Here is a 72,089-nt window from a genome sequence, read left to right on the forward strand (position 1 = left end):
CACGTTAATTTTTCGTGTGATCACAACATGTAGTAAAATGCCATTATGTCTGATTTACATTCGTCTTTGTTCTCTCTGTCTGTCTTTCTCAGTCTCACGAAGCAGCATGGCCTCAGTGACCATGACCATGAGACACCCTGTTCATCTCAGATCACATGAACGCTCACTCACTTGTCAACCGGCGGCTCTGGTCCTTGCAGTTGGCGAACTTTTCCTTTAATATGAACATCGCCAGCCAGTGAGCAGGTGTCAGCCACGCGGAGGCTGCCTATAGGTCTGCCTCTGCGTGCAGAAAGAGAAATAAACCGGTTGCACTTTAACATGCTCACTGAATATAGCAGGTGTGAAAATCGTATAATGCTGCAGCCAGTCCACGGGATTAATCATCGTTTCATTCGTGGCTGACTCTTACACGGCGGACACGTGCACGCGGTGCGTCTGTGGAGGAGAACTGGTAAATGTTGAACGTGTTGAATGTGAACGTATTTGTAGATGCAGACTGTGGAAATGGCCCGTTTCGGATGACTGGATGGAGACTAACGCCTGTAGGTGGCAACCATACCTCATCAACAATTGAATCGTGCACGCACGCGCTCACGCATGCACGCGCGCCCAGAGACATCAGATCTGGGCTTTGTGCGTTAATGCTATTGATCCCTGATAATTAACGACCGCTGGGTGATTTAAATGGGCAGATGGACGCGCAGGCAAAGTGGTCAAAGTTAAAGTGGTCCCTGGGCGATACGGGCACACGCTCACGCCTACACACGCGCGCACCTACCCACACTTAGCCACACATACGCATACACGCGCGCGGCGTATCTGCGCCTGGAGACCGTGATTTCAACGTGCTCGCTATTCAAGTCATGGACTGCAGCGAGCGGGGGAACCATTAGCAGCCGGTGGCAAAAAAAGAAAAAAAAAACTCGCTTTATTTGCTACACACGGATGCTGCTGCTGCTGCCACACCATCCGGATCGGACACACTCTCCCTGACAAGCGGAATTATTACTAATAGCTGCGCTTATGTAATCAATACCCTCCACCGGATTGCTTTTGGGGGGAGGGATTGAGCATCCCGCGGATTCTTGCTGTTCTACTTGATTGAAAATACTGTATGCCATATGCTCTGCGATTTTTAGAGCAGCCTATGGCAATCCATTTGTCCTGATGCGACGCGTGTGATGGTTGCAGTGGGACGGATATCCTTAATTTTATCCAATAGGCGTTCTCAGGGTGGTTTTTTTTTCCTTTTTTTTTTTTTTGAAGGACTCTTTCTGCACCCCTTTCTGCACTGACCTTATCAACAATGCTTTAAATAGGTAATTGTTAATGATCCCGTCTGTCCACTGGGCTTCTTAATTTGTTTGGAGAAAATGATCCGCGCAAGAAGAGCAACCTGACTGCTGAATCCGAAAGAATTAGTCCACTTTGGCTTTTTCTTTTTCTTTTAATTTCTTCTTTCTTTTTGTTTATGTGATTTATATTTCGGTCGAATTTGATTTAGCGATTTTTCAAAGAGGAAACCACCGGTGGGAGTCAGTTTGGACTGTGAACGCTTTGGGGGGAAAGAAGGGCCTACACTCACTTGATCCCCCCCATCAAAAACTCTGCAGGATTACCTCCTCCTCAGTCCAGAGGAATATCTTCGGGTGCAGGGGCTGACTGCCGGTCCTCTGAGGGTTTTCGTCGGCGCTCGTCGCCTCTGAGGGAATGGTGGCCGCACCGCAGATCCGCGCAACTCCGCTCAAATGTTTGGCATTTTTCGCAGGCGAGCATCTTGACTTGTGATCGAGAGAGACGCGGACTGCAGCACCCTCCGATCCCTTTCACATGGAGATTTGTGCCTCGGTCGAACTGCAAATCTCGAAAACGGGGACCGGGGCCCTGCTGATTTTTCCTTCACTGCTCTCAACCCCGATTTCATTTATTCGAGAAAATGCGTAAGTATTTCACCGATTTCAGTCCAGTCGAGCCAATTCGGCGTGATGTGCTGTTCTGTGTTCCCATGCAGACCGATTATTCATCGCCTTTTAAGCCGTGATTTGTGGCTGGCTCGCAGACTTCATTGTAAAGAAAGATACTTTTTTTTTTTTAATTTTTGACATGTCCTGCTTCCATCTCTATAGGTAGATTGTGATAGCTGTCGCATCCTGAGCGATTGTGTGTGTTTCTGAATGTGTGAGGGATGTATCAGAAGAGATATAGATTGTAGATAAAGATAGACGGGAACAGAAAGGGGGCTGAGGAGGTGTGTGTGGGGGGGTTGCTGGTGCAACAAATTGTGTGTTTGAGCGCTTGATAGAGACTGTATGGTCTGTGGTAGTCCCTGTTGCCAGCAGGACATTACTGCCAGAAAAAGGCCTACGTCATATGGTAATTCAAATTCAGTTCAGGTATTCTCAGCATACACGTTTGCAGCAAAAAGAGCGCTGGATTGGCCAGGTGGGCAGGCTGGCCCACAGGAAGGGCGCTTTGAGTTGTTCTGTGGCAAAGCCAAAGCCTCAGGTCGAGCTTTATTTTACAGCATTTGCTCAGGCACACACCTCGCACACGTCTCCACTCTCCCTCTCTAATGCCTCTGCATGCTGACCCAGTATGTCTGCAAAACCCCAGCAAAGCCACCCATGGGTGATGCACAGAAATTAGGTTGTCATTTCTCCCTACCACAGCCCGAGCAGGTTAACCAGAAGTACAGGGTGCATTGATGAATTGAAACTGTCAAGTCCTCCAGTTGTTCCTTTGGCAACACAGCCTTCCTTTAAAAACGTGAATAGGAGCTGTCCATCAGTGGGAGGTGCTGAAAATGCCCTGATGCTGAAAATACTTGTGTGTTGGCTGAAACGGGTAGAGGGAGCTGCATTTGGAGCAGGCATCACATCTGAAATCGCTGGTGCTGCTGCAGCCATGAGCATGCCACTTAAATCTGAAGCGGCTCGTCCTCAGGTGTACGCTTTCACATCCACATCTGGAGATTTTACGACCTGCCTTTAAAATGAAGGACACAGTCGGAGTGTTTAAGAAGCCCGGCCGTGAGGTTTCACCCACAGCCTGCTTGATTGGGTTGGGAGTTTGATGATTAAATGGTGAATTGAATCTGTGGATTTGGAGATACTGCAGGCATTTCAGCAAAGGGTTCTGTTAATGGCAGGAAGGTTGGTGCCTATTACACGTCAGACCATTTATTCTTTAGTGTCAGTGGGTGCTTTAAAACTCAGAGAAAAATGGTAAATTGAGGTTTAAAATCAGGTTTTTATTCATGCTCTCACCACTTACTCCACGCTAAACTGACAGTGCATTCAGTTCCAGGTCTGGATTATTTCAGTGCGCCGTAATAGGCTGGTAACTGCTAAAATTAAGGCCACACACCAATAAGTGTCTCAATAGGGCATTGGGTCACCATGAGCCACCTGAGCTGCTGCACTCATTCTGATAAAAACCTGAAGCACAGCTGAAGAAATGTGACTATTTTCCACAAGAAGTTCCACCATCTGAACTCAACAGCCAGTCAGAAATGTTGGGTTTAGAATACGTGTGGGCCTGTGCTTGGTTGAGAGCTGGTGACCATTACTGCCAGGGTGGTACACATGATTTCCACGCTCATCAAACAGCAGCGGGACCTGTCATGCCCTGTGGATTTGTCACCTTGTAATATTCTTCAGTCAAGTGGACAGAAACACCAAATCAAAAGCAACGTGATCACCCCGACAGCCATTGTAGAATCTGGCATCTACCTGGCCGCTAAGGGACCGAATGGATGTAAGCCATGCCAGGACCAGTCACCAGAACAGCTCTGACAGAAGCCTTCACTGTGGGAAATAAGCACTTGGGCGAATAGATTTCTTTTCATGCATGGCACACATGTAGTCAACCACTGGTTCAGAGTAGGGTGAACGATGACTCATCTAACCATCCAGGTTTTTTCCTCCTCAGTAAAACACTGCTTTTGTTCTTGCACAATCTGCTGCGTAAAAGATTTAATTTCTATATAATGAGGGCTTGTAATGCAATTCCACCATAATATTGCTTTCTGCATTTCTTATGACAGGCTGCCTTCTCAGACCTCAGACAGAAATTTGTGGCGTTTTCAGGGCCTCGCCTGTTTTTTCTTGTGTCTGGAAATAGCACACACATCACAGTCTGGTACGATATGGGACTGTTCTTCCCAGGTGGTTTTGTCGTTTCAACATATTTCCATGCCATCATCAGCTGCGTTTTGCTATCATCAAAAGTCATTAAGTCAATAATGTACATCGCACAAGCTATGCACCTCAGCATCCAGCCCTCTGTAAAAGTCACAGATTTCTTTCTTCGAGCCACATGAGCCAAACTAATGAGCAACTGGGTCTTCAGAGGGTTTTTACACACAACACTGAGCATGGTGGGATGTTAATCACTGAGTAGTTTTAAGGACCTGCCCCACACCTGTGTAGAATTAACTGCACGTTGTTGTTTTTTTTCTTTTTTCAGACATCAAATGACCTTCTGAGTCAAACTGGGATTCATAATTAATTTCCTAAATTCCTCGGGTTATGGAGCAACCACAAAACACGCAGTTCAGCGATGCTGCAGCCAAGTCTCAATTTGTTTTCAGTGTGCCACGTTCAAGATGAGAAAATCTGGTTTTGGTTATTTAGAATCCCAGTACGTTCAGTCGGGCTACGAGGGCACTGAAATTAGCCAAAGGCATGTAGGATTCACTTAGTGCTGAAGCAATTAGTCAACAAAACATAAGCAGGTCACTTATCTAGCAAACATACCAAATATTATCTGGTTCCACCATGTGAGGATGAAAATATTTTGCTCTTTGGGTTCCCGTGTATTTAGTAAATGAGAAACCTTCTGCCAAGCCTAAGCCCCTCTTTGTATAATGATGGTGTTTGTTAAACTACAGCAGAGCTTTCTTTGCTGAAACGATGCACTGCGATAGATTAATGCCCATTTTTGAAAGCCTTGGGTTTCAACCTGTCATCAGCAAAAATGCTGATTCATTTTCAAATTACTATCTTCTCCACTGCGCTTATGCTTTTGGCGATTGATGGGGCCAGTCGGTGTTTTTGAGCGATACGCTTTACTATATGCGAGCACTGTTTTGTTGTTTCATCAATTTATATTGTCGTCTTGGCCTTCTGCATACTTCTCTGTGTGATATGAGGATTGGTGTTGGGAGTGGTGATAAATTATGGCTGAGGTTCTGTCTGGATAAAGTGAAGAACAGCACAGTCTCTCCGTTCCTTTGCTTTTTATCTTAACTAATAAAGAAGGATGGTGTGCATTTCTGTACATATATGTACAGCACGTGTCTGTGTGGCATAAATAAGCGAGTGGGATCCAGTTTGAGATTAGCCTGACTTCCAGCTGGTTCCATTTTGATAGATAGCACTCTGTATCTTTCCAGTAGTACTTCCACAAAACATGTGTTTGTGTCGAGTCAAGAGACAGGCCGATCTGAACGAGTTGAACTGCTCGGGTGTGAACGAGTCCAATGCATGCCAGGCTGGAGAGACTTAGTATTCACTGTAGCAGCTTAAGTTATGCCTTTGTGCACCAGAAAGGGGATTATTCAGCGAATCCTGCTCTGTGTCATTCACGAGTCTGCATTTCTAAATCAACAAATATTAATGTGGTGATGTATGAAGAGGCTGTGTCTGCGTGCGTGTGCCTCTAGAGGCATTACAGCTAAGTGTGTCTTATGTAGAGTGATGGGCCTGCAAAAAATCATAACTTATGGCACAAATGTCATCATGACACATTCAGTGTTTTGACTGCAGCCGTTAGTGCCTTATTTCACCATCTGTTGTGTGTACTATGTGTCTGTAGTGGCCTGAAGCAGAACCAGCCATCAACTCCAGTGAGAGCCTGTGATAGAGAGAGTATGTTCAGGCTAAGGGTACCATGTTTCTGCCTCTTCAGCAACCAGCCACTTTCAGCAAATGCCATAATGACCTTTATAGATTCCTCTACAGATTCTCAGCAACCTACACATATACAGTTTAGCAATAATGCCCGAGTCAACATTATTTTCTGTGATTATAGGTGCAGTGGTGCTGTGATGTGAGGCACAGCTGAGTAACGCCTACTGCTCTGAAGAATGCATAATCGCAGTAAACAATGTCCTAAAGGCAATTATGGTTTTTATACAACAGCTTCACTACTTTCACTGTACCGCTTCTAAAGTTTCCTTCAGAGTGTAGGACTATGAATAAAATTGAGACATATCAGAACAGTTGTAGTCCCGCCAGCACTGGAGAAAAGTCTGGCTAAACTCATTAATATTCAGGGAAAAAAGCGCTCTGGCTTGTATGTGTTTCTTTAAATTGTCTTGGGCCGCACTAAGCCCTGGATGCAGCGACGGTGCCCTTGCAAAATAGCATCAAAAGAACTCGTTTTGGCGGAACATTTGCACGTGGAGAGGCGAGCCCTGGCAGGAAAGTGGATAAATCCCTGCAAAAGAACCAGGCAGGCCTTCCGTATTGCACGCTCCATAGCTTCATCAAAAGTTGCTATTTTCAGCGTGTGGGCTGCTAACTCAGAGGTTGTTGTTGTTTAACGCAGCGACGGGGACTTGAACGGCAACACACAGATAGCAGAAAAAGAGAAGAATGCCAACTGAAATAATCGGCCAGTGGCAGGCTTATACCAACAGCCTACTTTCTGTGAGTCAGACTAGAGCAGTTGATACAGCTTACAGGAAAACACAGAAAGCTGTGCATCTTGGGAATTATTCCTGGGAATGTGTAGGGCTGTGTTTGGATAGTTGGTCTCATTTTGGATCTGATCCCAAGCTGATAAAACACTCTTATTTGTTAAGTTCAGAGTCAGGCAAATCTCTTATTGACTATTGTTTCTCCTCTCTCTATTTTGTTAGCAAAACAATTCAGAAGAGAGATTCATCCTCAATTCAGGTAATCATTTAATTAAAAAGAAGAGCATAGTATTGATTTGCAGGTCAAAAAGTGTCCAGATGTTTGTCTGAACTGTTGTTTAACAGCATTTCAGTGGCTGTGTTTCAACGTAAAGCAGGTTGTAGCCATGAGGTATAATAGAGCCGGTAAATCTCAGGAAACCAGCTTAATGTCTTGACATCTGTCACTTATTGGGATATAATCTATATGGAAAAACTTTTTTTAGATGTTGGAGTCTTTTGATCTTTAATATTTCTACTATTTTTCAGGTTTTATATTAAAATCTTTCTGAGATTTTACATTAAAAACCTCTGTTGATAAAAAATTACTGAATGCTAAACCTTAAGAGGGTTTAAAAGTGATTCTGATTATTTCATTACGACACTCAATATTTGATTCAGATTCAGAGCGGTGCCTCTGAATCCCAGCTCGAGGAATGTACAATTAACTAAGTCTGATGCTGCCAACTGCAGGACACACAATGGTCACAGAAAATGCTAATTAGGCTAAAATGTCTATTAACGGCTCTTCTGAGGCCAGTTACTAGCTAAGACGAACACGAAACAGAGAGGTTCATGACAAAACACACATTGTAACTCGCTTTGTATTGTGCGTTAAACGAACTATTGAGTATAATTGTAAATCTATGTTTTGAATATCAAACAGTCTGCCAGTGTAGGCTTCAAAGGTGTCTCTTGATCCTTCATGGAGGACAGCGGCCTGGATTCACAGCTGTGACAATGAATTAAAAAAAAAAAACAAGGAGTCAAGGGAGGTAAAAGAAGCGAAATGTCTATAAAAACTCCTGCATGCACAATCTCTTCTGTCCATCTGTACGGCCAGTATGTCACAAACAGTCCAGTTTTTGCTTAAAAATGAGACTCATGAAAGGTTGGAACATACTGAGATTATAGATGGACAGTGGGGAAGTCATTTATGCTGTGGGAGCCACTTTGAAAGTGTCTGTGGCCAATTTGCTACCTTGTTTTAATCAGCTGGGCTAGCTGTTGAGATCCACATCTCCACAAATCAAAGCTATTGTCCTCCACACAGGGCTCCACTGAAAACCCTATAGGGAGTGAGTGTCTGAGAATAAAAATCTCTTCTTTTTTTTTTTAGTATTTTTTTTAGGGGGATCATCCCTTCACTTCCTCTGGCCTGGCCTAATTTTCACACTGGAGATATATATGTGAAGATAATGCCTCGACAGCTGTTTCAACAACCCGACCAGCCTCCACAGATATGATGAAGTAATTTTATGTATTTGAACAGGATTATGAGTCTACAGCCATGCTAGCAGCTCTGTGTGGCCGTGCTTATTACGGTGGTGCTTCACACTAAATGCTAAAGTCAGCGTGCCAACATGCTCAGTGTGACATACTGATGTTTAGCAGGTACAATGCTCGTCATGTTCAACGTCTTAGCTTAGCATGTTACTGTGCTAACATTTGCTTATTAGCCCTAAACATTAAGTACAGCTGAGGCTGATGGGAATGTCATAAGATTTGCAGGTTTTTGGTAATAGTCTGCAATATTAGACAAATTGAAATGTCATTATAATTCAACCTGATAGGAACTAGTGCTGTCAATCGATTAAAATATTTAATCGCGATTAATCTCATGAATGTCGTAGTTAACTCGCGATTAATCGCAAATTAATCGTACATTTGTATCTATTCTAAATGTCCCTTGAATTATGATTTTAATACTGTTATCAACATGGAAAAGTGGATAGGCTTCCTTTGTGCAAATGTTGTTTATTGACTGAATCAAATCTCACACAATTTAACACTGTCAATAAACTGATGACAAAAAATAAATACTTGGTTACAAAAAAGCCCCTTCAACAACCCTTTCTAAGGGATCAAAACAGGGTGATAAAAGCTAAAGTTACAAAGTGCACATCATTGTAAACTAGGACTCAGGCTACAGTGCAGTTAAACCATGGCTTAAACTTTCCTTTCTTAAGTTTCCTTTCAACATAACAGCATCCATATGCCTCTGTCGAAAGCCATCCATTGTCACCTGGTTTTGACAAGGAGGCGGTGGAGAATTCGCATTCGCCATGTGTTTGGGCATCAAGTGGTATTTCAGACTGGATGTGCTGCGGTGATAATTCAGTTCACACCGACAATACACACAGATAACTTTGGTCTTGTCAGTCGACCCATCTGGCAACTTTTTGAAACTAAACTTTCCATTCAGAATCTTGTTCGCATCCAATTCGGCGTTTCGCGCTTGACATCCACACAAACCGGTAGCCTACTCTTTTACAGCTAGCGAGCAGACAAGACCAAACACGTGAGTGGGGCGTGCCGATTATTTTGCTTCCGGTTCACAACCGGATCCTGTAGTTTTTCTTACGTTACTAGCAGTGGCCACAGCTTATAAAAAACTACAAGTTCACTAGGTCACAAAGAGCGTTAATCTCGCGACAAAAAAAGACACCGTTAAAATTGATTTGCGTTAACGCGTTAATAACACAATATTTTTGACAGCACTAATAGGAACATTAACGTCCACATTTTTATGGCAATTCATTCAATAGTTTTGAGGACATTTCATTCCAAAACACAAATGTAGTAGTCATGGTAGCCTGAGAGGAAAAGTCAGGGGTTCACCAAAGCCAGGACGACTCTTCCTCTGGAGAACATGAATGTCTTCACAAAATTTCATGGCACTGCATCCAATAGTTCATCCAACAGGCATTAGCATCCCTCGAGCCATGCCGCTAGCACTGGCTCTGCCTTCACTCTCACAGCTTTTTAAGGAATTTCCTTGAGGATGTCCATGTGAGAAGTTACGCCCCTCCCTTCGACTTGTTGTGTTTTGACTCACACAGTTAATTAAAGACCTGCAGACAGCAAAGTGAAGAGAATCAGATCTTTACCCTGCAAAGACCACCGGCCGTTTATACCGTATGTGCCACACGATGGATCTATATTGTAAGCCACCCACCGACAAGTCTGCACAACATCTGCGCATGTCACTTGAAAACACAACGGCTCAGCAGAATCCAGCCTACACCAAGGAGAGCCGTGTGAGTGTTCAGCCATTTGATGCACCAAGTTCAAGCTAGTGTAGGTGAAAGCAAGCCCTTGCAAGGGCTTTGCCTCAAAGCCCGGGCAAATCTTATTGTCTGCTTATCAGCCTCAAATTTACTCCGCCTTACTGAGATATTCCCTGAGAGAATTAGGGATAATAGCTGAAGTGATGACTGTCATGATGAGTCTCTATCTCTCTCATGTTCAGCGCCCCCCTCCTCTGTCTGTCTCCCTCTCTAACTTTCCCCTATTTATCTAATTCCCCACATATTAATATACATTTTATCTCCTGCCAGTTCATTTAGCTCAGATGTCTTTGATGAGAGTATCTTAACATTACTAAGAACCGTGCATGCATGGACTTTCATGTTGCAACTCACCAGGAACAGACAGCGATTTATAATACAATGAGGGGAGTTACCAAATCAGTGTAAGAATGAAATTGATATCTGGTTCATTAATGCTTTGGCAAACAGTGCAGATTCTAGTTGCTGGAATACATTAGATTGGCTTAATTGGCAGAGATGAAACCCCAGTAACTGGCTCCAATTCAAACACTGCTAAACCGAGAAGGGAATCTTGTAAGGCTGACAAGATTTTCTCTTTAGTGTGTGGCTCAGAGTCGCCTCTGCTACATTTTTCCCCTTTTATGACAACAGTTTTCTTCAACCACAGTGTGTTCTGGGCTTCAACAAGGCTGTTAAAACATCTTGTTCCTTTGTTGCCACTCACTACCACATTATTGGTGACCATTGTTTGCCACAAGAGCATTTTGTCCTTCAAATTCAAAAGAAAAGAGAAAGAAAAGCTCTCATGATGCTACTGTATTCTTTGTCTCTTCTATCCTTAATAATTATACCAAGTCCCTTTGATTTGCTATGAAATGTATTCAGCTATCTAATGCAGCAGTACTTCAAGCACAGTTGTAACACAGTTTGATCTTTAATTTTGATTTATCACAATTACCAAACTATCAGGGGGTGTCAGAGTGAACCAATCCACAGGATCAGATTGGAAAATTTGATATATTTCACATTAAGATATCTTAAAGCAAATGCTGAGTCTACCATCACGAAAATTACAGGCCAGAAATTAGACAGAAATTATTAAGTATATAATAAAACTTGATATGATATTACTTAGCAAGATAGATTATGATGCACCTGTCGGTTTGTCCGGACTGAGTGCAAAATTGTTTCAGGAAGGACATGCTGCTGTTGAGATTGTTTGCCATTTGCCATTTTACAATGCTTAAAAAACTACAAATTCCACTTATCTCCATTTCAGAAGCTGGTGGCAGATTATCTGAGACACAGTCGTCTTCCAGACCTCAGCACATACTGCATATCCAAAATTATGTGTATGGTTGAGTTGAGTGTTTAATCAATGATTTAAGATACATCTGACAATTGATTAACCATTTAAAGGTCCGGTGTGTAAAATTTAGGGGGATCTATTGGCAGAAATATGATACAGTAATCAAAAATAAGAAATCATTTCAACAAGAAAGTCATCAGTGGATTAATCAAGAAAGGCAAGAATCACAAGTTATCGCCTAACTTTAAATCTCTTAAATCATCATGAGCGGTAAAAGCATCTCACTTTATTTGGTACACCAGAAGCTCAGTGAGCATTGTGCATTTCCTCGTAATGTCTTTGAGAATATACAGCTGAAGCTAAAATTTGCAAGCTCGTCTAACTAGCACCTGCTGCTTGGACTTAATTATCCAGGCAGGGAATATGGACACAAACTGAGGGGGAGTCCCGAGCCTTTATCTCATTCACACCTTGATAATGAAAATGACTAACAATAAGGGCCAGTTAATAATGTTAGAGACAGTAGCACTGCTTGACTAACCTACCTACCATCTGATTGGATAAGGGTGTGTCAGGACACAGAGTGAGTCTTGTATTCACTTTTCTTTCCTCGCCGATAGAGTATGAACAAGACAAGTCAGACGAAGTGTCATTATACCTAATACTAAGAAAACAATCTGTCCATACAACACCATGTGTCCAAAATGGCAACTTTTCAGGCAGCGAAAAGAAAAGAGGCTTCTTTTTAGCTTCACCACAGCATATGTTTGTGTCTCATTTAGGATTCAGTTGGCAGAAATGCAACATATTATTCCTAATTATGGTTTCATTAGTGTATAATCACCTGAAAATAAGAATCTTTACAGAGGGAGCACATCCTCTTTCACGGAGTCCGCCGTGTTGAGCCGCCACGTGCAACTAAGTCACTGTTGTACAGCTGACATTTTAATTCACTGAAACTATGACTTGAGCCAGACATGCAGTGATATCTCTACTCACTAGATTGTCCACCGGTCTCCTCCAGTCGTGCTTTCTCATTCTTGGGTAGTGACGATATGCAGACTGTGTATCATGAGTCATTTAATGTAGCGTTGAGCAGCTAGGCTAAGGGGCATATGGCCATGCTGGCGCAGATCCACGCGGCTTAAGGCGGGGTAAACGGATGGGCAGAGATTGTTGGTGCATTAGCTCTGCATCATGTTTAACTGTTGTTTCTACAGAGAGCACACTGTTTATCCAACAGCGGTAAATAAAACATTACAATCATATTTTTTTTTTCCGCTCCATGTTAGAGAAAGTTGGTGTTCTGGGGAATTAGGGCTGTCACACTGTAAATACCGTTTGTCTGTGCATAAAGATGAGAGAGACAGAAGGAGAGGGAGAGAGCTTGTGATCCACTAAAATATCCTTGGCGACGAAAGATGCTGTATTCACACATTATTCACGGACAGTTTGTACCAAGACTAACATTCTGCTAAGGCTATGATCGGCTGTGATTGGTTAAACGCACTAGAGGAAATGCTGCTGCAGAGCTAGAGAGCTGACGATGGACTGTGTGTGTCGACTGTTGATTATGGGGAGAGCCTGTGGTTCCATCTATTTTATATTCATGAGCCAAATGGTTCACGTTGTATTATTCATGAAGAAATTAGACGTTCAAAACAGCAGTGTGAGTGAGGCCGTATGCAGAATGCACAGGGACTCATAAACCCAACTTTTACTTGAAACTCTTCCACCTTTTCCTGGCTCAATGCACAAATTTAAATGTTGTTTCCTTCTATCACGGATCCTGATGTCGTGTTCCCTGTTGAAATGAGCAGCTGAGGCTGAATATATCCCACAGATTTATTTTTCTATCTTTTTTGTGGGGGTATTCTGGGCTGCTGTCCTTACAGCAGTTTCCGCCATCTACAAGCAGTGGTGAAGCGAAGACTGCCTTTTTTTTTTTTTTTTTTAAATATATATCCTGTTTACTGTACGAGAGGTTGAGAGCCGACTGGCTTGTAAGAGACCGGCTTTGTTCTGCCTCTCTGATCAGCTGGCTTGCTTGCAGTCGGGACAGAGCAACAGAAGTGTGTCCAATCAAGCTGAGCCCTGTTTTAAAAGGCCCCGCAGTCCTTGGGCAGAGGCCGCGTTTATGACCCAAAATCGAGGCGACGAGCCTGGCCCCCTTCCAAGCCCTCAAGCTCGTATATTCTGTTTGAGCATATCCAGAGGAAAGTGCAGCACTGCAAGGAGGCCCCATGAGATACCTGTACATGTGTAACTGACTCTGTGTGTGTGTGTGTGTGTGAGAGAGAGAGAGTGTGTGTGAAAACTGTGTAGGATGAAAGAAAACCTTGTTAACCTTCAAACCTGCTATGGTTTTTTTTTAAGTGTAGACATGGGTGGAGACAGCATTAAAGAAAAACTAGATGTACTGATAAGTGAAGGTGCACTGGTCAATGGAAAGAAGGAATTTGCACATCCCATGCACATCCTGCCACTCTAAGCCATAATGAATAGTCTGCTCAGTGTTGCTAGAAATTCCCTTTGACTTCAGTTAATCAAATTAAAATGCACCTTGTTTACATTAACCAAATGGAAATCGACAGTAATTGTTTGGAATTACAATGTAGTTGCTCAATTACTGTAATGGTGTGGATTTATGGCACATTCTGTCCATTAGGTGATCAGAGTGTTTCATATTGCTGTGGGTCTTATCTATTGCAAAGTTGATCCCTGACCTGAAGGTCACGATCACAATTCAATGACTTTGAGTGCCTGAAATCTATTTGAACAGTTCCTTTGTCTTAATTTACTGCAAATTAAAGTGATCAGGTGAGATCACTGACCAAAATGCAGCAGTATTTGTTAATGATACTGATAAGGTCGGCTCTCAATTTAAGTTCTTTCCATAAGTACTAAATTTACCTCCCAAATGCTTCGATCTTGCAAAATGCACCATCCATCTTTTCATTTCTTCAAGATTCTCCAATTCAGACAAGCCCTACAGGAAGCAACACGTGTCATAACGTTGAGTGAATGCTGGTTTGAGTCAGCCACCTCAACAGTTCTTTGTGATGTCACACTGTAATGGTTTGTTTTCCTCAGAGTGGAAGTACGCCAGCATGGCCTGCAATTTTGCCTCGCTCGTGGTGATCAATAGGCATTAGCTTGAGACAAGTGTTTTGTCGAGTAGGTTGTTCAGCGAATGATTGGCAGCTCTCTGCTTCATTCAGACTTCAACATGAACCCTTCCTACACCTGAGTGAGCGAGCACACTTCTCAAGCTGACTGAATGAATGAACACTCTCTGGGCTGTCATTGCTCTGTGCTTATTATTTTTTGCAAATAATGAAAACATTGCAGCTCTTCTGGAGCTCTGAAACCACCCTCAGAATCTGTTTCTGGAGTCTGTGGAGGAATTGCCACCACGCAGCAACAAGGCCCCTGGTCCTTACTGTTTTTAGTTTCTAAGTTGTGTTTCCTCCAAAATCAAAACTCATGTCACTAATACTCTGAGCTGCAGGTCGCTCCATGGTTCCTGACTGGCCGCTGCTCTTAGTTAAGATACATCAAAGGAGGTATTTAGCCACTGAAATTTCTAAAGTTTAGCTTTACTCTTAATCTGAAAAACCCACTCTAAAATTGTGGTTCACAAAGTTTGGGATTTTCAAGAGTATGTTGGGAGATCTGATCAATTTAATTGTATCTGCATCCACAACCTGTTGCTCCAAACTGAAGAGGCCATGAGCAGCAGGGAAAATATGAAATGTTGATTAAGTATTTGACATGTTGATAGAACAAGTGTTGCCTGCTCGCATACCTTATTTTCCAGGAGCTTCTTTGGCGTACTGGAAGTCCTGATTCTTAATTAAAGCTTAAGCTCAAAATGTGGATGTGAGGCACGGAAACATTTGAATTGGAGATCCTCCCGAAATTGACACGATGTGAGCGGCGAGATCATTTCTCCCAAGAAGAATCACCGTTCTGTTCTTCTTCTTTTCCACTGGAGGCCCAACAGTTGTGTCAACAGAGTGTTTTTTTCCCCTCTCACAAATATTAGCTTTTCATCTTAATACAGACACCATCTTTCTGAAGCACATTAGCCAGGCAAGAGCCAAAACTTTATTGTGACTGTACTGTATTAACCTTTATTAGTTCCCGGGGATATAATCTGCTGTGAGTGATGTTTGTCGTTTTAACAAGCGACAGTGGCAATCAGCGCCAACTGCTAATGAGAAACCAAACCTAAATGTTTGCTATGATGCTCTCTGCAAATAAGAAAGCAAAGACAGAAAAAAGGTTCAGTGAGAGATGGGAAAATGAATGAATCTCAGTATTTTGGATATGTGGATTGACAGTTCCATGTTGAATACACATCCAGTGTGGAACCGCCTACTTAGCCCCAGCTATGCCCAGTTTAAGAGGCTGTAAACTGCATTTTTCTGTAAAGGCAGAATTCGCTGAATGGTTTGATGTGTTTCCTGTTGAATTTATTAATTTTAATTCAGTTACAATTATGCACCTAATCTGGGTCTGGGTCTATTTTTGAAACATTTTGATCGAAAGGCTTTCATGTTAGACTGTTATTTAAGTGGGCTCCAGTGTTTTTTCTCCTCTGAAAGTCCATCTCGGGCTGTTTTCGGTCTCAGTGGCTGTTTTTCAGACTTACATTTTGCAGCAGAAACTGAAACTGCAAGATGTAATCTGGCTTTGTGGAGCTAGATGCAAACACCCGCTCTCAATAACAAAGGAGGGATTTTTTCATTTCAATTCATACTTAAATACAAACACAACTGAAGCTGATTTGATTTTCTTTCACACATCTGTTGCAGTTAGTACACCATTCAGACTGTGATGGCTATAATGGTGCAGAAAAACGTTCATTTTATTATTTTGCCGGCAAGACTTTGCAAAATATACAAGATGTTGGCACAGCAGCACCGGGCGTAGACTTTATGAAAGGCCACAGGCTCAGACTATCAACTGAAACAGGAAAGTGCCACAGACGGCTTACTCTGCCACCTACTGGAGAGTGCAATAACTGTGTGACTGACTGAAAAGAAATGACATTATAATATATGATTAAAAAAAGATGTAAACGTTCAGTCTCATTGTTTTCTACATTGTGGATTAATACTGAAGACATGAAAGAACACAAAGAATCTGTTTTAATGTTTAGAGTCCTCAGAATAGACACTGTTTGCTTTGATGACAGCTTTGCACACTATTGGCATCGCCTTAATCATCCTTGAGAGGTGTTCACCTGGAACGTTTTTCAGTTCACAGGTGAGCCTCTGCGAACGTTAATTAGTGGAATTTCTTGTGTTCTTGTGCGTATCTGAGGCCATCAGTTGTGTTGAGCAGAAGTAGCGGTGGTATAAAGTTAACAGCCCTTTTCAGCTACTGCAGTGATCCATATTATGGCAAGAACTGCACAACTTAGTAAAGAGAAATGACTTTAAAGACATGATGAGTAAATTGGAGTTTTGTACTTCCAACCAGCGTGTCTTTGTGAGACGTAGAGAAGATGAATGGGCGGTGTCTACATGTTTGGTTCCCAACGAGAAGGATGGAGGAGGAGGTGGTGCGATGGTGTGGGAATGCCTTGCTGGTGACAGTTTGTGATTTATTCACAATTCGGGGCCTGGCTAACCAGCATGACTACAACAGCAATCTCCAGCAACATGCTATCCCATCTGTTTTGTGCTTTGTGGGACCATCATTTGTTTTTCAGCAGGACAATGACCCAAAACATGCTGTGTGAGGGGTGTCCGACCAAGAAGGAGAGTGATGGAGTGCTGCATCAGATGCCCTGGTTTCCACAGTCACCTGACCCAAACCCAGTTGGGATGTTTGGGATGAGCCCAGCTGCAGAGTGAAGGAGAATCAGCCAACAAGTGCTCAGCAGATATGGAAACTCCTTCAACACTGTTGGAAATGCCTCTTTAAGCTGGTTAAGATAATGCCAATGTGAGAAAAGCTGTCAGAGGAAGAGGTGGCTACTATGAAGAGTCTAAAATAAAAAAGCTAATTTTTGCTCTGTTTGCTTTTCTTACATCATTATGATGCCTTCAGCATTAATCTACAATGCAGAAAATGTTGAATGAGAAGCTGTGTCCAAGCTTTTGACGGATATATGAAAGGAACTGAGCAAGAAATTTGCAGTTGTTGCTCATAGAAACATGTAAGCTGCCCATGCAGCTGCTGTTTTGGACTACATGGTGGAACAATGTATAACCATTCACTCCGAATGTCAACTTTATTGAGTTATAAGGTAGTTGCATATTCATGTGCAGCACTGTGTACAGTAACATTGTCTGAATTGTGATGTAAGATGCAATGAATAGGAATTTGCACAACAAAGACCCGATCTATCAGTAACTGGGGAGGCAGAGAATGTGTCAGTGGACTTGGAGATGTGCAACAGGAGGGATAATTTAATTATTGAAAATCTTGTGGGCTCCTTCCTCTGCTTTCCCCCACGGTGTTCAAGGTTAATTGTCATAAGTTCAGGCCAATCTACTGTCGAGGCACGAGGGAGGGGACCAGAGGAGAGACGCCACGCAAAAATTCAATTTTATTAAGATGATTGTGCATTCAAGCAATATTTTCCATTACGCATTGATTCTTCAGTGGAAACTACCGTCAGGCAGCTTCAAAGAGTTGCCTCAATTTTCTGCAGAAGTTACTGCCGGTCCCCTCCTCTCCCTGACATCACAGAAAATAGAGAAAGCAATGGAACACATTTACTGAAGAACTAAGTGTGAGTAAAAGGTAATATGAAATGTCCTCTGAACCATGTCCTAAACTAAAGCTCTTGGCTGTGAGATTAACAAAGGTGTTTGGCATCGCAAAGGCGCTGGAGAAAGATGCAGGCCATTCCAGACAGCAGCATGTTAGCATGTCTCAGCCGTTTAGAGGATTGCTTGTGTAATGCCATCTGTATTCAGGGGATGAACACCCACTTTTACACCAGGGCAGCGAGAGAGGAGCAACAGTGGCTTCAGCCAACATCTGTCGCTTTCCCTCTATCTTCCATTCACTCATCCGCTAGCCGCTTTCATCCACTTAAAATCGGGACACAAGACTGGATATGTTAATTGAAGAAACAACTCACTCTTCAGAATGAATATGAAGGATAAAAGGGTTTCTGAACATGGAACATGAGCTGCGACAAAACGGAGCAATGATTGGCTGTTGATATCAAACACTATTTATGCAGCGAGCTCTGTCGCATACAAGAAATCAGAAGAACTACACATGCAGCGCTCCATTTAAAAATAAAGGTTAAAGTATTAAACCCGGAGCTGGTGGTCTTTGTTCAGACGTTTCAGATGAAGGTGCAAAGTGGAGCTGAAATGGTTAGTCATTCAACAGAAAAATAATTGATAGAAATGAAAACTATTTTGATTTTTTCTATTTTATTAAATCTTTGCTCCAGAATTGCCCACTTTGGAAAAGGTGCACACACACCTCCAGAACAGGCCTGTTTCTCTGCTGCTCTTCAGCTCGGGTGGTGGTGGCGATGACATTAATAACAGGTGAAGGTTGGAAACTGTTCAGGAGTCGGGAAAGCTCTGACACCTGTCACGACTGTAATAGTAAACGGGCCATTATGCAGATCTGCATGATGCTGCACAAACTGCTGTTACTCGCTCCGATGTAAAGGAATTGTTTGTACAATATGTCTGTTAGCGCAGAAGATGTAATGCTGTAAAATACGCCTTTCTGTTGACACAGCAGTCACTCGCTGCTGTTTAGGGAACGCTGTGCCGCTAAATGTGATGAGATTTTTTTTTCCGCGTTATTTCGGCCGCAGTTTTGGTGATTAATGATCTTTGTCCAAAAGAAGGGACCAGTTTGTTTTGTTCCTCATTGCCCCCCTTCATCCTTAAGTGCTTTTCATCTTTGGAGGGCAATACCAATCTTCAGTCTACCGGACTGCTATTTGTGCAGTTTATGTATCCTTCCCCATACGCTTTGTGTTGTGTGATGTGGAGGCGGCATCCTTATTTTTTTTGTGTTTATTCTGTCATGTGGCCATCGCTGCTCATGCTAACTGCCCAGGTCTTCCTCTGTTTATTCCAAACAAGCTGCTTTTGCTGCTCCAAGAAAAGCAGATGCACCATTTTCTGTGCTGAACAGGCACAGAAAATGATACAAGACCTACAAGACGCCGAGTGCTTAGAACAGCAAATGTGAAAGTTTCCACGGCCTGGATATATGTTGAATCACTGCTGTACAGTACAAATTGTCAATAGAGAACAATACACACGGCTCAGTGTTATTTTTGGTTTTAATGTAATCTAAACTGGTATTCAGAGGCTCTTATTGACTTTACTTTATAAGGCGAGTGAGTTATAGATTAACATGCATACATGCAGAGGTTGAAAAGATTGTGTCCTAATGGGGCTTGTTGCACATCTGTATTCTGGCAGGATTCTGCATTTGAGCAGTCTTGTTTCATAAATGAGAAGCCTAAATAATATCTGCCACACACACACACACACACACACACACACACACACACACACACACACACACACACACACACACACACACACACACAACACACACACACACACACACACACACACACACACACACACACACACACACACACACACACACACACACACACGGTATCCAGAGGAGGATTTTTAACTGTAATCAACAGATAACAATGATGAAAAACAGGCTGGAGGTTATATCTATTGATCTGAACCACCTGCCACAGAGACAATTAGTCTATTGTTTGGAATAAATAGGCACATTACTGCTGGATTATTTGGACTCAAACCTCTACCACTGCTGTCAGAACGAGGCCAAAACGAACAACTTTGTTGTTCCAATATAGCTCAGATATAAAGCACCTCTTTCCCCCCCACAGACCGAACAAGGGGATGAGCAGCATGCCCCATTTTACTTTGCCATTAGCCGAACTGCCTGTGTTTGTTTTGTTGATGGGGCGTGACATGTATTTGTGCACTGTAAAGTTTTTACACACAAATTGTCAGAATTCCTAAATGCAGTACAATAAAGCAGTTTATACACTGTATATTTCTCCAAAATATGTAAATGTGCAACCTGAGGCGCATGTGTTTTGATTATCAGATGTATATCTTTACAGTGACGATGCTGATTTTTGCTTTTTTAACCAGAGATTTCCTCAAATGTACTGTATGATAAATAGGCAGCGGTTTGTTGGTTATTTATAGGTCATGCTGCACATTTGCATATTTCTATTTTGGATTCATTCTCGTGTCAGAACGATCTCACCGCATGTACTACTGCACTAGAAGAGTCCTGACAGCACGTTGCACACTTTAAACACGTAAACATGATTTATAAAACCCTGAAGCAGGAGTACTGAAAACAGCCCTGTTAAATATTGTACATAGAAAACCAGTCCATCATAGCTCTTTCCATTTTGGAGCAGGCCCTGATTTTAATTACTATACATGGTGAATTAGCTAATGAATAATGAATGGATTCCTCACACTAAGTGCTCTGACTGTTAATGCACTTGCAATTCTCTCACTCTAACCCCCTCACACACTGCCAATGTTGCTTTCTGATTCTGTCTTTTTTTAGCCCCCTCTCTAAGTCTGATCCACACACACAGTTTCTTCCCACCTCTGCGTTTCTCACTCTCACTGAGATTTGATTAGATTTTCCTCTGTAAGGAATTATTTAGTGACGGGAGTAGAGAATGAGACGGAGAAAGGCTCCGGGTTAGGGGGAGACAGATAGCGGTTCTCAGGGGAGCAAGGGCGAAGGAGAAAGGTGCTTCGAGGAAAGAGAGTGAAACAGCTGGAGGATTAAGGTGCAGTGGAGCTGCAGACATGCAGAGAGAGACAGAGAAAGACAATGGAGTCTGTGTGCTCAGTGTGCACAACTTCAAATTCTGGGAGCTGGGATAAAAAGAAACCTACAAATACACCTCTACAAATATAAGAAAATATATGTAATACTGAACTGCACAGTGGATGGTTATATGGTTCATCCTGCAGGTCAGCAGGGGAGAACATGCAAACATATCGGTTCTGTGTGGATTTTTTACATTATTTATCAGTATGTCTGCATCAGTCTCTTCCATGTACTGCAGTTGCCTCCCACAGCTCAAAGACATGCAGGTTATGGTGAAGCGGGCACTCTAAAATGCCTGCTTCAAGGTGTGAATGTGTCTCTGTCTTTACGTGAGCTTTGCGCCCAGTGCATGATGGGATACTGATATAGAAAATGGATGGTTTTGCTGACAGTGTAACTATAAGCAATACACTTTCAAGTACATTAAAATATTTAAAGCTGCTAAAATATGCTACATTTTTTATATTATCGATTAGGGATGCATTGATGCCCCTTTTTTTCAGAATTTGGATATCTGCCAATCCGAAACCAGTGTTTCATTAATAAGCTTTATGCCTGGAGGAGAAAAGGATGATTCCTTTAAGTGTAAGGCAACATCAGGCTTCACTTAAACATTTGTTTTCCAAATTTTAACTGTAATGTGAAAAGTGTCACTCGTGATGAACTCTCAGAGAAACGTAAGCTCTCAGCTTCACAAAATGTTTCTGCTTGTTATTTTGGTTTCTCTGGCTTTCCTCTCTTAGCTCATTCAGACTGCTCTCCTCATTAGCTTTTCCACCCATTGCTGTTTTTCCGGTAAAATACAACACAGCAGAGAGATAGTTAGCAACAAGCTGGTGAACATAGTGGAGTGTTAAACGGCTAAAGAGCCAGAAAAGACCAAAAACAGAGCTAAGGGGAGAGTATATTCATCAGGTGTCCAGAATGCTAAGGTTGCTCCAAATCTGCTGAGGTCTTACAAATTCACCAGATCAGCTTTTAAAGTGACAATATGTCAGCACTGTTTTCAGAGTTTGTTTCTGCAGCTTTCAGGTATTGCCACGGTGCCAGGTTTATGCCACGTTTCAGGCATTTAATGAAAGAACTTGGTGATCAGATAAGTAGAAAGACTGCATGCCTCTCAATGAGCTGGGACAAATGTCCTTCTATAGAGTAATTGAAAAATCCAGGTTGTTCATCTCGTATCTGTGTATCATCTCATTCAGTAGAGCGTGAAAAACATTGCCTCGTTAAATATTTCTTTTAACTATCAAAGAAGCTACCACTTTAGGAATAAGGGCCTTCCCTTGCAGTATGTTTAACATTACACATACAAACACAAGGCTTGGTGTCAAGCAAGCTGCATGCTTGACTCAAATAATCTCATATGAGAGGGGAGGAAAAACAAGCTACAGCAGATGAACAATATTCAGCACCACTGCAGCTGGACAGCTGCGCCTCAGGCTAACCATGACTAAATATAAACAGTGTCAAACATGTAAAGATAACCCGGGGTAACGTTAACTTGGGATTAAAGCTCAAGGTTAACAGGTTAACAGACACACATACGCTGTAACATGATGGGTTGGATTTATGCCGATTAGCGACGGCAGCACGATTCACAAAGGTGAAATGAATGGCAAGGATAAAGCTTGTCCCTGAAATTCCTATTTGATGGAATTCACACATCGCCTTCATCATCTTCATCATCAAGCTGTGCAGCAGGTCTATATAATACATCACAAAACTAAAGCTTTGCAAAGGTCTGCACAATTTATTCTTTTTTGGTCCTTTTTTCCAAATTGGATAGTTCAGCTCAGGAGAGACCTTGGGGGGGGAGGGGGGTGGCCTGGGGCAAGGGGCCGCAGGTTGGAATCCATCCCTGCTGCTGTGGTAAGGACACAGCCTTAGTGCACATGGCGTGCGCTCGTCTGGATAAGCTACCAGGGCGCCCTGTGGCGTGCACGATTTCAAAAGTTAGCATGAAAATCGTCCAGTTGAATTTTAGAGACTGGGGCTGTGGTAAAAAAATAAAAAGTTTGCCCTATAAATTGTCTCTCTGACAACATGTTGTGCAATAATAACATCAGAAAAAAACATCTTTTGGATGAAATTCATGTTGCCGTCTTTTGAAATGGTCAGTATTGGAGGCGGCCTGTTTAATGTCACGCGGTCTGCTTCCTTTAGCTCTCATATGTGATAATCTGCTTGTGAAATGTCAGAAAACAACATACAAAAGAGAAACAGCAAATGGCAAGGACAAACAAGGGCAAACCGGTGGAAGACACATTTTTGGAGGGGGATACAAATTTTGGCACAGCACCAATCTTTAACAGCTTGTTAGCATGCCAGCTGAGGCTTCTCACCATGAGCAAATAATGAAAGAAAAACAAGATGGACTACCTACTGTATGCTGTCAACACTGGCTACACACAATCAATCAGCCATCAGCAGTGAGAAACTTAACACAATCCCCCACCTAGTACAAGCGCAGCCAGTGCGCTCGGCAGCTGGCTCGGGAGATAATAAAACGTAATAACACTTCCTCCATCACTGACATAATAAGGGGTAATGATCATCATCATCAGCGCACAATACAAAGTTAAAAAGGCACGTAATGTTTGTGTTGCGACAGTGCAACAAATCCCAGGCCTGGAAAATGACCTTGCACAAACACAACAATAATGCGGCTCATGGTGATGATTTGTGATCCTCTTGGTAGATCTGAGCCTTTACGAGAGCCCGTGTTTACAGTGTACATCCATCTTTTACAAAAATTGTTGACTGCCACTTGAATAATTGCATTTTCCCTGCTTTGATTTCTGACTGACTTTAAGATGGTCTCCCACCAAGCGTCATGCATTCGCTGCTAAAGAATCAAAGCAGATTAACAGGCGGAGAAGAAAAGAGGAGGGGAAAGAGGAGAGAGACAGAGAGAGGGGAAAAAAAAATCCAAATCACACCACTGAGAAAATGTCTGCTCCACAGCTTTCATTTATCGAGTCCAAATATATTTGATGGTGGTTATTTTTAAAACAGACCTTAATCCTCTGCTCACCCCTCATCGCGAGGTAGATAATTATAGTAATCTGGTCGAAGGGAATTTAATTTACTAGCTGTGCATCGTTGCATTGGGATGGACTAGTTGCTTTATGAAAGGAATCTATAGTGCCCTACAATTCTGAGTTAGATGACACATATGCAACACAGACCATTGCTTCAGATCCACTTTTGCAAATGTGAGATGGTAATTAGCTCTGGTGGCACTTGATCATATAGTACAACATGGCACACGGCAGGGATATACTTTAAGAAGAATAGCAGAGAAGTGCCCATTGTTCCTTTTGTTCTATATAGAGGACGAGGAGAATAGATTGCCTTCAAAGTAGGACAACCTAATGGCGCTCTCCTAATGTTCACTTCAAATAAAAATCTACCCTCTACTTCTGGAAGCTTTGTGTCTTATGCTGGGAATTTCTTTTGAAGACATTCTAAGCAGGAGAGATTTAAGATCCTCTCATTGTAGCCGGACAGGAAAGAGCTTGTCATGTACACGCCGTTCTCGTCCTGCCCTTGAGCAAGTCAGCGATTCCCCGCTGACTCTCTGCACAGCTCCGGGGGCGCTCTATGTGAAGATGACCCTGCACTCTGACCTCCCTGGAGGGAGCAAAGTGAAAAGAGTTTCACTGCGGGGATCAATGGAAGTATCACATCGTTATCACTTTATTCAAGGCAGTTAAGCAATTTGGGAAAGAGGGGTTTAGCTTGCATTTAATCCTTGACCAAGATATGCAGGCTTCTACTTCATGTGCATTATGTGTAATTCTTGCAGTGTGTGTGTGTGTGTGTGCTATTGAAGGATTAAATGTGATCCTAAGGTGCACGTGTGTGTGTGTGTGTGTGTTCATTTCACAGCCAAAGGTAATTATCTCATAGTCCCAATCACAGTGCGATGTAAATATATTTGGGTTTTTGGAGTTGCAGAATATTATTGGATGTCCTTATTCTCTATGACAAATCATAACGGCATTAAAGTTTTTCAGTGCAACATTCAGTGCTTTTGGTTGAGGTTTACATAAAGGTAATTACGCGTTAACAGCCTACTTATAGTCTCACAGGTGCACACTGTATGCGCTTTATGGAAGCATAACTAGATGATTGGATGCTGTGTGCTTTTTAGGCCAATTCATCCAGTGAAGCCCATTAACTATACAGAAGCTGTGTTTGTGTTCAGCTTTCATCTCAGGGCATTTTTTAAGACTCCGAGCTGATACAGATCTGAACGCAACCAGACGTCTCAGCACTTGTAATCCATCACTGTTGCATCAGAGCAGTGGCATCCACTTTTAAATTTTGAAAGAAGTTCTGCTCGCCATTATATATTAATGCTTACAGTCGGGAGCACCGTGTCAGCTAAAGCGAGCCAGGAGGAGCGTCATGCTTCTGTTTGTGTCTGGGAGTTCTACGGTTTTTCTCTTCAACTTGATGTAACATTCGGCCGAGGCAAAACCCAGTCAAGCCAACAGATAAACTGGAGCAAGACATTTCCAGCAGCTATAGGTTCAACAGCGAGTAGTTTGTAGCTTTGTCAAAGTCAAATCAGCTTTATAGCACACTTAAAACAACATGAGCTGAGCAAAGTGCTTCACAAACATGGGCAAGACAACAAAAATCATTTATATAACCCAGCAGAGATCAAATTAAAATCAATTAGTGATGCAAAAATGAATAAAACAGCTGTTACAAAAGTAGAAGTACCATGACCTGGATGAATGAGAATCTTCACAGAAAAGCTGCAAAGTGCATTTATTTATTTAACAGATTAAATGTATTAAAAGGCAAAGTAAAGAGAAGGACCTTGAGCTGTGCTTTCAACAGATCTGATGTAGTAGGGCATAATATTCAGTGGCTTCAGTATATAGCTTTTTAGTCTTTGGATGTATGGATTTGTGTGTGAGTTTAGACTTCTGTTTTCATTATTAACATTTTATTTCATCAGCCTTACAGACTGTAGACCTCAAAGCTACATCAAGCCAGTTTGCTTTATAAAACTGAGCCATCAGCCATGAACCAAGACAAACAAAACTTTTGCCACCAGAATTATACATCATAAATGTCACCTTGATACGACATAGGCTGACACATGCAATCAGTGAAATCTGTGTCAACACCAATCTAATGCATACATACTGTTGTCGCAGCACTGCATTTATTAGGGACGTGTTAATGACTTTTCACATACTGACAGACAGTGGGGCAGGATCCAGACAAAGGATTTACAATGAGACACAGTGGCACACTGGTGGGCAGCAATCTTAAACAAAAGAACAAAAGACTGCGCCACGTATGGTGCCATCTGTTGTCAGTATCCCGTCACCCCAGTGTGAACACAAAAGCTCCAGAGAGAACTGCCTCCAACTTGTCCTATTCAGTCAATTTGCAAACAGGAATGGCCGGAATTCATTGGCAAATAGCTGTGACTGAACAGGGGACACTCCAGTGAACTAATCCCTTCGAGCACTCTGCATTTTGCAGGGAGCGGCAACCTGCCAAGACCGGCCATTGAAACTGCATTGCTATTGTGTCATTTTAATGCAACGCTGTTGTCTTTCTCAGTACTAACAACGAATAACGGTATTTTGGCCTTTTGGAAGTATTGCCACTTGCACCAGTGATAGGCCACGGGAAGGCAGAAATCCAAATGGTTCCTACAAATTGCAAACTAAAATAGTTTTTGTCCCTGGCCATGAGAATTTGAATTTAAGTGTTATATCATTAAAACCTAACTCCTGCCCCACTTTGTAGAGCTTCTGAACCTGAAAAAATTCACATTCAATATGTAATTAACACATTTGGAAAGTGCCAAGCTCCTATGATGAAGCATAAAATGTAACAAGGGCATCACTGTGATGTGGAACCTTTTTAATTAAATATTAAATAATTCATCTTTCAAACACAATGAGTGTCAAGAGTTCGTTCAGAATTCTTGCTAGCAGTCCAGTGTTGGGCCACAGTTGCACGTTCACTTATTTCACCAGTCACACAAATCCTCTGTTAAAGCAGTGATCTGTTTAACTACTGTAACAAGGCAGCTTATGGGGTCTGTGCAGCTCATTATTCTGCCACCGCTGCTGGCTTTGTGTACTCACCTACTTAAACTGAGGCTGCCACCTGCTTTTTTTTTTTTTTTTTGCACTGCGTGTGGAGGGAATGTGTCTGCACAGTTTTCTGGTCACCGAAACCAAAATGTGATGCAGTGAGAGTCCGTATCAGTGTAAGCAATTATATGAGATCCTACTGTCTGAGTCATACCAACATACTTCACTGTGCCACGTTTCCATTTGGTCCAATCAGCCTGGACTCCGCCACGATGCCCTTCAACACACAACTGGCCGAATCCTGCAGATCTCTTTTCAGGAACGCAGTCATGGGAGCAGATTGGTGGACTAGACAAGTGACACGAATACTAAGAGCGCCCTCGCATTCAGTCAGTCTGCCGCCCAGGGCATCCTGTCTTAATCCCTTTGCAGAGACCAGACAGAGCCTTGGCAGAGTGCATTTAAACATGGAGGCCCCTGCAGATTATTTAGCCCATGCAATTATCATAATGGAGGCGGCATAAGGTAATACGTGAATAGGAATTGAATTATCACTTGAAAGGTGTCTCTTTACCCTCTCGCTCTCCCTCTTTCCAGTATTGGCACAAGACAGCAACCTTCCTCTTCTTCCCTTGAAATGTATAAGGCACATGAAATATCACACAGGAGCTCTATATTCTGTACGGTGATGCTGTTTAACACATTAACACCAGTGTCCAGATGTGTCATGCCAATACGCTGCATTGTTTCGAAGTCAGTCATCTCTTCTATGGATCCTTAGAAATTTTTTTTATACAGTAATTGGATACTTTTAAACCACAGACCGAACATCTTGGCAATTTCAAGGCTATTTTAAACAAAACAGGGCCGTCACAATTCAGTAACCACAATTGCAATCATCAGTCTATAGGGCAAACTGGCTGGATGGCTGATGATAATATTACATTCCTCCTCAGAAACAAGAGATTGATTAAAAATAATGCCTTTTGCACAGTTCTCAGACATAATACCACACAGCAGCATATTGCCTGATAGCGAATTGTGTCTGAAAGTTTTTTTTTCTTTTTTTCCCCACAGTGATCGTCTGCCTGACCATAATTCCAGATGGCAGTTTGATTGCTCTCAATTTTGCCTTTCTTTTAATTTAATCTCATTCCATCACAGACAGGAGAAAATGAGCTTGGTCATCTAAAATTGTGATGATTTCCAATAATATGATCGTGCCATCTGGGATCGCTGCTGCCTTGAGGGGATGGTTTGGGTTAAGCTCAGGTCAGAGGGCCAAGCGGACCAACTCTTTTCTCATAGTTCATGATGAAGAGGCCAAAATTACAGTCTGTTCTCTGTTGTTGGTCAGAGAAAACAAAGCTTGTTTGGCTAGTTATTGACTATTTTGGACTTTACATTCAGCAGAAAAATGGCAGACAAAAGGCTTGGCAATAAATTATTAGGACTATTTTCAATATAGTGCGCTGGGCAGACTCTTGCCCTCCATGAACCTGCACAGGATACATGGAAGTAGAAAATGGATGTGTGGACGGGTTTTCTACATATATTTCTGATCCATATACCTTTATTGGGCTTTGAACTTTTCCAGCATAAACCCTGATGCCACTCTAAAAGCCTAATCTTTTTTTCACAATAACATTAAATCAAATGACTGTAAAATGCGAGAGGGTTGCTCATTGTGCCAAAATCGTTGAAATCAGTGTCAGCCTGCTCTGCAGTTTCATAAAGCTTTGCAGCTGCTTGCAGCTCATTGTTTAGAATTAAATGACCCGCATGCAGTATTTGGTGTGTGGTTGAGTCTGTCAGCTTGTTTTCATGTTTCTGTGCTCCCTATCAATGAATACACCTTTAAAATCAAAGGAACCAATGGAGCTTTTATGTGAAAATTCAATTACATTGTTCTACTACAATGTTCTATTGAACTGCCCAGAATATCCAAGAATTACTCAAAATGTAATATAGGGAAATCTAAAGACGTTCTGGCTCTTGTGTTCACATTGACGCAAGCTAGTAAACACTCGTGGTCAGCTTTATGAAAACCCTGCAGCCGTCATAGCATACTGAACCCTATAGCCGAGATCCATTCTACCTTTTCACAAACGCCCTTGGCAGCCATCCATACATGAAGCACTTCATCTCCACAGTGATGAGAGAAAACACTTCAGCATAGCCCACTAGTATGACCTTGCTTATACATTTGCTTTTCCTTTCTACATCTGCAACTGTCTTTCAGCAGGACATTATAGGATCATATGCAATCAGAATGATGTTACTGTACCTTGAATCCACTGAAAATGAAAGGCTTCAGACAGGTACATTGCAGCCATTTTGCCAGGATGCTCTTGATACTTTCAGCACCTTGAAAATATAGTTTTGTGGCTGCCGTCAATTGTACTTTAAATGATCCGATTGAAGGCACAGAAATTATTTCTATTTGCTTTCATGCAGAGCTGGAATAATGATTTCTTATTCTTCTTTGGGCATCCCACCAAGGGAAATTATATTCCACAGAGGGTGTAACCAAATGAATAAATACCAGAACGTGGTTTGCTTTCCCTTTTTTTTGTAGCCTCAACGACAGTGCGTTGCAGCAGTAGCCTGTAATTTTCTCGTAGAGGAGACCAGAGAGAGGCTGCGCTGCCAATGCACCGTGTTTAAAACACTCACTTCATGTGAATTGTTCTAAAAGTTTTTTATTTTAAAGCATCGCTCCAACCAAAACTATATGATGAAGACATGGCAAATAAGAAATATCCATCAGGCGTAAACAGCTAGAGGAAATGACAGATGTGATCATGACAATACACCAAGCTTTATGATGCACATGCCAGCTGCAGGAAGGCCTGTAGTCTAAACAACCTGAACTCACCCCCATTTACAGGCACAGTTTAAAATTGGCTGCAGGATGCAAGCTAGTGACAACATTAAAAAAATATATATTTGCTGGATAACACCATCCCAGAAGAATGAATAATGTTCAAGAAAATGCACTTTACTCTCGCTGCTCTGAGACGCGTCCGGTCAACGAAGGGGCCATCATTTCTGTTCCTGTTAAAAGAATAGACTTTGGCTGATAAGTCACCAGCACCCAACATCTCTTAGATTTATTTCCCTAACACCAGCACTCTGCCTACTGAGGCCAAGATGGGGGAGGGGATTCAGCTTTTTTTTTTTTTTTTTTCAGGTGGAGCAGAGGCAGAGAGTGAAGCACTCTCAGTCTGCATGTCAGAATGAGACAGCAGCAGAGCTCTGGCCTCCAGTTATCATGGCCACCACCACCCCATATCCCCAGAGACATACAGTACGCCAACAAGCATGAAACATGCACATACACTCCAACAAAGAGGTTTATTTTTCTCAGAGTGTTGGATTTAAAAGTCTAGTCTTTGCTTGAATAACATGGAGCAACACAAGTGGATGCTCACAGTCATGAAATCAAATTACCCACTTAACGCACAAAATAATTACTGTTCAGATGTTGTCATACGTGTAGGTTACTAATGCGTTAGTAACTGTTCAACGCAACGACATAAAGCTGCTGCTGTTGTGTTTTACTGATCTGATTATTACTGTATTTTCTTTATCTTTATATTTATAATGCTTCAATCTGCCATGGTAAGAAAAGCATGAAAGTCTGTACATTGTACTGGGCAACAGTTAGCCATTTTCTAAATTTACCACAATTAAATGAAAATGAATGTTAGTTTAATCTCCTGCATCTGCTCTTCACAAACCTTTTTTGTTTGGTTTTGTTTAACCTGCCAATCTCTAAATGAATCCATGCATCACTTTGTCTGTAAGATCTTGTGAAAAATGCCCTTTATAGAGCCCCATATGACACCTTTGACCAAACCACAAACAGAAGACACTAAGTTTACGATCACATGCAACAAAGATAAACAGCATATCCTCACTTTTGAGAAGCTGGAACCAGAGAACGTTTTGCATTCTTGCTTTAAAAATTATTTATCAAAATAGGCGGTGATTCATTTTCTGCTGATCAACTATTTGATTAATTGAATAAGTTCTCTATTTGGAGCTCCTCCATACCAATTTAAAAGATAATGCTGGCAGTGTTAGATATCCTTTCTGTGCAGTTTCTGGTCAACAAATCTAAACTAAAAAGACCAAACAATGACTCGATTCTGTGTAGCCAAAGCATGGTTGAATTTATTCATCTGTGAAGATCCATAGAGCTCCACTATTGTCCAAAAGCTAATAAAAACATACATGAGCCTCCGCGTCGCACCGGGTGACATGTTTTTTCATTATAATTAGGATCTGTTGTTTTGAGTCAATTCTACATACTCACTAGTGCAGCAAAAAATGGAGTAGAAAAAAATGCACTATTTACTCCTGTTTCAGTTAACTGCAATTCCCAGCTGTTTGAGGACAGTATTAAGCCTTTTAAGAAATGGGAGCTATGCATTTGTGACCTGTTTTTAAAGATTTACCTGTTCAATAGTAACAAATGAACTTTAAGCTGAGTGCCACAGACACAGTAGGAAAGTCTGAAAGCATTTAGAGGCGGACTAATGTAGTGATGGGATTTGTTGACAATAAGAAATCAGCCCTTCCATTAGCATACTGTCTTGTTGTGAGGTAGCTTAGGCCTTTATTTATTGTATATACTGTATGGGCTAATATATTCATTAGCACTGAAAATGTGTGTCATAATTTCAAACACTGACACAATGTACTTGTTATCCATCTGCATCTCCCAGGCACTGTGTGTGTACACAGGTCTTGTGAGACACAGATGGCCTGTGAGGTTTCAAAATCAGCACGAACGAGGTTAAAAACAAGACATGCAACAAACGTATGCAAATCTAATGAATCCGTAATGTGTTGAATGAATTAGCAAGATGACATTCAGCTGATCAGACAGCTCTTTCGGTGGCCAAGGGCTTCTTTCTCCATTAAGACGAGACTTGCCAGATTTCATATCACTTCACATTTTACCCACTCAGTCAGTTTCACACTCACTGGATCAACTGCGAATCAGTGAAATCAGTGATTGTTTAATAAACACGTGAATTTTGTTTAGATGTTTTTTCTTCCTTCAAACATTACAATAAATTATGAGATGAAAAAACATTTTTTAATCTTATTTTTAGCCATTTTATGGCTTGGGATATGAAAAGCTCCTGCTGATTGTGATAATCTGACAAACGTGAGCATGCATCTTTGTTTTATAGTAGAAGTGCAAATTGAGGTCTTTATGTTTTTGTCACTTGGTGGCAATAATCCTATTGTGCATGAAACAGTCCAAATTCCCCCTTAGATCTCTGAAGGGAAATGCTAAATATGTCAACAAGTGGAGAAAAAAGTCAGAATCAAAATGTGACTGCAAAGCAAATCGTTCAATAATGCAACATTTTTTGTTATGTTTCATCCTCACTGATGTATTATCTTCCTCAGTTTGACTCGTGTGGAGCAGTGTTAACATATTTTCTTCTCATATTCATGCCACGAGATGAAACTCAGGTTCTTTTTTTGGAAGTGTTACTTACATTCTTGATTGGTAGACACCCAGTTATTTGGGTCTGACCAGTATTTGGGGCTAACATATTTCGCTAGCTGGAGTAGAAAGTGGTTGCTTGCACTGCACACTGACAAGACTCTAATCATCTCACATTGTAATTTAAGTGCTCTGAAATACTCTGCTTTATTGCTTCCTTGCTATGCGCACCCCGATTGAGACATATGTTACCTTAGCACTTTTCCAACAAACTCATTATAACAAATGAATTTGGCAAATCACAGTGATGTCAAACATAATGCCAGTGGCTGTTGGTGCAGAAGCAGAAAAGTAAGGGTGGGTGTGTTTTTATGTTGCTGGCAGGATTTTGGATGTAAGCAGCCACTGCTTTCAGCCTCTATGAATACATGTTGAGCGTGCCTAGATGGAATTAATCCACACAGTGTTGCACCAACAAAGGAAGGATGTTTGGAGCAAATTTCTTTCTTCTGCGATATATGTGCCTACACTTTGAGTAATGATGCAATCTATGCAGATAAAATGATTTATGATGCATGTGGCCAAAGCTTTGATTAGTCTGTGAGTAGAACATCAACAAGCTCATTGCCAAATTATGCCTTTTTCATTAAGCATTCCAGTGGAAATGCAAAGAGAGATGTTTTATTGACAGCTGATAATCTCCATCAGTGTGTTTGCCATGTCTGACATTTTCTTCTCTTAGGTGGCAGCTCAGGCTTGTTGTAATTCCAGCTAGACAAAATGAGCTCCTGCCAGTGGGATGCCTCATTCGATCTGATTCCCCAGCAGAGGCTCATCTCTCCACAGGCCTTCTCCACCGCGACTGGCGTGGCAGCCTGGCTGGTGCAAAACCGAGCCACATGTAGGCTCATTTCTACTGATTAAGTCAGCCACTCATCCTCACTGGAGAACATTTCCACCTCAGTTAGCAATTTTTACAGTTTAGAAAACACCTGTCATAATACGCTTGCGTCTTCTTGCTTGTGGGTTGACGGAAAGAGACGATTAGCAGATATCTTGAGTTGGAAGAGTTGGAAAGAGACAAAGAGAATACTTAAATCTAAAGGCCCAGCAGGCGAGGCTAATGTTTTTTGCACAAGGCAAGAGTGCTTTGCTCTTGGCAAAGGCATTGACTGCACTGAAGAACGGTGCCTGCATCACTTAATAGCAAAGCTTGACACAAGGCTGTCACACTGTATAATGTCACATCATATATGATATGCTCGGTATGCAGTAGGCCATGTATTGATTTATTTGTAGGTTACAATCTTAGTGAGCAGAAAATAAATAAATAAGGGATGATAGCAACGCATCAACACTGCAGTGTGGAAGTGGGAGGCTCTATGTATATGGACGTCTTATCTATTTTTATCTTGAGCACACACTCGGTCTGAATGAACTAATTTAATCTAAAAGAGCAACAAGTTTCTCGTTAGTCACCTGATTTGGGAGATAATACATTTTGCTCTAGTTATGCAAGGACAACACCATACCTGTTCGCCCCCTGAATCACACTGTTTGCCAGTGATTTTGGTATGACGATAACTTGGATCGTAATAAAAAGTAAACAGCACTGCAATACTGCTTTGAATGAGCATTAATCATGAATCGATGAAAAATGCTGTTTTTGAGACTCCAGGAAATGAATCACAGATAAAATATTTCAAAGGCAAAAAACAGGCCATAGAATACTTTGGTATAAAGTCAAATTAGTGAAAAATAACCCTCACTGAGTAGCATTTGTCAGTGGCCATGTTCATATATTGTTGTGTTTTATATCAAATACAAGCACAATTTCAGGCAACAATAGCTGGACTTCATCTCTGTTTGCCAGTGTATGCGTTTCACAGGATAAATTGCTTTTTGCATTGTTTTTCTCTGCATGGATACTCATGGGTACAAATTTCCCACTGGCAGTCATACATTATTTGTCTGTGGACTTGCAGGACCACTTTCATTGAGTGCAACGCTTTGGTGTCAGTGACTTGTTTTGTGCTGGGAAGAATGGGTCCCACTGACATCAACAGATTGCGTTATGTCTTTTAAGACTTTCACAGAGGCTTTGTGTATTGTGGGTAAAAACCTAGGACTTGAATGAGGAAGGGGGCTTTCAAGAAATTCAGTAGTCCTGCTCAAATGGTCATTTTTCATTTTCAGTCTGCACTGTAGATGCATCAGCTTCTGTGAAGACTGGAAATCTGGGACAATCCAGGGTTAGGCAGCTAACAAAAAGCTTGTTAGGCCTATTCCACAGATGGGCAGTATTGTCAATTAACTGAAGCTGTTAATACATCTTTCTCTTGTTCTCTTGTCATTCTGTGCACATTGTGTTGTATAAATAGATTAGGGCTGGAAGTAATGATTATTTTCATATCAATCTGGTCAGAGCTTTTTGATGAATCTTTCCATCTATAATATGTAAAAAAAAAATGCTGAAAAACTGTCATTCTAATTTTCCCAGAGCTCCATGTTATGTCTTTGTTTCATTGTTGGCCATCTGACCAACAATCCAAATCCCAAAGTCATTCAAATTACAATCTAACCAACAAAAGCAGCATCTGTTCACAATATTAAAATATACTGTATTTTTTACATTTTTCTTTTTACTGGGGCATTGATACAGCACCAATATCTCACTACAGCAACAATGTACCTCTCGCTACTTTATGTGGTTACTAAATATTATTCTTCCTGTTTTCTTCTTGTTGCAGAGAACACAAACAGCAGATGAACTATGAATGCTGAACACAATGATCTCCTCCCTCCAGCGCCAGACAATGAGAGGTCGTAGGCTGAAGGGGGCGCTGTCCAACCCCCTCTTTGTGTTGCTTTTGGCCCTTCATATCCTGGTGGTGGCTGGGCTGGTTCGTGCTCAGACCTGTCCTTCTGTTTGCTCATGCAGTAACCAGTTCAGCAAAGTCATATGCACCCGTCGCAGTCTACGGGATGTCCCAGATGGCATTTCCACCAACACTCGCTACCTGAACCTCCAGGACAACCTCATCCAGGTCATAAAGGTGGACAGTTTTAAACATCTGCGCCATCTGGAGATCCTGCAGCTGAGCAAGAACCACATCCGCAGCATTGAAATTGGCGCCTTCAATGGCCTGGCCAGTCTTAACACCTTGGAGCTCTTTGATAATCGGCTCACGACAATCCCCAATGGAGCATTTGAGTACTTATCAAAGCTGAAGGAATTGTGGCTACGGAACAACCCCATCGAAAGTATACCATCTTATGCCTTCAACCGGGTTCCCTCGCTTCGAAGGCTGGATCTAGGTGAGCTCAAACGTCTCTCCTACATTTCTGACGGAGCCTTCAAGGACTTGAGCAATCTGCGCTACCTGAACCTGGGAATGTGCAACCTCAAGGAGATCCCCAACATCTTACCTTTGGTCAGGCTTGAAGAGCTAGAAATGTCAGGAAACCAGATCTCTGTTATCAAGCCCAGCTCATTTACAGGATTAGTGAACCTTCAGAAGCTGTGGATGATGCACGCCCAGATCCAAACTATTGAGAGAAATTCCTTTGATGACCTTCAGTCACTGGTGGAGCTCAATCTGGCTCACAACAACCTTACCTTTCTACCACATGACCTCTTCACACCGTTGCATCGTCTGGAGCGGGTCCACCTCCATCACAACCCTTGGAACTGCAACTGTGATATCTTGTGGCTTAGCTGGTGGCTGAAGGAAGCGGTACCTGCCAATACCAGCTGCTGCGCCCGCTGCCATAGTCCTGCAGCCTTTAAAGGTCGCTACATCGGGGAATTGGACCACAGCTTCTTCCAGTGTGATGTTCCTGTCATCGTGGAGCCACCCAGTGACTTGAATGTGACAGAAGGCATGGGTGCAGAGCTTAAATGTCGTACAAGCTCGTTGACCTCCATCAGCTGGCTTACACCAAATGGCTCACTGGTGACACATGGGGCTTATAAAGTGCGTTTGTCTGTGCTCAATGATGGGACACTGAACTTTACTAGTGTCACAATGCAGGACACTGGGACTTACACCTGTATGGTTAGCAACACAGCAGGCAACATTTCTGCCTCAGCTGTGCTTAATGTCACTTCTGTGGAAAACAGTGGGGTGACCTATTTCACCACAGTCACCGTGGAGACCATTGAGACCCCGGGGGATGATAGCCAAACGCCACTTCCACCATTTGGCTGGGTGTCATCCTCAACGACGAAAGGTACTCCTGTTTCCACAAGGACCACAGAGCGGACTTACACCATTCCAGTTCTTGATCTGGATGGAGAAGGAGTCCTCAATGGCCTGGATGAGGTGATGAAAACCACCAAGATTATCATTGGCTGCTTTGTGGCCATAACGCTAATGGCTGCTGTTCTGCTGGTTATTTTCTACAAGATGAGGAAGCAGCATAACCAGCAGGATCCTGATGGCCCCGCTTCCTCTATGGAGGTCATTACAGTTGAAGAAGAGCTTGCAGGTGTCGCTGCGATGGAGAGACACCTATCGCTGCCCCCTCTGGAGCACTACAACCACTACAACACCTACAAGAGCACTTACCACCACCCCCCTATGCTCAGTACCATACACAGCTCAGCTACACAGGAACCTTTACTGATTCAAGCCTGCTCAAAAGACAATGTACAAGAGACCCAAATCTGATCTTGAATTGACTAAACATCCAGTATCAGCAGTTTCATACTTGGAGTACAATGGACCAAAACATGAAGATAAAGGAAATCAAAATGACATTGACTTCATAGAGTTGATGTTGATAAACGCGATAAATCAGCATTCGGCAAAGGGACGACATATGATACTTTAACAAGTGTCTTTACAAAAACAAAGATTATTTATTAAAAGTATGTCTAGTGGCTAAATGAAGAAAAACAATTTGTGATAGCTTTTTAGCTCGTTTTATTTCTCTCTCTGTGTAATACTGCACAAGGGAAAGAATGGTTTACTGAAAGTGAACATAGAATGTATCCAATGCAGCTCATGTGAAACCACTGTAGAAATTGGCCTTATACAGAAAAAAAAATGCAATGTCATTAATTCAGTGATTTGATTTTACCTGATAACATGTTTTGTTGTGGGGCATGGCTTTAATATTTGTCAGCATTTAGTTGCTAGTTCTTCGGCATACCATGTCCAATTTGGTGGAGGTTTATGAGAGACAAAACATTAAATGGGTTTATTTTCATTGCAGCCATATTCTAGCTGTCAGTCAACACGAAATGAGATCTTTTAATGACACAGCTCTGGATGATATCACAGTGAAGCCAGCATGCCCGAGGAGCAAAGCAACCAAATGAGTAAATGTGCATTTCCCCTGTGGCTCCTAAACAACAGCCATACATCCTTCACTTTAATTAAGATTAAGTTTTTGCTCCCACTCCTCCTCCTACCTTTTCCTTACACTTCTGCCTTTACTACTTCTTTCCTTGTACTCCTCTCTCTTCCCCTGTCTCTGAATTCTCCATCACCCCTGTCTATCTTTTCTCTGTTTTCTCCCAACCCTCCTCCATGTCCTCGTGTGCCTTTGATTGCCTCTCTGTCACTTAGCCTGGACACGTTCCTCACCCTTCGCCATGTCTCATTTGTCTCGCTTTATCCGCCGGCATGTGCTGCACGACGGCAGAATATTGCTTGGGAAAATGAAGGGGAGCATAAGGCTGCGGTGTGTAGCCTCCCTGTTAACCCAGTAATGATCTACGTCCACTCAGTGTCGCGTTACCTTGCCATCACCCCAGGGTCACACGAGCTCGGGCACTGATAGTCCATCTGTTATACAGATAAAGAGGCAAATGAGGCTGCTTTGTAATGTAGTGTGACCCTGTCAGACAAACACAGACGGGGCTAACATAGTCAGTGAAGCAGCTAGGAACCTGCAACAAAATAAGGGGAGATGGGTTATAGCTCATTAATCTGTATCAGCAGTTCATTTGCAGACTAGCAGAGGAAAGCCGATAACAAAACAGCATGAGACTTTTCCATGCGCCCAACATCTAACCGGGGATAGAGGCCTTTGATATTGAAGCGACCCCTGCTCAGTCTCATTTTTGTCCGAGAAAAACACACACACTTTGATGTTGCATCATTTATAGACCATCAAAACATTGTCTCTCCTGTAGTCTGTTTACGCTTTGCTTTTTCATTTAGTCTTTCAAAGAGGAAGGCTTAAGGAAAGGGGAGGTAAGGATGAAAAGTGGAGAGCAGTAGGTGGGGAGGAGGGAGCCAGACCCACAACAGTCATGAGGGGTCTTCAAACAGAGATATTGCAGATATGAAGGGAGAAGAGTGAAAAAAAAAGATAAGGAATAAGGAGGCAAAACTAGCCATCAGACTGTCGCCATGGAAACAGTGACCTTGTGCAGAAAGTAAGAAGAGGTAGATATGCCTTTCGCTTTGGTCTCTGTGCAACAAGCGTATTTTAATTTCCACTGGTGATTCTGTAAAGGCGACTGTTGACAAAATTGGCATCATGTAACGTGTGTTTCCTGATGGTGTTGATGGGATACGACGTGAACACGACGTCACCTTTGCAGAGCAACACAACTCAGTTATTTAAATGAAATAAATCACTGCATGATGTGACAAATTTAACAATTCAGCTGTCCAGCAGTTTTACTCGCCTTATTGATTTTCGCCTCTGTGAAGACTTAGCTTAAGGTATGAGCATAATAAAGCGCTGTCACTCACAGAGCCGTGCGCCTCTGATCAGTCAGTCTCCTGAATTCATTCTTTCATTTTCTACAATAACGTTGGAAAGATGAACAAAGACGGTGGAGTCAAATTGTGCATTTAAAGACTAGTAACGTGTGGTGAGGTAGAGACTGATAAAACTGTAAAGCAGGAACAATCGAAACAGAAACCTATTCACTGTCTATTCATTCATTCATTGAGTGACATGAATGACGAGAGTAGCACCTTCACTGGTAGCGTTAATGAGTGAACCATTCTTTCCCTTTCCACTGTTTTCTTTATCAATGCTCAATTCCTTTTCAATGCTTTTGGTGGCTTAATGATTCAATGTTGATGCTGGCTACAGTGAAAAAAAGGTTAAGATTTTTTATATATATATTTGGAGATGAGGGTTTTGAGTTACTCAGAATGAATAGAGCATCTCTGTATTGGTATTTACGTGAGCAGGATGGCTTTACGTGGAGGTATATTCGAATGCCAGAATGAAATTAAGACCGTGCTGCAGAATGTTGGACTTTAAATACCAGCAGAGTGAGCTTGATTTTTGTGCAAAACCCTAAGCCAAGGTGATCAAATTCTTGTGTGTTATTCTGCCAACTGTCTATGTATGGGGAGGGTTACTGTATGTGGGGAATATTCTCTCTCATTTTTGGAGAGAATAATCATCAAATGGGTAAATTTCTACAAAAAAAAAATATTTTCAAAAACATAATGCAAAAAAAAATATTCAGATCATAATTTTACATGTGCTTCAATTGTTAAAAAAAATGACGAAAAAGCAAAACAAAAAACAAGAAAAAAAAACAACAACAAGAGACTGTGCTTGTACGGAGTCCAACTAATTTCTCTGAGGATGATGTTCAATTATTGATACCTGAGATTGTAGTTCATACTGTACATGAATACAAATAAAAATTGCAATTCTTTTTTTTTTCCATTAGATTCCATAGAATGCATTATTCACAGAGACGTTGTCACCATTTTTGCCGTCTATGTCACATTTGCACATGAAAACCTGTACAGAAATATTCAAACAAAAAGGATTACCAAGCAGCTCCCAGAATGCTGAACCGAGAAGAAACGCTGTGAAGAAATGCACTGTAGCTCATTTTATGAGGTCAGGGGAGGGAAGTCGATCTCTCTAAGAGGAAAAGGAAGTGATCTTTCTGTATTATATATGGCAAGTTGGATTCTTTTATCCAATTTGAATCACTCCATCTGTGTGACAGAATCATTTGATTCATGCGGGCAAATCTGAGAATTTCATAACCATGAGCACAATAGGCTATTCCTGTTCTCTCCGCTGACTCAATATGATGAACAAAGAACCTCGCAGAACCTTGGAGAACATTGTCACAGGCAGAAAAATACAAGTCTAATAGCCTACACTACCCTCACTGGCATTTCAAAATGTATTTAATATTGAATCAATTAAACTGAATCTCCGCTGGAAACAATCATGATTCGGGTAAAAAATTACAACAATTCAGTGAAGAGACGGCTCTCCATTATAACAGCCCCTCTACCCTATTGCACAAAATGGCTCACAGGCACAATTGCCTTTGGGATTGCTCCATTTCACTCAGAAAGTACTTGATGGCAGCCCAGCAAAATGTTATGAGGGAATTGGTGCAGGCTTTATTCGGACACTTATTGGTATGTAAGGTCAGTCACCAATGCTTGAATGTTTTTTTACAGCGAAGGGATCATTTATTCACCGCTAACTGATCAATTTATTCAGGAGTTGACACACTCAGCCTCGATGAAATAATGCCAGGTCGCATTCAGACTCTGAAGAGTAATCTCATTAATTTCCAGCCAGTTATAATATGTAGAGTGTGTGTGAGTGAGAGATGGAAGCATTTACACAAGCAGTGAATCCTACGATCATCTCAACGAGGTGTAAGTTTAAATTCACACTTTATATTAAGAAACACATATTCAGCATTAACTAGCTGCTTATTAGCATTGATATTAGGAGCATCACTGGCTCTTAATTAGTCATTATAAAGCACTTGTTAATGTCTTATTCTGGAGGTTATTAAGGATTAAGCTTATTAAGATCATAATTCATGTATAACAGCTTCCTTACTTGCTATCAATAAGCAGTAATCAGGAGATTATTGAGGGAAAACTCTGGCCTAGTATGCTACAGAATATGGTCATGCTTCTTGTTTTTCAGTACTTCTGTGTCTGTACGTCATACTTGGATCCAGGTCTGCATCCAGAGAAGGCCATTCCCGGTAACATGTGAGCATAATCTGACAAGGTGGGCAGGAGGGGGAAACTAAAGACCCCGACTGCTCCTCTGCAGCTGTGAGGCTGTGGTGAATGTACTCTATGTACTGGTCATCCAAAACTTTAGAAATACCTGCATTACTGCACTCACAAACTATGCTGAGGCAAAAAAGAGGAAGAAAAAAAGTATGGTCATTTCCTTTATGGATATTCTGAGTTCTGTAGTACAAAAAGACTGCTGTTCATCAGCTGATTGTCAAGTCTTGGATGCTGGAGGCTCCTGAACAGAACAGAAGTGTCACAACAGCGCGTTTGAAGTGGACTTTTTCAACCAGATAAAAGGAAAACGAGGGCTTTCAGACAAGAAATAACATCATGACAGCAGCAGCAACAAAACAACACAAGAGAATGCATTAGCGTGACCGTGTTGCTACGCAGAACAGGTAAACAAGAAAACCTGAAATATGTGACAGGAGGTCCACTTAAGGCTCATTAAATACCAAGATACTGCATGGTGGTTAGAATAAAACCTGTCATCACACTCAGGCGCTGTTCCACTGGTCTTTGCAACTGAAAACAAACTCTCAATGAGGGTTTCTTAAATAAGTCTTCCTGAAAACAATGAACCACATTGTCCAGTCTACCATTCATATTCTAATATATAACAAGTAAGATAAAGTTAGTATCTCGGCACCTTCACACTGATATTCTGTTTTCTTATAATGTCATCTTTCTGACTCTTTAGCTGTGATCTCTGCTGACCAAAAAACATGCGCACCCTCTGTCCTCCCTGTCTGTTCTGATAGCTTCACCACTTGACTGGTCTATTCTGGCGAGTTGGTGATGTGTAACCTGTGAAACACGGGCCTGTGGGAAATGATATTTGCTGAAGGGTCATAAAAAAAAACACACAGTGAATAAATAATTCTATTTTTTGTTTTTTTTGGTTCCTTATTGAGATAGATGGAGTAAACCCCGCTATACACTGTTGAGGGAGGTTAGATTTGTAGTTATTTACGTTATTACAGTATGATTCGGAAGAGAGCCCATAAATTTTAGCTTCAAATCAATTCTTTTCTCTGGAGCATTTTGCTTAAGGCAATGTGCTGTAAGGTCACTGTCAAACAGACCAGGCAGTGCAACTAAACTGCTCCTTTATTATGATGGTGTTGCAACATAGCTCATGTAAAAAATATGAAATAAGAAGTCCAGTTTGATGGTTTATCAAACTTTAAAGTTTAGAAGTGAACTCTAGAAAGTCAGAGCGTGGTGTTCTATCTGGTACTCTGTGTGCTGGCACATGCAGCACCTTGTCATGTTGTCAATGTTAAAGCCCCTTGAAGCAGCCAACACTGTTCTGTTGCTTAAATGTCTCTCTAATGGTTCCATGAAGAAGAAGGGTATATTTCATCAATGTGGAGCCAAGAGCGCTCAGCAAATATGCAATTTGCTGCTGCTTACTGTTGAGCTAAAATATACTGTCGTAAATCTGTAGGCCACGATGAAAACGGAAAACGGACAAAGTTATTTATTATCAGTAGTGTAAATGTGTAAGATGCTGTGAAGTAAAAAATGAAACAAAGAGCTAAGCAAAGCAAAAGGGGTTGCAGGCTCTGGCAGGCGAGAGAGACAGAGAGAGCTGCACTGGAAGCTGGGACTCTCATGTCCTAAGGAGCTCTGGGCCCAGGTGCTCCAGATCTGACTGGACTCTGCAATCAGGCTCCTCTAACACCTTAAAGAAAACAGAGGCAACACCTGGCAGCGCACACACACACACACAAGCAGACTCGGCAGGGGCGAAACCACATGCTCTGTTGGGTTGGGTACCGATCTCAGTACTTTTAAGGGCACCAACCAAATTACGTTGGTACAACCAAGAGCTGATTCATGTTCAATGAACCGTCACAAATTTCAGTATGTGAGAGTGCATCTGGGTGAGAGAATAATTTATAAAGAGACAAAGCGACCCTACATCACCCCTGCAGCTTGTTCAAGTCACAGAAAGCAGTCGCAAGTGTGGTTACACTCTTCAAAACTCAATACAGCCAACACTCATGGCTGTATTGGGAACACCTGGTCAAACATGAAGCTGAGGAGTGAAAGCAAAGTCCCCCGCAGCAACCGAAGCTAGTCGTCAGCACGCCTGCAGCTAGCCCTGAAGATAAACCCTCGACGGACGACAAAACATTAAGTGAGCTTTTGACATCTTCATCAATATCTTCCGGTAATTAAATGCCTGGTCAATGAGTGTTGTCGGGGATAACACGTTTTTTTTTCCATCGTCTTGGTTGATGTTAGCTTAGAATTTTAACCAGCATTAGCCAACACCCCAAAATTCCTTATCGACATGCGATTTGAAACATCAACAGTATGTGAGATTTTTTTTACTATATCTAAAACCTTAGCATGAAGCCAATAGTACATGAATTACATCCTGTTTAGGGTGAAATATACAATATGTAAGCACTGCAGTAGTTACATGCATTTCCTCAAAGATGCGCGGTAACAACTGAAATTCCACTGTTATTAAACAGAGACTAAAGTACCAAAAAAAGGTACAGTTGGGTACTCATTTGCAGGTGCTGGAACCAGTATCGGTTCAAATGTGAACAGTACCCAACCCAGTGCAAATGTCCCCTTTAAGAACAGCTTTATTCAGGGGGTCTAGTTTTAAGAGAAGACAGCCAGGTTAAACGGACCACCAGCAGGCTGTGAAGCAGATGGTCTCCCTCTTGACTGCTGATGTCTATAATCAAGGATCTAATAACACCTGCTTCTCATGTGAAAGGCAGACAGAGATAGAGAGAGAAGGTGAGTTTGCCGACCAGTAGCATGCACTGACTGGAAGGTGTGAGGTAGAAAGAACCTCTAATAGGGAAGCTTCCGGACTGCACTGGTGGCTCAGTTGCCTAAGGCACAAATTATGCAACGTGATCATATTGGACATAATCAGGCTGAGAGGCTTGGTCACTTGTTGCACCCCTTCTCAGTAAATTATCCAATAAAGTAAAAATGTTCAATGCTGATCCCAGTAAGATTTTTTTAAAAAGTAAACCTACTCATATATATATGAGAGAATTTGGTACAGTCCTGACAAACTGTCTGCATGTAACTGCACCAGCTGTCACATCTTTGCATGGAGCAGCAGTTGCATATACAGATGAAATCATTAAGACTGACACAGAATCAGTTGTTTGGTTGTGAGCTCTTCCACTGTTCTTGCAAAAAGAAATTATTATATCCTGAATTTTACTGCCAAAGTGGAATCACTGTTAGTGAAATGGTTTCCCCTAATGTTTTCAGCAAGATATTAAATGTGTGTTTTAATAAGATAAGGATACTATTACTGGATTATTTACAAATGATCTACGTCAGATAAATACATATGCATATATGACTAAGTTTTGTACGCAGTAACTGAAGTTTCCACTAAACTATGAGTCAATGTGAAAGAAATGCAGGCCAGGCCCTAAAATTGCCTTTCCAGGCACTGATAGCTGTCCCTCAGTATAGTTTGGCATCTCTCACAGTTTTGGCAGCTTTTATGCCCAAAGTAGCTACAGACATTTGTCTGCACAGACTGGATAAGAGAAGGAGCCAAGCGTCTTATGATTTTATGGACAAGAGAAAAACACTCATGTGGCCTCGATGTTGACTCTGTACATGTCTGTGTGCTGTGTAGAGTGTGTGTGTGTGGTGTGTGTGCGTGTAAGGTACCAGATGCTTTGTTATTTGGTTTGATTAATATGCTAGTTAATGGATAATTTATTACAATATCCGACAGAAGCAAGCAGATGAAAAACTGTGTGAGCAAAAAAAAAAAAAAAAAAACCACAGATTAAAGGGTAACAGCAACTGTAAAGGCTTGTGTTTCAGGAGAGATTTTGCGTTTTTTGCTGCATTTGATAGTTTTGTTCAGTTACAGCTGAACAGGTACTGCTGAGTGAAATCATCCAGAGAAGGAAAAATATATGGAAGAGTAACTGCGTTGTGATTGGAATTGACCTGACCACATCAGGAGGTTGTCTGGCTGACATTGTGTTCAGACCTTAGGTAGGTGTAAATGCAATCTGTACAAGGTGCAGAGGTTTGTTTTTAGCTAACATAAAATACACTTTGTTCAAATTTAGAGAGCGAGCAAGCGAGACGACTGAAAGAGATGCACCTCTAATTACCAATTATACGTTTATTCTGTGCCATGAATGTGCCAAAAGACGCATTATTCAACAGAACTGCAAGAAAAATGAAAGTAATATGGGTACCAAATGAATTTTACACAGTAAGAAATATCTTTGTGTGCGACGGCGTGTGTCGCCCTCGTCTGTGCAGCTGACCTGCTGTTAACAGGCCTGCAATTTATCTAGTCACTGAGTAGCTTTCACGCTGGTACTGCAACACAGTGGGGCAAACTGAGGATATTTTTTCCACAAAAAAAATAATAACCTAGTGTATTACATTTCCTGAATTTACAAGAGGGGACAAATAACTAGAAAATTATCATAGACAGCATTTCACAAAGTTTCCCTTGACTGAACAACTCACAAAACAGATTTATTTTTAAGGGAGTTTGAAACTTATTTGGCGCCACGTCAAATTAATCAGGTGCAGGTTTTGTTCTGAAGGACAGAGATCTGACCTCAGTGAGAACAAGAATGCATTATCAGTACCAGGTGTAAATGCAAAGGCAAGATCGGATTGTTTATTATTCGGATAACACATCTGGATACAGATGGCATTTTACTGTGACAGCAGGTGTAAATGGAAACATGGTAAATGGTGTAAATGTGACTGATCTGAACACAAGTGTAAAAATCCACCAAGACGCATTGTGACCCGATCACTCAGACCACCTGACAGGGTGGTCTGGGAGACTTGTGACCACATATCTTTTGCAGTGTAAACACTAACATGTCCTGATGCGTCCTTGACAAGGACACAACAGGAACATATCTCATCAATGCAGGACGTGGAGGGTGTTTCGGTGACAGCGCTTGCAAAAATAGAGCGGAGCACTGATGTATGTGGTCGGAGTACAAACTCCTTTTTCTTCTTGTCGTGAGCCTGTACAAATTTATTAGTTATTGAAACATATTTTTTTCCCAAACTAGCTGTTAGCTTGTGTGGCGACACGTAATAACAGCACAGGGTCTTTTGACCTTACAGCAGAAGTGACATAGGCAGTAACAACATCTGAACACAAGCGGTCAGCTGGACACCTTGGAGGCGTATGACAGACACAAATGAGGTTTAGAGACCTCAGTACTGGAACATATGTCATATGGTCCATAACAGATAAACAGTGATACGATAATTGCCACTATGAAACTGCAATTACAGCATGAAGTAAAAGAAATGGTTGCATGTTGCCTTGGCAGCGGGCAATCTTAGTTCCACCTACTGCAAGACAGCCGGTGCTGCAACAAATGATCCAAAAGTAGATTGGAGCAAATTGGCAGCAGCAGTAGAGGCATGTGGTTGCTGCCTGAAACTGATATACGCTCAACATGCCTGTTAGACTTATGTGGGCTGAAAATCTAAAATATGTGTTGCAGCTCCAGCAACGAGCTCTCCTTGAGAGAGGGAGCTTAAAAGCGACATGCTGATGTCAGCCAACGTTGCCCTTTGGGGTGGAAGAAGACATCTGCTTTCCTTAATCTGTAGTAGTCTGTGTGGTTGTAACTACAAAAACCACTAGCAGGCGAAATCTGACAAGCTGAGTATCATCTGATAAAAAAATAATCATTTTATTTATTTAGGACTTTTCAAGTGGAAAGCATGAAGTGAATTCCAAAGGAAGGGAAATAAGATCACACAATAATTTATATTAAGGATATTGTGCTAATTCTTCTTTTCTGCATATAATCTTCAATTTTTTTGTTGCTTTTTTTGTATTTATATACTTACAGTATTTTAGTTTGCTCTAAATCTGACTTTAAAATTTGACATTAAGCTGTTAGCTCATTGTCTTTATATGCAAACAACACAAGTAATGCATATTGTTAATCAGCCTATCGAACACACTATTGCAATTATTTTCCAGGCTTGTATAGAAATCAGAATTGCTGTATTCCACAAAGTGCAGGAGAGCAGAAGAAATGAGACCTGGCTGATTGGTGATGACAAACTGGAAGCGACGTACACAAGACAAGATTGACACGTTCGGTGGAGGACAAACTGTAACAGGACCTCGTGTTGTGCAGACAAATCAGAGTGTCAAAGAGATTAAACATAAACGTGTCAAGCAGCCTATTTAAGATGGAAGCAAGTCTCATTGTGCTGGTGTTGCAGCTCTGGCACAGTCATAAACGTGTACTGTGCATCTGGGTTGACATATAGGAAAAGCTGCAGAGGAGGAGAGCACGATGAGCAGATGCAGTGCAGCAGTTATATATGTAGGTGTAGAGCTGATCAGCCAAAACAAACCATAATATCCTCTGGTCCCTGCTTCTTAAATGTGAATTTGCATTATTTCTACTTAATGTGTCGAAGTTTTGGACTATCGATTGGTCAAAACAAGCAATTAGAGGCCATCACTTTGGGTCCTGGTGAATTGTGATGGGTATTTAAGACCATGCCTGACATTTTATTGATGAAAGGATTAATAGATTAATTGACAGAAGAATCAATAATCTGCAGTCTTATTAGGGAAAATGCTTGGGACCGTATGGTTCTGGCTTTACACAGTTGGTAGAGGAGCTGCTGCAGTGGCGGTTGCTGTGATCTCAGATGTACCACAAGTGTTTTGTGCTAAACATGTGGTTACCTGCGTTGGCAGAGACGGCAGTGGCAGCAATATTCTCTGCCCTTTTCCATGCTTTGATGAGCTGGCAGCTGACTGCCTGACTGTTCAAACGACGGGCTGCTGTTTTGCTCTGGTGCCTCTAATGCAAGAGCCCTAATCCTGCTGCAGCGACTACCAGATCCCCCCAATTGTTTATGTTGTTATGAGCTCAAAGCCAAAATCAATAATCGATCAGCACTCCTGCTCTTACATAATTGATAAATGTCAGACAATTAGTTCAGTAAACTGTATCCCAATAGGTCATATGCCAGGTTAGCAACAGAATGATAGAAACACTGACTTACAGTTGTTCATGACCACAGACAAGTACTACAGTAGCTTCAGTGTTTCAGGCAGGAGTCCACCTGCTGAAATTACGATTCAGTATCGATATTATTATCATTCATGCTATGTACGGCCCAGATATCAATAGTCACAAGTACACAATTACAACTAGAAATGCAGAACAGCTAAAAATATAACTGATTAAAATAAATTCTCTGCAGCATATCAGTTCAAATGTGAGGGCTGAATCTGAGGGTGTTTGGCAGACGCTCCAGAGTTGTTTGGCCCTGATGGCTTAAGCCTAATCACCTATACTGTATCTGGACTCATGCCACGAGTCTGAAATGTCCAGGAGGGCCCTGCCTGAGGATTTCAGCACACAGTCCGTCTTTTAGGGGAATTAAAACATTTGAGAAATGGCCTTTGTGAAATCCCCAAAATCAATTCAAAAGCTAGTTTTCAGACGCAGGACAGTGGTAATATGGTGCTGTGGTGTGCTTGGTGCAGGTGGGATGGAGAACAGAGGATTACAGAAGGCAAGATGATGAACATGTAAACTGGATGTCAGACATGATCTTCACAATGTTCCTGGGTTGTTAAAAGAAACATGGCCGAATCTGGTCAAGCTGGCTTAAACTTAACTGACTGATGTTAAACTTAAACTGGGGATGTCAGATGTTAATCGGTTAACCACTGAGAATATTTTTGACCTAGTTGTTTACCTAGAGTTGTTGGTGATTGTTGGCGGCAGCGTAAGGGCGAACCAAGACGGAGTTTTATTTTGTTTCTGTCGAGTTTGAAGAAAGTGTGTTTTACAATGATAATGTTGCTGTTTCTGGAAATGGAGTCTGGTGGCTTTGGCGAGAGCGATACAACAGCTGTTTCTGGTTAAACAAAAAGGAATGCAGGAGACGGAGCTTTAGAAAAAGGTCCATCTCTGTATGGATCCTTTCCATTATGTAGCCAGACACTTAAAATAATCTTTCAGTTGCACAAACAAACACTTTTAGTGGATGTACATCGACGGTGTGCAAACACCCAGAGCTGCCCATTTTCTGGCCGCCGGTTGCAGCGTTCCCCTTCAATACTGGACCAGCTTCAACAACTGTTTTCCCAATTAGTGACTTAGACACGAATACGGGGGGAAATAGAGTCTGTAAACACAGGTGATAGTTGGGTGGAATTTCTCCCATTTGTCCAGGACATTGAAATCTTGCAGGACATGACTGGCTGGGAGATTCAGCCTATGCTCCTCAGCTCAAAATTAAATGGTTAATTAGCAGCTAATGACCGTCAAAAGCAAAATTAACCAAAACTGACATCCGTTACTCAAACACAAGCTCAAAGTACCGCATCAAAGGTCATTAAAGGCCTGCATTTGAACACAGATATATGTGTGTATGGGCTTATTACCTGGACCTGAGCTCAGTTTTGTCCATTTTATTTTGAGTATTTTTACAGGTTTGTTTGTGATTTACGAGTATTCTCACTTTTTAACAGCGTATATTATTTCCACATTCAAGACAGTTAAATTTGAAAACTTAATGCTCTGAGTAATGCATTACTAATGAATATGTAACTGTAATCCCACTACACTTCCCACTTCCCACTTACCATCACTGTAATTGGTGTAAATGTCCCATACGCTCCACACATTAAAATTAAAGTAATAGCCTATTCACCTGCTATTGAATATTGTTTTTATGTAAATATCAATTTTCTAATGCAGCCATGAGCTGTTGCCTAGCAACAGCTGCTGTAAGTGGAAGAAGACAGACGAGTGGTGGGAGGACAGACGTTGGACAGAATTTTTAAAAAGTAGTGGAGGAATGGATGGAATATAAAGTGCACAGTTTTTAATCAAGAGAATTCGGTAATGGAAACCCAACTGGGGGTGAAAACCCAAAGGAAATGATTGGGCCAGATACTGAAAGTCTGAACTAACAAAAGGAAAATGCCAGAGTGTTGAATGTATGGACTGCAAAGACATTTTAGCAACAGCTAATAAACATAAATCACAAAGGCCATTTTGAGCTCCTTTACATACATTTGTGGTAAGACAAAAGATGTTTTTTCTTTAAAACCCACAAGATGGACGTTGAAAAAGGCCTTTGACGAACATGAATACAGTACAAAGTCTTTCTTGATGAAAAGTGAATGTTAAGACGCAAACATGATCAATCTCATCCACCTTTATGCATTCTAGGGTTAATAAAGCAAAAGAGAGAATCATTTCCTTCCATTAAGTGATTAATAACTGAATAATCTTTTAACTTAAGTGAGTATTTCAATTAGTAAAATAATTATTACACTTATTAATAGTAATTATTAGTTATTAAAATTAAAATAATTTGATTTAGAGCAAATAATTACTCATTAATTAGGTTTCCACACACACTGACTTAGATGTCTCAGCTGGTATTCATGGCGTATCTCACCTGATGTCTCCATCAGCTCCATGCTTTTAAAATGTTCTCACACTAGGTGAATGATGCAGCTCTTATCAAGGAGGGAATGCATCATTAGGGATATGGATTGAGGATTTGTAGTGGGGACTTTAATAGCATTTTATTTATTTTTATATACATACACCACTCCAGTCACCATACATCCTTGGAGAAGATGTTTTAAAGTATGCCAGCATTATGTAAAATGGAACATGCCACTCTGGATATACTGTACACCACTGCTGTAAATCCATATGTACTGATACCAAAATAATCCCGTCAAAGCCAGAGGGAGCGAGGAGGAGAGCGGATGCACCGGAGAGTGAGAGAAGAGGAAAGTGAGATCAGAACTCGGTGTTCACCTCCAGAACTTGGAGTAAGCACTTCTCTTACGTTAAAGTCTGGAGTCGGGCCAAGTTCTAACCAAAGACCTCATCACCTCTTGAAAGGATTACATGCCTTGACATTTTGACATTTGTATACATACAATTTACATCTCCCTTTCGTTCTTAGTGGTTTTGTCTCCTGCCAGGTGCTCATGCAGAGCTGAGCTTCAGCGTGATCACCCTGAGAAAACAGTGCTGCAACGCACTCACGGCCCTCTTCTTATATCTTGGATGAGTGTGGAAACAAAATATCATCTGCACCTTCTTTTTACGGGTAAACACCAGATTGTAGTTGGTGTACGGAAGGAACAGCTGACAGGTTTTGTGTGCTTCTTCTTGCTGCTTTTGGGAGGTAAAAATGCTTTCAGTTCCATTTGTTTGTCTGTTTGTTTGCAGTAACTATTGATGGAATTTGGAAGAAAGGCAGTCCATGGGCCAAGGAAACTAAACTTAAAAATTCTTGTATTTTCTGCTTCATGTCATACAAGTCTTTCATTTTTTCAAAACAGATTTTTCACAATTCCTCTGACAAATTTTGTCTAATTTCCGCTAAATGTGGCATATCCTGCGAAGACACCACAGGAAGTCGTTGATTTGGCCTATTAAGTGGATTTCTGTAACTTTAATGCAACTTTGTAGCCATTTTAATATTATGTAACCGCCATCTCTCCTTTTCAAGTATAGGAAGTTTTACAAGAAATAACTTGCTGAAACACATGCTGTTAGCGTCTGAGGCACTCATTTCTGTTATAATCTACTACTCCATGAGAGAAAAAAAACACATGTGACTCGTGCAATTAGCAGCTCTGTCAAACCGATGCACATGCGATAAAAAGGAGGACACATAAAAACCAACGTGCGATCATGACGCAGCACTGAGGGAAAGTAACCAGGTGAGTGAGCAGAGATGATCTCCTGTGAGGGAGGAGAATAACTCACTGTCTGTCACTTTGTTCTTGGCACTTCTTGTTGAGTCATGAGAAATAAGAGCGTCTGTGCGGGTGGGGGAGGATGACCAAGCATAATTGAAAGGTGTGCCTTGTTCATCTCCACTGGTCCGAACACACACGGCCTTGTAATTTATGGGACCTTTGTGTCTGTGCGGGTTTGGTGTGTGCGTTCCTTGTTACCCTTTTGATGGATGGTTTGTAGTCCGTCAGGTAATTATTTTGGGGCAATGTTAAACTATTAAACAAAGCTGAGACTTGGCCCATGCGGTCCATGTTGCTGTGATTGCAGGTGGGATCGCAGGCATCAGACCAGGATCAGCTGATCAGAGGATTCTAGCATAAGTTGATTTCAGATTATTAGTATTAAAGTGTTGAAGCAAGAACACAAAGGAGGGAGGAAAATGTAATTAAAAGCATTTGCAATTGGTATTTCGACTGTTGCCACTCGAGGGGTGTACTGTACGAATTGTGTGATGATCCCCAGTTAATGAAGTGCGTATTAAATACTGTATGTAAATACAGCAAAAAGAACTGGATAATCTTGGAAAAATATTCCTCCAGCATGTTGTGCGGCAAAAAAATCAATCACTTTCTGAAACAGCTAGTATGATTATTGAGTTCCCCCCAACTGCCGCAGATCTTTGTGAAAACCAATTTTCATCATCTGTGGGATGTGCACTGGGGAGAGATCTGGCCTGTGAGAAACCAGTAACATCCAGGTTTTTAACCTGTGAGAAAAAAGTAACATGCAGGTTTATTACCTGAGAGAAGCAAGTAAGATACAGGTTTTTAACGTGAGAGAAACTTCATATCCAATTCCTCAATGCTTGGACAGGTTAGTTCCTGACAGAGCTCTCATCCTTATCTGTACGAGCACAGAGACAAAGCAGACAGCATGTTTATCTCTGGGGTTTCACTGAACCTTTTTTTCTATTGTCCTCATTTTCCTAAAAAGATGTTGGAAATCATGGGGTTGAGAGGCATTGTTTTTGAGATAATTATCTTCCACCAGTTGTTGACTGACGTGGCATGGTGTACACATCAGGGGGCACACAGTTAGTGTAACTAAAACAACCTGCCACGCTGCTTTTATTGCTGATGTGCTCAGCAATTAGATGATAAACTGTAGACAATAATTATTATGTTTTTCATTTTACATTTCCAGTAGTTGGCAGCAGGACTGGTTAAGTGGCTGGTAATCATGTATTTCTTTCATATTTTATGCTGTTTGTTTAGCACTCTATAATTACACCTGACAAAAAGTAATGATGTTGTCAATCATGGCAATTCTTACAGTTTTGTGTTTTTACTGTATGTGACCAGCAATTAGTTTGCCAACACAGTTGGATTTTCTTTTTTTCTCTCTCAGGCACAGGCACATGAAAGTTACCAGCTTGAAGTGCCGGATATGAAGGATTTCTCCATAGGATTAATTAAACGTCACGTTGCAGTTTCCAAAGCGCTCATATGCAAATAATGCAGCCAGTTTGAACCAGTTAACAAGCACTTCACTTCACTTCACTTCACTTCACTTGCTGCTGAACATGCAGGCTGCACTGTAACAGGTGCAGCACCTGTGCCACTGCCACAAGTGCCCACAAAGGTCTTCATCACTCTTCACCACCTCCAGACTCTCAGCCTAAAAGTCCCTTCATTTTCAGTAGAAGAGCCACAACTAACAATGTATGCCCGAAGCAGAAACATAATTACCACCTGAAGAGGGACGCAACAATGACCAACATGACCTGTGTGTTAAAAAAATATTTATGTAAATATGTAAAACAAGTTTGGCTTTAGGCAGAGCACATGCAAACGTTGACAAAACAGCAATTCAGTGACGAGAACATTTAAGTACATTTAGCACATTTAAGTACACAAAAGGTGCTGCTGTGCTCAGTGCGGACACTCCTGTTTTAGAGAGGCTGGATGACTCAAGTGGCAACACCTGCATGAGACTGATGTTGGACCCACAGGAGAGGAGAACTGGGCAGATTTTGGGTCTCAGTTGCACCTCTGGACCATTTGTGGGGGAGCGTCCCCAATTTGAGGTTGACCTCCAGCTGCATCTTGAAATCCTGCAGTGTGAAGAACCAGCAGTGGAATATTAAATAATAACCAATAAGAGCGAGCTTGCTGGACAGAGTCACCAGTCGGATGTTGCGTACTTGTGCAGCACAAATAGGACTTTTTGTCTCCTGAGCCAGCAGACAGCAGAAAAAGAGGACAAGCTGTGGAATGATGGCAATAGTATGAGTGCTTCTTTAAGTCTTGTTTTAGATGCAACACATAGAAAACACAAGTGCAACCAGCTGACGATGACTGTCCGTCTCCATGTTTGTTTGTTTGTCTGTCACGTGAGTTTGTGAGATCACCACACTGAAATCATTTAGTATAAACTCCAGCCGTGTGGCCCTGCGTCTCGACTGAATCGTCTCGTTTTGCGCGTTGGTACCATCAGAATATAAGGGCCATTAAATCTGTGGTCTCCGTTTTAAAACTGTTAAGATTTGAAAATCCTCTCATGTGCGTCAGTCATAACAACTTAAATCACTTGTGCAGACACTGCTTGAGCTGGTCATTAGTATTCTGTCATGCAGACTTTTAAGACGTCAAATATAACAAAAGATAAAAGCGTCCCCAACAAAGACTTTCAGAGTACAGAGACAATAGTTTCTTCTCTCCAAATGTTCCAAATGTTGTGGAAAATGACATCTGATAATGCAGCCTTGAATTTAAGAAAGGTCAAACATGATTGTGCAAAGTTTCGATCTCCTTTTATGTAACATCAATAACCACTTGCCACTGTTTACTGTGTACTGTAGCAAAGCTGGAGGGGCCTGTCTACCTGCCGCACCCCGTCTCTCCTGATGCACTGAGGTAATGTCAAAGCTGAAAGTCTTGAGTTCTTAAGTTTAAGCCGTCATGATGCCGCACTGCTGACTGCTCACAGAGTTATGTCAAAAACAGGTCGTAGCTGCCTTCAGATCGCTGCACAGATGTGGACAAACAGATCTGCTTTAGTATTTATCACTTTAAAATCAACATGTTTGGAGACGCCCTGGCAGCCAAGACACATACTGTGTAACTACAACATCATCAGCTCAGCGTCTCTCCTCTCATTTCCATTCTGTTTTTGATCTGCCACCTCAGTGTCCAATAATCAATGTGCAAAAAATATTTAAAAAAAAGCTCCTTTTTTAACCTCTGTCTATTTTTAGATTATGCAATTCCATTTTTCTCTGTTTTTGTTGTCTCCATGTCGCATGTAAAGCATTTTCAGTTACTCTGTGCTGCACAAACAAAGGTGCCTTGCTGGCTTGCTTTACCACACTGGTGTTGCACTGTAAGAAGGATGGTGCAGTAAAGGTCACAGAGGAAACACAAGACGCTTTCTGAAAATGTTACCCTCTCTCCTGCTTGGTAATCACAGCTGTCAGTTCAGCAAGGAGATTCAACATGTGACAAAGACCTAGACGTCTGCAGTGCCTCTCAATCCTGAGTGTAACTATCTCCATAAGCAGGGAGATCCTGCAGTGAAGACGTTCCTGCAACAGGAGCTGAGGTCCGCCCTCTTCAGGGATATTATAGTGGTGTAATTCTACACAGCCAATATAATGCAATCAATCACCACCTCCTTCATAACTGCCTGGTTCCCCCAATGCCTCTGCCAAGTCTGAGAGCAAACTGCAGTGCATCATAATGTGAGTGACTTTCTCTCGACTGAAAATATACAATTCTTCAGAGCACGAGGGGGAGATCTTCACTGATCTCGCCTACTTTTTCTGCAAACTTCCAACAAGAACACAAAATGAACACGCTATCAAAGTTGGATTATATTCTACTTCATGTATCTGATGTTTTGCAGCCTATAAATCAATAACACAAAATAAGAAATGAAAATGAAAATATCTATAAAATTATGCACATAAATATTTTATTTATTTATTTTGAGTTTGCACCTTTGCTCTGTTCCACATTCCCTGAGCAGAGATGCAGGCTGTGGATGTTGACATTTACGTAGGAGGATGGAGAACTCTGAGTGTGTATGAGAAAAGTTTGTTGGAACAATTAACAAGCTGTTTGCTTGGAAAAACACTTCATGTTTGCACAAAGATAAGTTAAAAAAAATAAAAAAGTTTAAAAAATGGGGAGAATTTTCAAGCAGATTGTTCATTAAAGATGCACAAGTGAGCAGCGTGCCTCCTGTATGTTTAATGGCCACCTTGAAGAGAGGATAAAAACTAATACACTGGTGATTAGAAGCAAATGGCGTCCTCCCGGATCAGCCAGCCTCAGAGTGAAGGTGAAAACTAAATTGAGGGTGTTGCTGTGAGCAGAATCGCACACGTTCCTCTAAACTGAAACACTAATGTTCAAATCTTCAAGGTAAAGCCAGCAGAGGAGTTATCTTCTACGAAAGACAGAAGTGGAGTATCTGCAATGATTTATTTCTGTGATGCAGCATCGCAGAAGAAACGATTGTGCAGCGGGTCGGGCGGATGACCATGCCCTGAGCGGGGTGACCTGCCTTTGAAGACGTCTCAAAAGGGCTTTTGAAGATTTCTTTTAAAAAAAAACAAACTCCGCTTTCATGTGGCCCACGAGGTCGTGCTCGAACAGAGAGCGTGGGGGGAAAAATAGGGTATAGGGCAGCCATCTTCCCTGGATGTAGCTACAAAACATTGTAGGATTCGCAGTTATGCATGAGCTGCACTACATAAAAAGAGAATCTGATCTGGGTGTCATGATGTCAGAGTAGCATGAAATGTGGCACCACACCAAATACAAAATATCAGATATGTGTTTCATTCTGCTGTTGTGATAAAGTTCAAGAGAACTAGCATGAGGTTGTTTATCACATCTGTGCTTTGCGATGGAGTAGTCCTGTACTTACATAAAGCTCATCCTACTTCATACAGCTGACCGCTTGCCTGCTGCTGGATATAATCATCAATGTTTGCTATAAGAAAAGGCAGGCTGGTCCTCACAAGCAACAGAGCTGTACACCATCATTTTATTCATTAAGGTCTCTAGTCAAGATGCCCGTACTACATCTCTAATCCTTTCTGACGTCTCTGCGCTCTGTGTGGAGCACAGACCAAAGCCCATGCTCTCTAAAGGTGTAAATAACAGTTGGGCCCCGTAGCTTTTAGCAAATAGAACTCATAGGAGAAAAAACTGCATTTGTTGTGGACTATTTTTAGCATCAGATTAACACACATTTGGTGCACTGCTGAGTATTTAGTGCAATAGGATGGCACATTGGCTCATATGTTCATCCTTATGAAGAAAGGACATCCAGTGCAATAGTGTGGCTCATTTGAGTGATTTGGTAGTTTTCGGATAATGGCAGCATATGACACAGACGGACAGGCGATATCAGGCTTTGATTACAAGGCAAAACCTGTTTTTCATCGCTGGTATGGGTTATTTTTTTTATTTGTTCGTAAGGGTACATGTCAAGACTGGCTAACCCTAGATACAACATGGGTAAATATCGAACTGGGACTTAACGTTGGACTTATTTACAGATGTGTGTTATTGTTTCCGATGCTCCATCTGTGCTTTGGTGTACCTGAGTTCTTGTTTCCTCTCTGTACTTGTGTCCTCTAGTGTCCTTGCTTTTAAAAGACACCTTGATCTCAATGAGATCACCTGATTAAATCAAAGTTATACATGATTGTAAATGCACTGTAGAAACATCCATCTGTTCTTCAATGAAAGCTGCGTGTGGTTCAGCGTCGTCTCAGGTTTAGAAAGAAACAGCACGTTTCTCTGATGTTACCGCTCCAAATGCCACACAAGTAGATGCTTCTTTACAATTTTCAGCGCACTGCTGAGACACAGCAGCTCTGTGATGTAAGACACATTTACAGGCAGGCGGAAGGGACAGCTGTGGTTTTAAGAGGTAGACATACCTGCTGTGCGAGCCGGCAACTAATTACAGTAATGCTGGCATTACTGCCATCTGAATCGTCAGTGCAAACACTGTGTAATTTCAGTGCCAATTTCCCCGTGTTCCTTTTTTAATGCTTGGCCATTAAAAGCTTCCAGAGGTCATCTGACAGAAACATCTGTTTAGAATGGATTTACAGCATGATTGACCACTTAATAAACCCAACGTTTCAAAATAAAATGTTCCTCTATGTGAGGCTTTGCATTCGTTAATGATAACCTATGGTTCAGTTTGCCCAAACTGCAACCTCTGCACTTTACTCCACTGGGTGGTCACACAGCTGCAGGTTGCATCTTCATCGGTATTGCCATGATCTGAAGAATGAGGGGAAACCAGTGTTTCCAGCATTTCCACAGACTGCAGTAATCTGCTCTGCACCTCTTGAATACGTAAAAGTTCCTCCACAGCAGCGGATGGTGCAGTGGAAATACTGGATTTAAATGTTGGTTTTGCTCGAGGAAAACATCTTATCTTATTGGAAGTTTACAAAATGCATCTGAAGATGCAGCCCACTGCTTGATAGTAGGTAAAAATACAACATTTTGATTTTTCCCATAAGGTTTGCATTGTAACCAAATCATGGAGTAAGATGCAGATTGCTGAGGTCACAGATGGGGCAACAGTTCTGTTAGAAAGTACATAAAATCCCAAGTGTTTAATGCAATTGTAAATCTTGGTTGAGTCTTTGAGATATTATTGTCTGTCCTATCAACACACTGCGATTTCAGCACCAGACACAATGGCTACAGGATAATCATCTCAATATTTGGGATGACAAAACATGGAGAATCTTCCATTTGACATTCCTTCAGGGATAAAGTAAAGCCTGCTGCCTTTTGCTTTGCTCTATCAAAGTAAATCAATTATGGCATTGTCATTTCTAAACGATATAAAGGCTGAAACTTGACTGCATTGAGGCTCTCTCCTCGTAGACATTTTGTCAGTCAAATTCTGTATTTTTGTGCCTTTCATGAACAACAGGGACACACACTATCACCATACTGGAGCGTGTTACTGTACTTATAAGAGCGGAGGGAACAAAAGGCTGAAGGGACATGAGGCCCAAATTGGGGGAAAAAAGAAGTATTTTGTATAATGTTACAAAATAAAACAAACTTTTTGTAGACAGAAGATGTTCTAGCACAGTGAATGAGGAGTTTGCATCCGACTGCAGAAGTCTCCATGGCCTAAAACAGCCAGTCTGAGCTTTTCCTGGTGGGCTCCACTAACTAAGATAAGGATATAATGTTGAAAATGGCTGACTTCCAAGAGATGAGTGGAGTAAGCTCAAAGCCAGAAGATGTGATTTAACGGGTAAGTGTGAAACTCGGGAAGTCACTCACTCACAGGGCTGCCTCATACTGTTGCACTCAGAGGACAGCAAGGGAAACTGGAAATAATGCTTTTTGTCATGCAATGGGGTGCAGACACATTTTAACAATTTGCATGGCATTAAACGTCTTGGGGAAAATGTTTGATTTTGGCAAAGCTGATGCATGTTGTGGTACAAAGCTGTTCAATGCATCGTGTTCCATTTCACCTCTTTTAATGAGAATCTTTCTCAACGTTTTCTTTATTCGATATTTACCCGTGAGCAGCGTTCTTCCGTTGGGACCCAAAGGCATGTTGCAGAAAGATTAAAAAGGACTCTGGAGGGGACACAGAAGGAAAACTCTTCTCTAGACTCGTAGGTAAGCAGCCCCCAAAACACAGTAAATCAACCCACCCTTCTGGGTCTGTTCTAGAGATGGGCAATCACCATATTGTCATGACCAGAGATCACTGATAGACGACAAAGATCTACTTTTTATGTGATGGATTTTCTGTATTTTCTATTTAACTTGTATTGTGGTTCATTTTGTCAGACAACACAGTGATCATAAAAGAATGACTTTATCTGCAGCACAACTTCATAATGATAACTGCAGAAGGTGTTATTTATGAGTCGTGGTCAAATTTCCAACCTCCAACCATGAACTGGTTTTTCTGTACATGTGTTAAGACAAAGTCAGCGACACATTAAATGCATCATTAAAACTGTGAATAATTCCAGGTGTTTATGAGAATTTCACGCTTGGCGCTCCAGTAAAAATAGACCAGGCACATAAAGATGGCGGAGCGGAGAAAAGAGCCAGGGTCATGCTTGACTCACTGACCCTGTGGATACACACACACACACACACACACACACACACACACACACACACACACACACACACACACACACACACACACACACACACACACACACACACACACACACACACACACACACACACACACACACCAGCTAGAATGGCAATGGATTGTCTCCAGCCACTGCAACGGAGCCTGAGCGTGATGCAGCTGGAGAACGGCAGATGGAAAAGGGGTCGCAAACTGGTTTGCGTCAAATTAGGGAGCAGAGGCACATGTGCTGATTAACAGCGATCAGCATCACCATGCGCAGACGTGCCACTCCACCAGAAGCAGCTGCAACTGCACAGCAGGGAGCAGATTTTAGATTTTTTCTGCAACATTTCAGTTCCTCTACATGGGAAAAAGCAATTGTCTCTTCAATGGTTTATAGTCAACCTGATCACAGATTGGCACAGGCCTACTCTGAACCATGACTGTTTAATCTCCTTGAGCTTGTGTTGCTTCATGTACGTCTATCTGTCTCTGTTGTGCAGTGGGAGCATTGGACAGTTTGCATTCTGCACTGTAGAAAAGTACCCTTACGTTATCTGTTTTTTTCAGTGCTTGCTGCAAATTGAGCTTTTACAGAGCGGCTGCTCCGAGGCCACAGCTTTGTTTTAATGTGGGTGGTCTTTCTTTCTCCTGTGAGTCAAATTTCTATCATCTGCAAATCAAAATGGTCATTTATTTTGTGGCTCATGTTTGTTTTTGTTTGCGGCGAGTGCCTCAGTTCTCCAGCCCAGTGCTCACCAAGGAATGAAGAGCTTATCCATCATGGGTACCCAAATATCTGCTGCACTAGATCACAACATGAAAGACTGAAGGGTCTGCAGGCTCAGTGAGCTGGAGAGACTTGTGTGAGGGGAGAACCTTGTCTTGTCAGCACTAGTAAAAGTCTGCAGCTTTCTAAGAGCGCAGTGTCAATCATTGTGAGGCACAGCTGACAGGGTCAACTGATCTGTTATGCAGTATGTGCACTTTTCTGGCAGACCCACGGGATGTGCCAAGAGTAGCTTACGAACAGCCAGGCTGTTCGCAGGACTACCAGTGACCTCCAAATCTCATTTGGTGTTCCTATAGAACTCCATATACTCTAATACCTGAAGTAAGCAAAAACAAGCAGGCTGCTTTTGAATTAATAGTAATAATAATAATGCAGTCTTTAATCAAGCAGGTGATTCCTGACAAGTAAATTTCCGGGGTAACGCTTACTGCCATCTTAACACCTGACATTCGCCCCTTTTTTTAACCTTAGCCATTAAGAATTCATGAAATGGGCCTTGGTGGAAATTCAGTGCATAGAAAATAGATCTCATTTCTAAAGCGTGCATGGTCAACCTGCCCAGCTTGCAGCCATGCACCAGTTAAAACAACCTTGTTTACTGACAGAAGATTCATTTGAATTTTTCCCCTTCTACTGTACAACCCAGTTTGTGGGTTTACAGTTACATTTAAGTGGGTCAACACAAAAAAAAAAAAAAAAAAAGTTTGGGAACTCAAGTTACCAAAGGCTTAAAGCAACACAGAGGCAGAGGAGGAAGGCAAACAGCTTACTCCCCTATCTTTCTCCACTCTCTCCCACACTGGATTAAAGGAAGATAGGGAAGTTGGGCATGGAAATGGAATGATTTATTTAAGACAGGTCGCTCCTCCGGGAGTAAGCACTGTCCCTGGGGATACCCTATTTTCTGTACACTGCTCTCTCTCCTGCACTCATTGCACATGCACACACGCTTTACATATGAATTTCAATAGGAAAGAAGTAATAAAGACGCAGTATAATGTACGGCGTGACATGCCATGATGAATGTGTCTGCAGTGTTGTTAGTCATTTCAGGCTGACTTATTTGCTGTCATCATGATTCATTTTCATGCAGTCATGCACTGTTCAGGTTTCATCTCTTTGAGCTTGTGTAGCTTAATGTGCCTCTAATCGAAATGAAGCCTGTATGCATATATACTGATGCTTAATTTGGGCGGATGATTAGATGATGTACTGTACAGTCTCTAGGTGTGGCATCATGAAGCCAGAGGGAAAAATTTTTTACTCGAGCATGTTTATTTTCTTAGTCGCAAATGTTTCCTCTGGAACAGAAAGGGTCAGATACCCAGTTATGCAAAGTGTGCACAATTTTCGACTGACTCAAACTGGCAGTATCATTTGCATACACACATTTAGCAAATGGCAACATGACATTTCAGTTTCTGTTTTACTGGGCACGTAGCAGTTAACCAAATTTCAGGCTTGAACTTTAGGGACAACAGTTATCTCAGTGTCAGACACCTAGTGTTGTTGCATAATACGGCGAATTATTTTCATAAAACTGGTATTTAACAAAAATTTCCCGCAGAGCGGCTGTTTCAAAGATTTCACAAGCTACTCTGGTCTTGGACAGAGAAGTGCATGTTTATGAATATGGAGTCTCTTCTAAAGCAGGACAGCCCCTGCTAGTTAAGTGCTCAGATTGCAAGAAGAAGGATGATATGATATATGAGTGAATTGCTGTACACTACACTCCTACAGGTAGTCTAATTCACTGCCAGGTACTAGTCCTTGATCACAAATGACACTTTAAAACCTTTAATATTCAACTTGACTTGCCTCATCGCTCCTAATTCTTCCAAACACTGTACTTCCACACACTCTAGAGACTTCATTTTTCATTTTTATTTAGTCACAAACGACCTTTAAGAGGAGGATTCTGGTGAATATGTGTTATAGCCAGAAGTACTGCCTTTGGCAATGTTATCGCTAATTCTTAATTGTATTAGAGATTTTGTGGTAATTGGAGACGCAGCTGTTAATTGGTTTATGTTTCATATCTCAGAGTTAGGTTGTCCTCTGTTTCCTCAGTAGTTCTCTAACCTCCTTAGGACTATTTAACTGCATGTGCAGAGGTTTCATCCTCCTTCTAGATTATTCTCTGGATGCTCTTTCTTCAGTGATTACACATTGTTCTCTCTTTTTGCAAAACCTGGGAGATTCAAGCAAGTTTTTCCTTTTAAAAAATGATGCCTTAAATTGACTTTTGGAGGAGGCAGAAGGAGTATGATTCATAGCTTTTGGCGTCATTCTGATCATTCCCACAGCAGCTAGATTTTGTCCAAAAATGTTTGCAAAGTGAGGTCATTTCTCTCTGAACCTGCAACTTTTTTCTTTTTCTGGCAACTTGAGGACATCGGAAACAAGCTGTAAAGACAACACTAACATATTATGTATCACCTCATAAAGTTGTTCTGGCGAACTTGCTAAGACAGAGGGATTTATTCACATATCCAGTGGAAACAGAGTATGATTAGCATTCATTCAGAGCCATGTTCCTGGCTATCGGATGACTTCAAGTCTCCTTTTGGCTCTGTTTTGCTCTCCACCATGTCCTGAGGGAAATGCTCTTTAGCTGCCAAATGCTCACCAGCTAGTAGCTAGCAATGTCTGCCTGCTGTTCGGTGCCGGGCAGGTAGACTGCAGTGAGTTTGTTAGAGGTTTTTACACTGAAACAGCTGCCTGCTGCTGGACAACACACCAATGAGAGCAGTGAACTAAGACAGTAAAGTCGTGCTCTGTAAATCTAAAGTGAGCAGAAGACGGTTCAGAGCTCAGGGAATAATTTTCTGTGGGCTTGAGGTGATAAGCAATCCCTTCACATTACGCACAGCAATTTGATCAAATATTAATAGAAAAATATTGATTATAGCAGCTTTAAATATCAATTTTTGTAATATTTTCAAAGAAATCAATCTAAAAAACTGCGGGGAAGAGTCAGTGAGGGAAACTTTCTTGGCATGCATTTCATGCATTAGAAATATTAAATGTGTTAGGCCAACATAAGGATGATACATGCAACATGGAGCACATTTTGGCTCCTAACAGAGGCTGCATGTGACCACAGTAGCATTATACTGTAAAGATAAAAAGATCACCATTGTCACTTGAGTGACAGGGGAGGATTTTCTAGAAATTGGAGGCACAAACTACTGAACGGTTACATGCCACAACTACTGGAGCTGCCAAACTGCAAGACTTAACACAGTAGGATTTAACTGCTGGCAACCTCGGCTGTCTCCCATGCACAACATTTCCTTGGTTATAATGTTAAAACCCAAAGCTTTGCAATGAGCAATTACCAAAACACACACAGCGTGCAGACTGCTGGTAGGGTTTTACATAATGTCCTTTTGAAAGATGTCAAGGACAGCCCAGAGGTAAGAAAACCAAGAGCCTAACAAATACATTCACTGTATGAGCATGAGGCATTTTACTAAATAAAGGAGGTATAAATACGCAGAAATCTGGGGGAAAAATAGGTTGCCAGTATGCCGCTTTAAAACTGTCAATGTATTTTTCTAAAGTGCATGCAAACAGCAAAGTGGTGGCCACCCACTGACGATCAAAGAGTTTGAAAGGTGAGGTGTAATCACAAATTTAAGGCTTGAACATTTTCCAAAAGTAAATATGAAGCAGCGGTTATCAATACCAACAGGTTTAATGCTTGAAATACCTTTTAGAGATTCAGAACTATTTTCTTAAAAGGAGTGACGGATTTCTTAATTAAAAAAAATCTTGTCTTTTCTCTGCTCTTGAAACCTGAATGCATAATCACTGTGTGGAGAAACTCTACTTGAAGCGTTTAATATGCAAGGAAGGCATGTTCGCCCAGCAGCTTCTCAGCACTGCTACAGCCTTCTCCTCCGAGCCAGTGAGCTGCTTCACTGTAACACTGGTGCTCAAAGCCTTTTGTGGTGTTTTTTATTGATTCACTTTTCCAAGATTTTTCAGCCTTTACCCTTCACAAGCCTGTTTTGTAGCCTTACAGAGCATTTGATTCTCACCCTGATTGCAGCCAGACCTGACCCTGCAGGTTCATTCCTGGTCAGGCTCTCTGACTTTTCTCAGAAGCACATTTTATATTGACTGTTTTTTTTTTCTCTCTCTCTCTCTCTTGAAACAACATGATGTGCACATCTGTGCTCTACCTCCAGCCCTGCCAACACGTCCTGTGACATTTAGGTGCTTCTGAGCCACTTGGTTATGCATGTCAACACTGCACAACAGACACAAAGTGAAGATGAAATCAGCAACAGCAGAATTTATATTGTCCTTGCAGATGAGAAGATCTGAGGTATAACACATAATGTTATTATCTGCTGTGATAAGATATGGATTGCTTATGTCAAACACTGACAGTGGAGACACGTTATTGCTGAGGTATGACAGCAAAATGTTAAAGACTCTACATCAGGATGCGACTCACATACAGAGGTAAAAATGTTTAGAGCAAATCAAATGGCAAATTGCTTCAGTTCGGCTCTGATTTTTTGGAGCCAACCAAAATGCTAAACATCTATGTCCAATTACATCCCTGAAAAGAATGAGTGGACCACAGTGCCTAACACACAGCTGCTCTCCTAAATCTGCATTAGGAGCACTAGCAAACCACATCACCGTATGACTGCGTGGCAGCCCGTTTGAGCCTGCTGACTCATAGCTGCAGAGCCAGCGGAGCTAAAACAATGAGGACCGAGTGAATGACAATGCCAGCTTGTACTTGACAGATGACACTTAATATCATAATGAGTACGGCTGGGTATCATTTAAAATGATTTCATGATACCATTGAGAGTGTGACATTTCAGTACCTGAACCATTCTTCTTTTCAGTACCTCGCTTCTTTTATTTTTCCCCTCACAAAACCCTTTTTAAATCTAACAAAAGAAGTTTTTCATTTCAGCCACACAATGTCTGGATTTTATTTAAATTAATCAAGTAAATGACATTAAAATTGGCATAATTATGAACAATCTAATCAAAGGTATATAATAAGTAAAAAAAGATTAGGAATGACCACAGATTTAAGCTTTCAATCCTCAACTACGGTTACATTTACAGTTACGTTTAGCTGTTCCTGCTCATCATGCTAAAGAAAATAAATAAAATAAGATGTTAGGCCAGAATGAAGAGAGCCTCTTGAAAACTGCACACAGCACAAATGAGAGATTTTAATTACCATCCTTCACATGTGAAATTAAACTTAAAACTGTATTTTCAAAACTCCTGACTGCATAGAAAAGAGGTAAATTTGTGTGCTGCCCACCCCTGGCACACAATGTCTCCACCTAGTGGTGGCTGTATTTTTAAACCCATTGGGAATTGTGACTTTTGACCCTTTGTGGTTGCTGTGGCTCATCAGTGTTTAAGCAGCAATGTGAAGTCAGCAGCTATTAGTTTGTTTCCTCAGAGCAGGGGAAATACTGCAGACGATCTATGGCGCGTGATTTCCATCCAACACTGAGCTCTAAAAGCCCACTTAACGCTCCTCTATGCTACTCAGCACCAAACAGCAGATAACTAGCTGGTGGACATTGTGGAACATTAAGCAGCTAAAGAATCAAATATTTCACGAGTCAGTTGAGACTTGCACAGACTTACATTCACCAGGCACATGAATGATAATTAATGATAGCTGAACAACTGTTTGCTAACAAGTTTGCCATACCAGCTTTAACAAAAAAAAAAGGTGTCAATTTGTGTCCGCTGCCCCCAAGCACCAAAAAAAAGGTATCATTTATTGCATGTTTTTGCACAACCATAACATACCTTAACCATGCTTTAGCCTATTGTCCATAACCACAATCTTCCCCTGACCTTAACCATGTCTTAGTCTGCAAGTGCAGATATTGTAGATAGAAAGTGTTTTTAATCAGTTAACATTGGAGGCTTAAAAACATCACTGAACATAATCGAGTTCAGATAGTTGGGAGTTTTGATAATTCTTCTGTGACTACAGTTTTTTTTTTCCCCACATGTTCGGCACAGTAGAAACTTTCTTGGAAAACATGTATGTAACAATCTAAGCAGTCCGTATATGGCAGCAGAACCAAGACTAGCACTTGAAGCTAAAGTGATTGATTGCAATCTCTCGAGTGCCAATCAGTCTTAAAAGCAAATTGTTTGTACCGTGCAGACTGAGTTTTCCGTTAACATAAAACGCCCTCTCGTTCCATACCACGAGCTTCCTACCACTCGCTGAGTTACCAATCGTTGCACTCTACTGCTACGCTAAGTGAGTGCTCCCTTGCCAGGAAAAGAAGCCTGTAGGGGGTGTGTGTGTGTGTGTGTGTGTGTGTGTGTGTGTGTGTGTGAGTGAATGTGTGTGTGTGTGTGTGTGTGCGCATCGAGGGTGCATTTTGTTTGTGCTGCACATGAGGGAGCATGCTCGCTTTCTAAAAAGACCTCACAGTTTAATGGAATTGTGCATGGTGGATGTGAGACAAGACCAAGAAATGAGCCATAAGCAACCCCACGGGTGTCACTTTTCTTTTCACTGAGCCGTGTGTGGAGAGGAGACAAAATATGAACACCAAACATTGCTTTTGTGAAATGGCAGTGAGGCAGGATCCTGCTTATTTACTCTATCAAAAGAAGAGAAAGAAATTCTGTAGCATGCGCTAGTGTTAATGACGTTAACGAAAACTATGACGAAGTGTGTTTGTGAAGGACCTTTTTTTCCCGTGACTGAGACGAGACCACGATGAGACAGAGACTAAAATGCAGTTTGAAAATCAAAACTTGACCAAAATCTCTCTTTATCTTTGAGAGGACACAAAATATAAACTGGCAAGCTAACTAGCTAAAAGCCAAGACAATAATAAACCACAGCCTAGTATGTAACAGCTGAGCAGCTAACTTACTCTCTGATGTATATGTGATGTATATGAATTTGATTTGATGTGGCATCAAAATGAATCTGGATACTTCATTTTAATTACATGGTTACCATCAAACCACTAGACCAGACACTTTCTACAAAGCTTCATTGTTCATCATTCAACTTGCGTTTTTCATCAGATAAGATAAAAAGCACAGAAATTGAAATTGCTAGACTTCTCTTGTGTATGTGTTTGTGTGAAACAGGAACTCTATCAATATGGGACTCTGCATGACTGTTATTGATGAGGAGGAGACAGAAACTTGCACAAATCCATTGACATTTTGGAAAGCAGAGCAACGAATGCAATGTTAAGAAGTCTGTCCATCCTGCCAAAAGGTTGTCCATCCGGTTTTTCTATAGAGAGTTGCTGATGTAAGATGTAAAGTGTACATCCCCAATTCAAAAAAGCTGGAACACTGTGCAAAACGCAATGCAATCATTTTCCAAAGTGTTCCTGAGCCCATGCGCTAATATCCTCCTTACAATCATGTGTTCTTTGTGCTGTTTTCAACATTTTATTAACTTTTTTTGGAATTGGAGTTGTCCAAAAGCTGAGCCTCGTCAGTCAAGTTGGTCGAATGCTGATGATGGCTGTTGCTTGCAAGCAATAAAGCAATGAAATATTGTGCTGACTGGTATTTGGAAACCCTTTCTCATCAATCCTAGACAAACTTATTTAAGTTTCCACGACAGGGGTTACTCAGAATGAGGTCTTCTTTATACCGTTGCCATTATGTACAACACTTAATTAAAATACAAGTAGAAGATTCTCAGTAGAAGATCTAGAGAGGCCCATTTCTGCACTGACAGTTGCTTCAATAGACCATGATGCAATGCCGCCACTACACATTTTAGGATAGGGCCCGTCTGCAATTGCAGACTTGCTCCAAGAACTCTCATGGAGACATTCATCTTCCAATACGCCCACCTTTGAATCAAAGTAATAAGTTCATGCCCCCTTCTCTCCAGGTTGTTCAGTCATTTTGGGTGATAAAGGGAATCACCAACTGAAGAAGAAATATATCAGCCCGACCCAGAGGAAGTGGGTGTACCACAAAATTAAATCACAAATTTAAATCAAACACTTCATCACAAAATAACTCCTGAATGACACTGAATATCTCAAAGTGATGATATCTGTCAGAGTCTATGAGGGCTGATTTCTCCTTTTAAGGGCAAGTAACTGCAGGGGCAATAGTAATTGCAGCTTTGCTAATGGATTAATCAACACCCCTTTTGGGAGGCATTATTGTGAGAGATGTGATGGCAGCCGTGTGAAATAACACAGTGAACACCAGATTTCATCTCCAAGTGTAAAACCCTCACAAAGCTGCAGAACATTGAAACTGTAAGCAGCAGGAGTACAAAGTAGGGAAATAAAGCTTCCTCTTCAAATAATGAAGGCGTAGAAGAGTTTCAAAGAACATATATAACAACATTGTTACAAGACAAAGGGGGGAATGTTACATGTGATCTCAAAAAGTCTCTGTAATTCTCATAAGTGGGTGGACATTCACGCAAAGAACACCTTGCCAACTGCTAACCATGGGAATCTGTCTGAGTGATGAGCACAAGCACGGGAAGCATTGATAAAGACAAGAATGGCAAATCACAGAGAGAATCCATCAAAGTCCATGGAAAAAGAATGGATGGAGCACAAAATGATCCTTTACGTAGCTTAAGAAGGCATATTATGCTGCATTTTTCTTAAAAAAAAAAAAAAAAAACAGCGTATACATCCTCTCAATCATCACTTATTACCCAGTCGAAGTGAGTGGAGGGCGTTTATCTGCAGAGATCCTGTCCTCCGCCTGTGTTTTCTTTTCTTAGTTTCTTCTTATTCTGCTGTGTTTATACTGTTCTGGACTGCAACCTTTGGGCAGTGGGTGCGTAGCCCCCATACAATAACAGCACGAAGGTGAGGTCATGACTTTCTGAAAAGGTAACGACCAGGCGCCAGTCCGTAACGCCAGGATCAGGCTACGTGACATTTTTCTCTTTTGTCGCCATGTCAGATCTACCAATCACAGCAATTAACTCTTGCTGTGTCTTGGTTGGATGACTGCTGAATGACCCTGACCAATCATGGCACATCTTATTTCGTGATCACACTGGAGTTCAGAGGCCATCGGGGAGGCGGGTGAAGCAATCATGGCAACAGAAGGGTTGTGTGTGATGCTGATGGTCTTGTGCGCTGTCAGCTGGCAGCCCACCGCTCCTGGTCTGCCACGGAGGAAGGACTTACCAGGATGGGTCAAACGCAGAGGAATAATTTCATCAAAAAAGCATCACACGTGCATGTTGTGTGTGTGTTGCTGTGCTCACCGATGCATGGCATGTTGTGTGGTGATTAAGGAAGTATGGATCTTAAATCTTAAATCTCTTTAGCTTTCTGTTTTAAGTACAGCAAATGTAACACTACACACTAACAGTAATTTGCACTGAATGTACAAGCAGCCGGAGACGAGCGGCCAAGTTTGGATGTTGTGTTTACAAAAAATACCTGACAATTTCTGCATCACACACCTTTAAAAATGAACTATTAAAGAAACAACAGGTTAATGTTTTACACGGGGCACTCATAGTCCACAAAAAAAGAATCAATAATCTGTCAGACATGCAGAGTGTCAGGATAACCTTGTGTTCTGCAAAGTGAAGTGGGGAAAAAAAAATCCAGCAATGATTTTTTTTTTTTTTTGCTTGCTCCAAGAAGCCTGTTGCAAGGTCTGCCAAAGGAGAATGTAACAAGGTAATGCTTGGTAGTAATTAAGATTTAGTATTTTATTTGTTTGTTGTTTTTCCAATTTGGTAAATGAAGCAACTTGGGAGTTTAATTCTCTTCACCTGAAAACTCTTCACAAGTTCACAATTAGTCTCGGGGTAATTAATTCAAGCCAGTGCAGAGTTTAATAGAGCCTATTCTTTCAAATCTTTGTTTCAACATTTAAGAAACTGGACCAAAATTTCATTTTAATCATGTCCACTTTTAAATAAAACTCAAATAACAAACCCGACAGAAAGCCCACATTTGTGTTTCTTACTCCATTTATTAATATGGAAAGTCCCATTTATTCATATCTCCTTGCTTAGTGAACATTCTTGCAAAACCTGGATGACCATGCATGAATAACAAAGAGAGAGCGTGGCAGCATGCAATCACACAAGATTGCTGCGGTGGATATCAGTGCATTGAGGGACGCACTCCTCTGGCTTATGAAACATCCTTCGTCTCTAAAGTATCTCGACTTCTGTTCTGCATTTAATCATCTGTCGTATTCAAATGTTTGCGCATTAATGTTTACAAATAAGATGCAATTGTGTTCTTGTGGATACGAAACTCCCGATGCTGTTTGCTGTTGCTTCAACAGAGGAAATTAAAGTATAGAATCTAATAAAGAATCTACTCAAATGAAGAGAGTCTGCCATCCAGAGCATCTATCTTATTCTACCACTGTGCTGTCTAGTAAAGACGAGGGGCACTGGCTTGGGAGAACAATTAATTACACCATGATATTTTTCCAGAGGGAAAAGCTGAAAATAAAGTTTGCTGTGTGAATGACAGCATCTCTAATTTGTTATGACCTATAGGCACAGAACATTTGGAGATTTAGGCTTCATGGCCACTGAACATTATTATGAATCAATCTCACTGATCTATTTGACTCTTGATGGCTTCATATACTTTTAGCTTTTATTATTCAAGAGGCAAATTTGTGTACTGTGTAATGAGGATGAGCATAATGATGGAGTTTGAAGCTGCATCTGACATTTC

General features: G+C 41.5%; 1 protein-coding gene across 1 annotated transcript; it reads left to right on the plus strand.

Annotated features, from left to right (window-relative positions):
• Positions 1–839: 839 nt before the first annotated feature.
• lrrc4cb (leucine rich repeat containing 4C, genome duplicate b) lies at positions 840–40,320 on the plus strand. The gene is made up of 2 exons (XM_070967339.1): positions 840–1,943; positions 35,422–40,320. The coding sequence occupies exon 2, from the start codon at positions 35,449–35,451 to the stop codon at positions 37,342–37,344; it is 1,896 nt and encodes a 631-aa protein (XP_070823440.1). The 5' UTR covers positions 840–1,943; positions 35,422–35,448; the 3' UTR covers positions 37,345–40,320.
• The last annotated feature ends 31,769 nt before the right edge of the window (positions 40,321–72,089 follow it).

This window comes from Chaetodon trifascialis, chromosome 1 (assembly GCF_039877785.1).
Source record: "Chaetodon trifascialis isolate fChaTrf1 chromosome 1, fChaTrf1.hap1, whole genome shotgun sequence".
Lineage (NCBI taxonomy): Eukaryota > Metazoa > Chordata > Actinopteri > Chaetodontiformes > Chaetodontidae > Chaetodon > Chaetodon trifascialis.

Coding starts and splice junctions, on each gene's coding strand:
- lrrc4cb (XM_070967339.1), top strand. CDS start 35,449: ATGCTGAACACAATGATCTCCTCCCTCCAGCGCCAGACAATGAGAGGT.